This window comes from Mytilus galloprovincialis, chromosome 13, assembly GCF_965363235.1.
Source record: "Mytilus galloprovincialis chromosome 13, xbMytGall1.hap1.1, whole genome shotgun sequence".
Classification (NCBI taxonomy): Eukaryota; Metazoa; Mollusca; class Bivalvia; order Mytilida; family Mytilidae; genus Mytilus; species Mytilus galloprovincialis.
Window position 1 is genome coordinate 34035532 of NC_134850.1, and position 72089 is coordinate 34107620.

Below are 72089 nucleotides of genomic sequence, written 5' to 3' on the forward strand. Positions count from 1 at the left end.
TGTTAGTTAGACAGATTTGCCATCCATACAACTCTGCCACTTAAATTCACAATGCCATCTGATTAAAATAAATATTTAAAAATGACGATCATCTTCCCTATAAAAGAAATAGCATAACTAATAATTTTAAGCCACTGATGTCCACCTAAAAGACACAGTACTCATAGTTTACATTCATAAAAATGACAGGAACTATATTTATGGACAACCGAAATACGAGCGACCCAACAGGTCATGTTTGAAAATAAGATCATTTCTTTTTTTTTTCTGTCAGGTCTATTTATCTTCTCTTCAGCTTTTATCAGCCTACAATAACTCCTTTACTGCATGTTTGAAAATTTACAATGTCCATCAAAAACAAGTGTGGTGTAAACGTCAATGAACCGCAACCTAACGACAAAAAAAAAACAACCCAAAAGACATGCGCAAAGTTGACGTGAAAGAGAGATGTGAGTTTCCCTCAATGGGACAGCATCCCAGCGACAAAATATATGTATGCATGAACTATTCACTTGGCTCATGCTACCACAAATTTATTTTTCTGTCAATTTTTCGGCATTTTCAGATAATAAAAATTACTGTTCGTATGAAATATCCCATAGTGATGAAAGTGGCATTAAACACCAATAATCAATAAATCAATCATTGTTTATTTCAGACGTTTTTCTACATCGATCATTGGTTTGGTAAACAAGAAACTATTAACTGGAATTGTTATTTCACTAGAGCAATGTTTTGCATCACAAACTTGTTACTATATATGTTGCATTATGACTGTAATATTTGCCGCTGGTCATAAAGCAGTTTTATCAATTTTAATGATTTCTCCAATACCTAGAACAAAAGATGCCTTTAAACCCGAAATATTTTGAAAACGACAATCGATTGTTTGTCCAAAAAAATTGTACACGAAAAGAAGTATAATAAACTAATGATAAAGGGTTTTACGGACAAATAAATATAGGTAGGAGCTGCTTTTTAAGGTCTTTGTGTCCATTACAATTTATGTGTGGAGACCTTTTGTTTATAAATATATACTAAGTTAAACTTTTCATACTTAAAGTAAACTCGTCTTGCAACTTTAAGTCGACACCATTAAATATAGAATATTAATTTTCAAAGTGAAAGGGTGTTTTATATGTCGAAAAACTTCTAAAATTCTGTAAATGTATCGCGCGGTCTCTATTTCAATGCATCATTCTGTAATTAAGAAGACACGTCGTCGTGAAGCACAATGGTTTAACACTAACTGTTTCTGTAAAGTTCCTATGTGCAAAATGACCAAAAACTAGCCTTAGAGTTACGTCCCTGCTAAACTGAAGTCTACATGTTTCAGCTCTGGGGCTCCCAGTGAAGACATTTTTTTGGCATTTACACATTTGAAGTATACAGCTACTAAAGGAAAACAAAAGATGAAAATCTCTGGAAAATCTTGACTTATACTCGACTGTGAACATTTTTGAACTGCTTAGATATTTAAATGGAGTCAATAGACACATTGGAAAAGTCGCATTTTTTAACCTACGATTTTCTATTTCGTTTGTTAGTTAGACAGATTTGCCATCCATACAACTCTGCCACTTAAATTCACAATGCCATCTGATTAAAATAAATATTTAAAAATGACGATCATCTTCCCTATAAAAGAAATAGCATAACTAATAATTTTAAGCCACTGATGTCCACCTAAAAGACACAGTACTCATAGTTTACATTCATAAAAATGACAGGAACTATATTTATGGACAACCGAAATACGAGCGACCCAACAGGTCATGTTTGAAAATAAGATCATTTCTTTTTTTTTTCTGTCAGGTCTATTTATCTTCTCTTCAGCTTTTATCAGCCTACAATAACTCCTTTACTGCATGTTTGAAAATTTACAATGTCCATCAAAAACAAGTGTGGTGTAAACGTCAATGAACCGCAACCTAACGACAAAAAAAAAACAACCCAAAAGACATGCGCAAAGTTGACGTGAAAGAGAGATGTGAGTTTCCCTCAATGGGACAGCATCCCAGCGACAAAATATATGTATGCATGAACTATTCACTTGGCTCATGCTACCACAAATTTATTTTTCTGTCAATTTTTCGGCATTTTCAGATAATAAAAATTACTGTTCGTATGAAATATCCCATAGTGATGAAAGTGGCATTAAACACCAATAATCAATAAATCAATCATTGTTTATTTCAGACGTTTTTCTACATCGATCATTGGTTTGGTAAACAAGAAACTATTAACTGGAATTGTTATTTCACTAGAGCAATGTTTTGCATCACAAACTTGTTACTATATATGTTGCATTATGACTGTAATATTTGCCGCTGGTCATAAAGCAGTTTTATCAATTTTAATGATTTCTCCAATACCTAGAACAAAAGATGCCTTTAAACCCGAAATATTTTGAAAACGACAATCGATTGTTTGTCCAAAAAAATTGTACACGAAAAGAAGTATAATAAACTAATGATAAAGGGTTTTACGGACAAATAAATATAGGTAGGAGCTGCTTTTTAAGGTCTTTGTGTCCATTACAATTTATGTGTGGAGACCTTTTGTTTATAAATATATACTAAGTTAAACTTTTCATACTTAAAGTAAACTCGTCTTGCAACTTTAAGTCGACACCATTAAATATAGAATATTAATTTTCAAAGTGAAAGGGTGTTTTATATGTCGAAAAACTTCTAAAATTCTGTAAATGTATCGCGCGGTCTCTATTTCAATGCATCATTCTGTAATTAAGAAGACACGTCGTCGTGAAGCACAATGGTTTAACACTAACTGTTTCTGTAAAGTTCCTATGTGCAAAATGACCAAAAACTAGCCTTAGAGTTACGTCCCTGCTAAACTGAAGTCTACATGTTTCAGCTCTGGGGCTCCCAGTGAAGACATTTTTTTGGCATTTACACATTTGAAGTATACAGCTACTAAAGGAAAACAAAAGATGAAAATCTCTGGAAAATCTTGACTTATACTCGACTGTGAACATTTTTGAACTGCTTAGATATTTAAATGGAGTCAATAGACACATTGGAAAAGTCGCATTTTTTAACCTACGATTTTCTATTTCGTTTGTTAGTTAGACAGATTTGCCATCCATACAACTCTGCCACTTAAATTCACAATGCCATCTGATTAAAATAAATATTTAAAAATGACGATCATCTTCCCTATAAAAGAAATAGCATAACTAATAATTTTAAGCCACTGATGTCCACCTAAAAGACACAGTACTCATAGTTTACATTCATAAAAATGACAGGAACTATATTTATGGACAACCGAAATACGAGCGACCCAACAGGTCATGTTTGAAAATAAGATCATTTCTTTTTTTTTTCTGTCAGGTCTATTTATCTTCTCTTCAGCTTTTATCAGCCTACAATAACTCCTTTACTGCATGTTTGAAAATTTACAATGTCCATCAAAAACAAGTGTGGTGTAAACGTCAATGAACCGCAACCTAACGACAAAAAAAAAACCAACCCAAAAGACATGCGCAAAGTTGACGTGAAAGAGAGATGTGAGTTTCCCTCAATGGGACAGCATCCCAGCGACAAAATATATGTATGCATGAACTATTCACTTGGCTCATGCTACCACAAATTTATTTTTCTGTCAATTTTTCGGCATTTTCAGATAATAAAAATTACTGTTCGTATGAAATATCCCATAGTGATGAAAGTGGCATTAAACACCAATAATCAATAAATCAATCATTGTTTATTTCAGACGTTTTTCTACATCGATCATTGGTTTGGTAAACAAGAAACTATTAACTGGAATTGTTATTTCACTAGAGCAATGTTTTGCATCACAAACTTGTTACTATATATGTTGCATTATGACTGTAATATTTGCCGCTGGTCATAAAGCAGTTTTATCAATTTTAATGATTTCTCCAATACCTAGAACAAAAGATGCCTTTAAACCCGAAATATTTTGAAAACGACAATCGATTGTTTGTCCAAAAAAATTGTACACGAAAAGAAGTATAATAAACTAATGATAAAGGGTTTTACGGACAAATAAATATAGGTAGGAGCTGCTTTTTAAGGTCTTTGTGTCCATTACAATTTATGTGTGGAGACCTTTTGTTTATAAATATATACTAAGTTAAACTTTTCATACTTAAAGTAAACTCGTCTTGCAACTTTAAGTCGACACCATTAAATATAGAATATTAATTTTCAAAGTGAAAGGGTGTTTTATATGTCGAAAAACTTCTAAAATTCTGTAAATGTATCGCGCGGTCTCTATTTCAATGCATCATTCTGTAATTAAGAAGACACGTCGTCGTGAAGCACAATGGTTTAACACTAACTGTTTCTGTAAAGTTCCTATGTGCAAAATGACCAAAAACTAGCCTTAGAGTTACGTCCCTGCTAAACTGAAGTCTACATGTTTCAGCTCTGGGGCTCCCAGTGAAGACATTTTTTTGGCATTTACACATTTGAAGTATACAGCTACTAAAGGAAAACAAAAGATGAAAATCTCTGGAAAATCTTGACTTATACTCGACTGTGAACATTTTTGAACTGCTTAGATATTTAAATGGAGTCAATAGACACATTGGAAAAGTCGCATTTTTTAACCTACGATTTTCTATTTCGTTTGTTAGTTAGACAGATTTGCCATCCATACAACTCTGCCACTTAAATTCACAATGCCATCTGATTAAAATAAATATTTAAAAATGACGATCATCTTCCCTATAAAAGAAATAGCATAACTAATAATTTTAAGCCACTGATGTCCACCTAAAAGACACAGTACTCATAGTTTACATTCATAAAAATGACAGGAACTATATTTATGGACAACCGAAATACGAGCGACCCAACAGGTCATGTTTGAAAATAAGATCATTTCTTTTTTTTTTCTGTCAGGTCTATTTATCTTCTCTTCAGCTTTTATCAGCCTACAATAACTCCTTTACTGCATGTTTGAAAATTTACAATGTCCATCAAAAACAAGTGTGGTGTAAACGTCAATGAACCGCAACCTAACGACAAAAAAAAACAACCCAAAAGACTTGCGCAAAGTTGACGTGAAAGAGAGATGTGAGTTTCCCTCAATGGGACAGCATCCCAGCGACAAAATATATGTATGCATGAACTATTCACTTGGCTCATGCTACCACAAATTTATTTTTCTGTCAATTTTTCGGCATTTTCAGATAATAAAAATTACTGTTCGTATGAAATATCCCATAGTGATGAAAGTGGCATTAAACACCAATAATCAATAAATCAATCATTGTTTATTTCAGACGTTTTTCTACATCGATCATTGGTTTGGTAAACAAGAAACTATTAACTGGAATTGTTATTTCACTAGAGCAATGTTTTGCATCACAAACTTGTTACTATATATGTTTGCATTATGACTGTAATATTTGCCGCTGGTCATAAAGCAGTTTTATCAATTTTAATGATTTCTCCAATACCTAGAACAAAAGATGCCTTTAAACCCGAAATATTTTGAAAACGACAATCGATTGTTTGTCCAAAAAAATTGTACACGAAAAGAAGTATAATAAACTAATGATAAAGGGTTTTACGGACAAATAAATATAGGTAGGAGCTGCTTTTTAAGGTCTTTGTGTCCATTACAATTTATGTGTGGAGACCTTTTGTTTATAAATATATACTAAGTTAAACTTTTCATACTTAAAGTAAACTCGTCTTGCAACTTTAAGTCGACACCATTAAATATAGAATATTAATTTTCAAAGTGAAAGGGTGTTTTATATGTCGAAAAACTTCTAAAATTCTGTAAATGTATCGCGCGGTCTCTATTTCAATGCATCATTCTGTAATTAAGAAGACACGTCGTCGTGAAGCACAATGGTTTAACACTAACTGTTTCTGTAAAGTTCCTATGTGCAAAATGACCAAAAACTAGCCTTAGAGTTACGTCCCTGCTAAACTGAAGTCTACATGTTTCAGCTCTGGGGCTCCCAGTGAAGACATTTTTTTGGCATTTACACATTTGAAGTATACAGCTACTAAAGGAAAACAAAAGATGAAAATCTCTGGAAAATCTTGACTTATACTCGACTGTGAACATTTTTGAACTGCTTAGATATTTAAATGGAGTCAATAGACACATTGGAAAAGTCGCATTTTTTAACCTACGATTTTCTATTTCGTTTGTTAGTTAGACAGATTTGCCATCCATACAACTCTGCCACTTAAATTCACAATGCCATCTGATTAAAATAAATATTTAAAAATGACGATCATCTTCCCTATAAAAGAAATAGCATAACTAATAATTTTAAGCCACTGATGTCCACCTAAAAGACACAGTACTCATAGTTTACATTCATAAAAATGACAGGAACTATATTTATGGACAACCGAAATACGAGCGACCCAACAGGTCATGTTTGAAAATAAGATCATTTCTTTTTTTTTTCTGTCAGGTCTATTTATCTTCTCTTCAGCTTTTATCAGCCTACAATAACTCCTTTACTGCATGTTTGAAAATTTACAATGTCCATCAAAAACAAGTGTGGTGTAAACGTCAATGAACCGCAACCTAACGACAAAAAAAAAACAACCCAAAAGACATGCGCAAAGTTGACGTGAAAGAGAGATGTGAGTTTCCCTCAATGGGACAGCATCCCAGCGACAAAATATATGTATGCATGAACTATTCACTTGGCTCATGCTACCACAAATTTATTTTTCTGTCAATTTTTCGGCATTTTCAGATAATAAAAATTACTGTTCGTATGAAATATCCCATAGTGATGAAAGTGGCATTAAACACCAATAATCAATAAATCAATCATTGTTTATTTCAGACGTTTTTCTACATCGATCATTGGTTTGGTAAACAAGAAACTATTAACTGGAATTGTTATTTCACTAGAGCAATGTTTTGCATCACAAACTTGTTACTATATATGTTGCATTATGACTGTAATATTTGCCGCTGGTCATAAAGCAGTTTTATCAATTTTAATGATTTCTCCAATACCTAGAACAAAAGATGCCTTTAAACCCGAAATATTTTGAAAACGACAATCGATTGTTTGTCCAAAAAAATTGTACACGAAAAGAAGTATAATAAACTAATGATAAAGGGTTTTACGGACAAATAAATATAGGTAGGAGCTGCTTTTTAAGGTCTTTGTGTCCATTACAATTTATGTGTGGAGACCTTTTGTTTATAAATATATACTAAGTTAAACTTTTCATACTTAAAGTAAACTCGTCTTGCAACTTTAAGTCGACACCATTAAATATAGAATATTAATTTTCAAAGTGAAAGGGTGTTTTATATGTCGAAAAACTTCTAAAATTCTGTAAATGTATCGCGCGGTCTCTATTTCAATGCATCATTCTGTAATTAAGAAGACACGTCGTCGTGAAGCACAATGGTTTAACACTAACTGTTTCTGTAAAGTTCCTATGTGCAAAATGACCAAAAACTAGCCTTAGAGTTACGTCCCTGCTAAACTGAAGTCTACATGTTTCAGCTCTGGGGCTCCCAGTGAAGACATTTTTTTGGCATTTACACATTTGAAGTATACAGCTACTAAAGGAAAACAAAAGATGAAAATCTCTGGAAAATCTTGACTTATACTCGACTGTGAACATTTTTGAACTGCTTAGATATTTAAATGGAGTCAATATAGACACATTGGAAAAGTCGCATTTTTTAACCTACGATTTTCTATTTCGTTTGTTAGTTAGACAGATTTGCCATCCATACAACTCTGCCACTTAAATTCACAATGCCATCTGATTAAAATAAATATTTAAAAATGACGATCATCTTCCCTATAAAAGAAATAGCATAACTAATAATTTTAAGCCACTGATGTCCACCTAAAAGACACAGTACTCATAGTTTACATTCATAAAAATGACAGGAACTATATTTATGGACAACCGAAATACGAGCGACCCAACAGGTCATGTTTGAAAATAAGATCATTTCTTTTTTTTTTCTGTCAGGTCTATTTATCTTCTCTTCAGCTTTTATCAGCCTACAATAACTCCTTTACTGCATGTTTGAAAATTTACAATGTCCATCAAAAACAAGTGTGGTGTAAACGTCAATGAACCGCAACCTAACGACAAAAAAAAAACAACCCAAAAGACATGCGCAAAGTTGACGTGAAAGAGAGATGTGAGTTTCCCTCAATGGGACAGCATCCCAGCGACAAAATATATGTATGCATGAACTATTCACTTGGCTCATGCTACCACAAATTTATTTTTCTGTCAATTTTTCGGCATTTTCAGATAATAAAAATTACTGTTCGTATGAAATATCCCATAGTGATGAAAGTGGCATTAAACACCAATAATCAATAAATCAATCATTGTTTATTTCAGACGTTTTTCTACATCGATCATTGGTTTGGTAAACAAGAAACTATTAACTGGAATTGTTATTTCACTAGAGCAATGTTTTGCATCACAAACTTGTTACTATATATGTTGCATTATGACTGTAATATTTGCCGCTGGTCATAAAGCAGTTTTATCAATTTTAATGATTTCTCCAATACCTAGAACAAAAGATGCCTTTAAACCCGAAATATTTTGAAAACGACAATCGATTGTTTGTCCAAAAAAATTGTACACGAAAAGAAGTATAATAAACTAATGATAAAGGGTTTTACGGACAAATAAATATAGGTAGGAGCTGCTTTTTAAGGTCTTTGTGTCCATTACAATTTATGTGTGGAGACCTTTTGTTTATAAATATATACTAAGTTAAACTTTTCATACTTAAAGTAAACTCGTCTTGCAACTTTAAGTCGACACCATTAAATATAGAATATTAATTTTCAAAGTGAAAGGGTGTTTTATATGTCGAAAAACTTCTAAAATTCTGTAAATGTATCGCGCGGTCTCTATTTCAATGCATCATTCTGTAATTAAGAAGACACGTCGTCGTGAAGCACAATGGTTTAACACTAACTGTTTCTGTAAAGTTCCTATGTGCAAAATGACCAAAAACTAGCCTTAGAGTTACGTCCCTGCTAAACTGAAGTCTACATGTTTCAGCTCTGGGGCTCCCAGTGAAGACATTTTTTTGGCATTTACACATTTGAAGTATACAGCTACTAAAGGAAAACAAAAGATGAAAATCTCTGGAAAATCTTGACTTATACTCGACTGTGAACATTTTTGAACTGCTTAGATATTTAAATGGAGTCAATATAGACACATTGGAAAAGTCGCATTTTTTAACCTACGATTTTCTATTTCGTTTGTTAGTTAGACAGATTTGCCATCCATACAACTCTGCCACTTAAATTCACAATGCCATCTGATTAAAATAAATATTTAAAAATGACGATCATCTTCCCTATAAAAGAAATAGCATAACTAATAATTTTAAGCCACTGATGTCCACCTAAAAGACACAGTACTCATAGTTTACATTCATAAAAATGACAGGAACTATATTTATGGACAACCGAAATACGAGCGACCCAACAGGTCATGTTTGAAAATAAGATCATTTCTTTTTTTTTTCTGTCAGGTCTATTTATCTTCTCTTCAGCTTTTATCAGCCTACAATAACTCCTTTACTGCATGTTTGAAAATTTACAATGTCCATCAAAAACAAGTGTGGTGTAAACGTCAATGAACCGCAACCTAACGACAAAAAAAAAACAACCCAAAAGACATGCGCAAAGTTGACGTGAAAGAGAGATGTGAGTTTCCCTCAATGGGACAGCATCCCAGCGACAAAATATATGTATGCATGAACTATTCACTTGGCTCATGCTACCACAAATTTATTTTTCTGTCAATTTTTCGGCATTTTCAGATAATAAAAATTACTGTTCGTATGAAATATCCCATAGTGATGAAAGTGGCATTAAACACCAATAATCAATAAATCAATCATTGTTTATTTCAGACGTTTTTCTACATCGATCATTGGTTTGGTAAACAAGAAACTATTAACTGGAATTGTTATTTCACTAGAGCAATGTTTTGCATCACAAACTTGTTACTATATATGTTGCATTATGACTGTAATATTTGCCGCTGGTCATAAAGCAGTTTTATCAATTTTAATGATTTCTCCAATACCTAGAACAAAAGATGCCTTTAAACCCGAAATATTTTGAAAACGACAATCGATTGTTTGTCCAAAAAAATTGTACACGAAAAGAAGTATAATAAACTAATGATAAAGGGTTTTACGGACAAATAAATATAGGTAGGAGCTGCTTTTTAAGGTCTTTGTGTCCATTACAATTTATGTGTGGAGACCTTTTGTTTATAAATATATACTAAGTTAAACTTTTCATACTTAAAGTAAACTCGTCTTGCAACTTTAAGTCGACACCATTAAATATAGAATATTAATTTTCAAAGTGAAAGGGTGTTTTATATGTCGAAAAACTTCTAAAATTCTGTAAATGTATCGCGCAGTCTCTATTTCAATGCATCATTCTGTAATTAAGAAGACACGTCGTCGTGAAGCACAATGGTTTAACACTACATGTACCCGGATTTATTTTCTCTCGATCAAATTATGACCTTTGAACACCGGAACACTACTACTGTTAACTTTCGTCATACGCGGAAAAAAGAAAAAAAAAAGGACTGCTTTGTTTGATTTAATTTTGATCAATCATAAATAAATAGTACTACTTCAGTTAAATAATTATACTAACAAAAATTATTGGTATTTAAAAACATAGACAAAAAGAAAGAAAACTTATATTGTTTAAGAAAGCATATACTAAATAAACTCATCATATAGATTTATATATGTACTAAGATAAATAACCATTAAAACTATAACAATAGATAAAGCTATTTATATCTGTTCTAGATATCCACCAGGAAATGTTGCTATTAAAGTTTTATAAGTAGACACACTTGAAGGCTTATAAGTTGTAATACTACTTTTACAGGATAATCATTATATCAAGATGCAAAGCAATTATGGCTCATATGTGATTTGTCACTATTATAACGTTCATCATTCAAAATCAATATACACTACATAAGAAAATGCCTGTGAAATGTCAGGAATATGGTTATCTATTCGTTTGATGTGTTTCAGCTTTTGATTTAGCCGTTTGATTAGGGGCTTTCCGTATTAAAATTTCCTCTGAATTCAGTGTTTTTGTATTTATTTTTTTTTATTTTTAAGAATTACTGTGGATTCATTTTTTTTCGTTGGGCAACAATTTTCATGGGTTTCGTGGTTACAAGCAAATCACTAATTCAAATGTTCAACGAATAACATATTCTCAGTAGGTTTTGTATAAAGAGAATTCAAATATCCAAGAATATGTCAGTTTTCAGCAATCGACGAAAATTGATACCCGCGAAAATAAATGAATCCACAATAGTAGAAACTTTCAAGCAAAGTTTTGATACAGATTAGAATTTTAATTTTAGTTTTTATAATTTTTAAGAAAAGATTACACTTGTAAAAGTTTGTAGGTAAAATAAAGTAAAAGTTAAGTTTCTTCAGTATTCAGATATTTCTGAGTTGTCCCGACAACGAGCAAATCCTCCTAAATGATGCAATATTTTCGTTTAAATATGGCAATTTTAGTACCTGCTTCTTTCAGATAGCAAAGATCTCATAAAATAGTTTATATGGAGTTATATGGATCAATTTATGAAAATGAACATACATAATAAAATCGGTCCAACGATTTACAGAAAAGAACCGAAATGAACCGAAAAGAACCGAAAAGGACCGAAAAGAACCAAAAAGAACCGAAAAGACCCGAAAGGAACCGAAAAGAACATACATATATTTATCTTATAATCAAATTTACTACGTCCTTTGATTGAGTTAAGCCATTTCAATTGACGTTTTATAGTGTGTCTTTTTATGTTGTGATGTGACACTTTTGTTTCAGATAAGTGAGAAGGTTTGGTACTATTAAAACGTTTAAACCCGCTGCAACTGTTTGCACCTGTCCTATGTCAGGAATCTTATGTTCAGTAGTTGTCGTTTGTTGATATGGTTATAAGTGTTTCTCGTTTCTCGTTTTTTATATAGATTAGATTGGTTTTCCCGTTTGAATGATTGTAAACTAGAAATTTTGGGGCCCTTTATATCTTGCTGTTCGGTTTGAGCCAATGCTCCGTCAGTGTTGACGTACTTAGACCTATAAAGGTTTACTTTTATAAATTGTGACTTGGATGGAGAGTTGTCTCATTTGCACTCATATCACATTCTTATATCTATATATACCCGATATTTTGATTGTGTTAACAATTCTTCGTAATAAAAAAATCAATAAAAAAAATCTTATTTGCCAAACAATCCCCTTTTTCTATGAAATCAAATAGCAACAATAAATAATCTTGCATTGCACGATGTTTCCCCTTGGCCTATCCTATTATATATTAACTTTGCTGTTGTGATACTTTTTCAGTTTGAAAATTTCATAAATAATATTGCTATATACAGAAAGGATCATCCACCTTTAAGAAGTAATCCTGCCGCAATAAGGTTCAATAATAATAGGAAACTTTTATGGAAAAAATCTTTTCATTTATAGACTTAAATGATTTACAATTTGATATTTCCCTTGTATAACCAAAACATTTTCTAGTCCACTTCGATAAAAAAAAATCGATGTCCTTTTCGGTTATTTTCGGTTCTTCTTGGTCCTTTTTTGTACCTTTTCGGTTCTTTTCTGTAAGTCGGCGGACCCTAAAAAAATATAGGAAAAAAAATTAAAGAATTGATAGCTTCATAAAACTTTTTTTCTTAAACATTATTTTAAGAAGGAAAGAAGAAACAAATAATTTAAATAAAATAATTGAATGTAATAGATAAGTAGATGGATAGATGAATAGATATAGCTGTTCTAAATAGTTCAATGGGGAAATAGTTTAATTTTGGATGCAACGCGTCTTCTGATTGGCTGACGTCGTTTTGTTTATCATCCCATAGACATAATTTTGTCATGTGACCGTGACGTCATCAACGTTTTTTGCATGATTTACTCGGGTTTAAAATGGAATTAAGAATTAAATTATAAGAAATGACTGCAATATTTTTTCTGCCTATTCGAAATAACATAAAAACTGTGGTTCACACTTTAAATAATTATTCAGTGTGCATTAAACATTTTATGTTATTTTTTCATAGACCAAAAAAATATTTGTCATTCCTTAAATGTATCAAGATCTGTTTAGGATAAAACTTTTAGAATCTAGTCTATGCTTTTCCAAATACTGACATCAAAAACTGTACTACTGTAAAACTGTCAAAATCAGTTCTAGCTAATTAGAACAGGGACTTTCTATACTAACGGGACTGGTCACTTCTAACGATATCTATACAAAAAATTAGACTCATCTCGGCCGTATCTAATGTCACGTGACTTTACGGCAAATCATTTCACATTTACGAAGTATTCTTCATAACTACAAATGAACTATATATGTTCAAGTTAAACAAAGATCGTTTTTGTGAAATTTTATACATTTCGTCATTGCAAACTGCTGTTTTTCAGGATTTTCCCGGGATTCTCGAGATTTCTCGGATCGTTTTTATTAAATATTGATCTTTGAGCAATTTAATTTGTTCGTTGAATTTTGGGTGGCCGCCATCTTGTTTGATATGTTAAACCCTTTTACACGACTGGGGTGTTCGTCAAAACGATACGTCTAAGTTTAATAATTCCTCATTCTCTCAAAATCTTATATTTTTTGTCATCTTAAATCGCTATTAATTAAATTTTATATATACAACTAATAATAATTATACAACTAGTATCTCAATTGTTTGTAACACAATTGAAAGGTCTTTCCTGTAAAAGTGATATTTTCGTAACGTACTTTGTAAGACCTTTCGATTGATATACGACAAGCATACCTTCTGAAACTTTTCGCGTTTTATACTTAATGACCTTACATTTTAGAGATTGGAAATATGATAAATGTAATGTAGACTGGATGATCTTTCATTTGATATGCGACAACACCAGGTTCTAGAAAATTTGATAATTGCACTAAATAACCCCATCCAACTCATGTTACGAGGACAGGAATTTGATATTTGAAAAGTAAACGATAAGACCTTTATGTGATATACAACAACCTTATCTTAAATGGAAATTTATTTTTTGCATTCAATGACCCCACCCAACCCATTTTTTTGGGGACGTCAATTTGATATTTGAAATGTACGCTTTATGGACTTTCATTTGATATGCGACAACCTAACCATCTGAGAAGTTTGATTTTTCGCACTAAATGACCTCACTCTTCCCACTTGGAAGAAAAGGGGTTTAAAATTTTCCTTTTTTTAGTAGAGCTCATTAATACCTTCAATTTGATATATCAAATAACCCCATTCGGCAAAGTGCCAAAAATGATGCAATATCAATTAATATATAAATAGAACCTATGAAATTTACAAATCCAATGCATAACATGAAAATTTGAAATTATTTTTTTGGGTACATTTTTCATTGAATGGTTTTGGTATTTGGTCAAACATATAACCATGTTAAACTCTTCAACTTCTGAAATATTTTGATTGGTAAGCTGTTGTTGATTCAGAAATACATGCCTCCGCTCGCCAAATTCCAAATTACAATATCTTTAAAACGACAATAGATATCTGTTAAATGATAAATGATCTGCAGTTTAAGAACATTAGTGTAGAAAAATTTGGAACAAGTCCGAAGTTCATCAAGGTCACAATGAATCATTAAATAAACGATGCAATACAACACTTGAGAACCGGAAGTCGTAGAGACATAGAACTACCACCATTGAACTCAACACCACTTAATCTTTCAAATATAAGAGGTCAAGGTCATAGTTCACTTTAAAGGTCAAGGTCAAATTTCATCATGACCTGACATTGACCTCAAATTGAAGATTTTAAACTACTGATCATTTTTGCAGTTTATAGTAGTTTGATATCTGTAACCATTAAGACGATAAACACACAATTATATACTTTTAAGAATCATCCTGTCGTATCTTTTGAACAAACAGACGGACCTTTTTGGGCTTATTGTATAGAATGTAGAGCTCGTCGAGAGGAACATTTTATACGCTATATGTATGCAGCAAACTCTTATCGTTTTCTTAATATGTAAGATTGAAATTGCATCTTAATTTTTTTAACTAAGTTTATTGTTGCGTGGTAGCTTTAAACAGGCGGCTGAGTAATCAGTGAAAAACCAAAAGAGACGAGTCCCGTTAGTATAGAAAGTCCCTAGTTAGAACTGCTTTTGTCAGGAACTGCTTTTCAGGTGTAAGTGGAATTGTTCTATGGACAGTTCTACGACAGTTCATCTCACAGTTCCTAAACTATACTGTGCAGGAAATGCTTACCCTTTCGGAGCACCTGATTTCGCTCCCGGTTTTAGTGGAGATCGTGTTGTTTCTTATTTATATTTATAACTGTTGATGTAAATGTTCTTTGGTTTTTTGAGTCTTTGTTTACTCCTTGGTTTTGATTGTTATTGTCTTTATGATTAGTTAGATTTAATCACAATTGTATCTATCTTGTTTAAGTACATTATTTAACATATCATTGGCTTTGATTTGGGTTTGATGCAAATTTTTCTTATGAATGTTAAAACTAGATATACACTTCGGACGCAACACAAGTTAAGTGTTATTTTTATTCGAAAATGATATATATTGAGAAAGCCAACCTAAAATATATAATTATCTTAATAAAGTACTTAACTTTGATAAGTATGCCTTTTGACATCTTAAAGTATTGCAAGTAGATTCACTTAGTAGGCGTCGAGCACTTGATTATTACTTTTAACAACAATTTCTTAAAGAAAAAATAATGTTTCATCGCCTTTATTTCTGATTTATAAAAATGCTATCATTAAAAACTTCACGACGTTTGGAGTAAAATTATAATGCATCAGATATGAAGGCATATAATATGATGAGATGGTTTTGACATAAAATGGTAATAGTTACATATATATTTTGTATGAAATTGTAGTAGTAGTAGAAGTAGTAACAGTAATAGTTCTGTAAAGCAAAATATTGTCCTGTGAAATATTTCCCCTTAAGACAATATGTTATGACTCGGTATCATGAAATTTTGTCCACATCTACGAAATAATGTCCAGTAAAGGACTAGTTTTCCTGTGAAATACAGTTCATATACATACTATAGTCCATAGATGGATAGTATAAAAAAAATCCTGTGAAAGAGAGCTTATCCAAGGTTATATATATTGTGAATATTGAGACTATATTTCATAGATTGATTTTCTTGAAATTTTGTCTCATGAAAAGGAGATTATAAACATTTAATATTTTGAATAATGCTATCATTAAAGTGTTTTAATTGAATTGTTCTACGGAATGTTCTGGGACAGTTCATCACACAGCTCCTGAATTTATGGTTCGTTACAATTATCACAATTGTAACTCTCTTGTTCAAGTACATAATTTTGTATATTCTTGACTTTGATTTGTTTTTGGTGCAAATTTTCCTTTTGAATGTAAATACTTGACATGCGTTTCGGACGCAACACAATGTAAGTGTTATATTCATTAGAAAATGATAAATACTGAGAAAGCTAAAATAAAATGTATAATTATCTAAATATAGTACTTAACTTTGATAACTGTTCCTTTTGTCATCGTTAAGTATTGTAAGTGGATATACTTAGTGGGTGTCGAGCACTTGAGTATTACTTTAAGGTGGTACCTAACACTTCCACTAAAATTAATTGGCGAGTTTAATTTGATAAAATTTTGACAAAGTATTTACTTTGACCCTTTAACAAAAATATAAAAAAATCAAAAATTTTTAACCAACCGTTTTGTCAGAATAATTACACTGGTTATATAGCAGTTTGAGAAACACCAATTTTAATCTTTCAAAAGCTTATTATTCCCTTTACAACACAACGTAATTAAAACGTTTAGCTGATTTTACAGAGTTATCTCCCTGTAGTGTTAGGTACCACCTTAAACGAGACATCCTTTAAGAAAAATTAACGTTTCATCACCTTTATTTCTGATTTATAAAAATGCTATCATGAAAAACTTAGCTACGTTTGAAGTAAAATTATAATGCATCAGATATGAAGGCATATAATATGATGAGATGGTTTTGACAAAAAATAGTAGTAGTTACAGATATATTTTGTATGAAACTGTAGTAGTAGTAGAAGTAGTAACAGTAATAGTTTTGTAAAGCAAAACATTGTCTTGAGAAATATTTTCCCCTAAGACAATATGTTATGACTCGGTATCATGAAATTTTGTCCACATCTACGAAATAATGTCCAGTAAAGAACTAATTTTCCTGTGAAATACAGTCCATATACATACTATAGTCCATAGATGGATAGTATAAAAAAAATCTTGTGAAAGGCTTGTGAAAGGGAGCTTATCCAAGGTTATATATATTGTGTATATTGAGACTATATTTCATAGATGGATTTTCTTGAAATTTTGTCTCATAAAAAGGAGGTTATAAACATTTAATATTTAGGATAATGCTATCATTAAAGTGTTTTAATTGAATGATTATAAAACAAACCTGCATACTCAATGATCGCAGTATTGTTTTGGTTATACACATAATTTTCATGAAAAATATTTTGAAAATTCCAGAAACACTCACAATGTCATTGCGGATGATTTCTTAGGGAAGATATAACTATATTTAATATTTTCATAGACAGTATTTCATAGTAAAATATTGTCATGGACAGAATTTCACAATGAAATATTCCCATGCACAGTATTTCACAGTAAAATGTTGTCATCGACAGTATTTAATAGTGATATATTGTCCAGATGGAGATGACAAGATTTCATGAACAAGGACATTATTCTATGTTACAACTAAAGGTGAAAAAAAGATACATCAGTAATGATATGAATGATTTTTCTTTTAAACTGCGAACAATGAAAACTAAAATTTTTTTTTTTTTCAGATTAAAACTATAATTTGCCCTTAATGACAATGTGCTTTGAAATACACATTAAATCTTTTGAGATTATTTATTTTAAGTTAGAAGAGGGTCAGCCACTTTCCGACTTTTTCTGTTCAACAGTATGCAAGATAAAATTTTAAACTAAGCTTTAAACAATTATTGGACTACAATTTTCATAAACGAATGCACATCTGAATACAATATATCTTGTACATGTACAATTAGAATATATTTACATTATCTAATAACGTAATATCAGATATTCATAAATTTTCAAGAACATTGTCTTGTTATCTATAATTTAAAACTGTCAAGAAATTTTTGAAAAGGTCAAAAGCGTTTCAAATACAAATATAGTTTGATAGTACATTTGTACATGTAGTAAAAAAGTTTCTTGTAATAAACAGTCTTTTCTTTCAAAACAGCACTTTTGAAGACAAAACCTTATTTACATTTTGATGTAATAGAATCCTGAAATCCTCACCAATCTAACACATATCTTGTATCACTGGTCATATTTTCTGTTCACAGTTTCCACCTATCTGTTTTAATTAGTATTTAGATCAAAGTAAATTCTCATTATATGGCAAAAACTTGTAAAAGGAGTTTGATGAAGAATTGAAATGAGGTAGAACAAGATATTCCCTAACTAATTCTCAGATATCTGTTCCCTCTTAAATTCACAATTAACACTTATGAATTCCCAACTGAAAACATTTAACTCTTCCTTATTCCAAATAAAAATGTTAAGGACTTATCATCTCCCACTTGAAATATATAAACAAGAAATTATTTGAATCTGGAATAATTTTGAATTCTTGAAAATTGATAAGAAATGTATGATGAAAACTAACCCAACTTTAGTGTTCAAAGTTACTTTAACTGATAATTCAGTATGAACTTACTAACCCCCTTAGCCATGCATGCATGGCTTATCCTATTTAGTTGGGTTACATTTCATCATACATTTCTTATCAATTTTCTAGAATTCAAATTAATGCTAGATTCAAATAATTCCTTGTTTTTAGCACTTTAGCACTTATTATATCCAACTTAATATATTTAGCACTTAATATATCCAACTTAATATATTTAGCACTTAATATATCCAACTTAATATATTTAGCACTTATTATATCCAACTTAATATATTTAGCACTTATTATATCCAACTTAATATATTTAGCACTTATTATATCCAACTTAATATATTTAGCACTTATTATATCCCACTTTAAATATCCAGCACTTATAATGCCTAAATCAAAATACATCAGCAGTTAACAATGAAAATCACAACAGGAACATATATTAACTTAAATTTCTCATTTGATGTAAAATAATTCTGTACTCTATTATTTTTCCTATTCTTTATTTTGACGCCTTCTACTTCTTTGAAAAGATGTAACTTGAGTTAAGCCTTGCTCTTTGTCTAATTGCTCTGCTATTGCATAAGCCATTCCCCATTCACTAGTGACAATAATGATCTCTTGGGAATTTAACCATGATGACTGTGTTGCTTTCATGATTTCAGCTGCCAGAACTGATGAAAAGATTGCATATGGGGTCTCAAGGCCATCAGTACCTGAAGAATATAGACTAAATAATTTATTTTAAAACATACTGGATAAAATTAATAACATTTAAAACCAATAATCAATGCAACCTCCTATCATGGTATTAATAGTATTGCCATTTTGAACTCTTTAGTAACGAGGTCATGAAAAGTTTAGCATAATAGAACCATGGCATCATATCCTCAATCTAAGCTAGAGGCTCTAAAGATCTCAGCCTGTGGTGCTTACCTCCATCTTCAACAATGGCTACTTTCTAGTAAAAATTATCATTAAAGACAAAGACAGTGGTGTGGTTTTAACACCTTGACTACCCATGAGGGTCTTGCACGGTAGGTATAATTAAAGAGGAATAACTCTATTAAGAGTTTACAAATTCGTAGATCTTGCATTTTACACCTATGTTTTATTTTTAGCTATGTCTGCCATCTCTGTTGGCACGCAGGGTTATCAGTTATATTTTATTTCAAAATAGATACCAAAATGATTATTGTGGTCAACTTTGGTTAAATTTGGACCACTAGTTTCAGAGGAGAAGAATTTTGTAAAAGTTAACAGACGACAACAGATGAAAAAAGCTCATTAGGCTTTCGGCCAGGTGACCTAAAAACACACAATTGAAAAAGAATTCCTTTGAATAAGTTAAACTGTAATATTATAATTATATTTTACTTTAAAAGCATGAAAAGAATTTCTTTTAATACCACTTGGTGAAAATGTATTTAGTTTGTTTAGCAATAGATATACTAAATATTGCAAAATATTTAGGGGCTGTTCCAGAATAAGGCCCAAAACACCAATAAAATAAAAAAAAAGATCATTTAACTTATAATTCTTACATAGTTCTAAGGAAAATGCAACCCCAACATTTAATCAAATTGAGTGCCTCTCATCCTCCATCCGATATATTTTGGAACAACCCTAGCCACGTATTCATAGACATTATGAAAATACAGGGACATGCAGCATGTTTTGCGGCCGTTGTATGCACACATCTATTTCAAAGCAAATTTTCAAAGGTATTTCCCATATCTTTTCATATCATGCATTTTTAAATATCAATGTTTCATTGTAGTAAATAAACATACCTATACCGAGGACAGGTACTGCTACAGTACTGATGTCCTGTCTGTCGTTCGATAACCTTATTATATTATGTATGGTTATCTGTAGTTCTCTTTTAAACTTGGAACTGTCCTTTGCTGAATTTTTGTCAAATCTTGGTGGTACTGTGTGAAGGACATACGTAAATGGCAGTGTTTTAGGGGATGCCTTACATAATCTGACCTCACATTTCTGTATCATTTTCATTCCAGTCACATCTCTTTTGTAAACATTATCATTTACATTCTCTATGGCTCTTGCTATCATTCCTCTTGACTGACACTGTTCATCTTGTGGACACACAATGGCATCTACTCTCAATTTTGTAATATCGCCTTGCAAAATTTGAACTTTAAACCCTACTCTTGTCATGTATTGTTTGTTGAATGTTGATTCTTTTTTCTTTTGTGTTTGACCTACTGGTTCTGTTGAAGGCTTCTGTTGAATACATGTTAAGTGCTTACTGAACTCTTGCTGTACCATTGCTATCATATCTTGGTCTTTGTCAATAAAATGTATCTCTTTCAATGAAGTTAACTTCCCTTGCTTTTTGCTGTAACTTATAACTGCCTGACAATACATTTGGCGGCATATTTCTTTTGGTACACCAAAAATACCTGCAAAAGAAATAGGTATTAGAAAGTCAATATAAATAATGTGGTTATTCAAATTTCAAAACTTTTCAAGGCAGTTTTTGCTTTTGGTTTTGAAATATTGTGTTCCGCTGATTTGATAGTTTTTTTCAACTTTTCAAAGCGTATTTAGCTTTTGGTTTTGAAATCTAACTGTAGGGCTAGATTTTTTATAGCTGATTTAGCTATGGTTTTGAAGGTTTTTTTTTTGTGTAGTCTATATGATCGTTTTTGGTATTTCAATAAACATTTCAAATCCTTTGAAGGTTGTCTTAGCTTTTAGGTTTTATTTTTTTCAGACGTGAATAATATTGAATAAACCGTGATTTAAGTATCGTGTTTAGACATAAAGAATAAGACTTTTTAATTTAAGTGTAAATAATCTGCGAATTTATATTCCTTTCGAAATACTACGAAAATAACAAACGAGAAGTTTGTAAGAAACAAATAATTTTTTCATTCAAAGTCGTTTCAAAATAGATACTAGTATATAATTTCGACGTTCATGCAATAGTATACATTTGAATCAGAATGATGCTCAGAAGTCGTCAGTTACCTACTGTATGGTTCAAAGACCTAGAAATTTATATGAACCAAGAAGTTGTTTAGGTTCAGAATCGGATTCACACATATTGAATAAAAATCAAGAAAACGTACCACAAAATACAGCAACAAATGAAATTGAAACAATGACCCATGTTTCGGGAGGTAATACACCAATTTTCGCTGATGAAAGTACCATGCCAGGACAGAATGATAGTTATGAATGAAGAAGAAATAACCACAATGAGAAAATGGGATATAATTCCTAGATGGGAAATAAACAGAGAGGCTCATCAAAGTACCTTACATACTAACAATTCAATTGACAATAGGCGACCAATAAATCAAAGTACAGAGAAAACTGTTCCATCTGAAAATAGAGGAACATATCAAAGTACTTGGAGTACTGGTCACTCAGATAACAGAAATGCATACCAAAGTGCAGGGAATACTGATCACTCGGACATGAGGGACAATCCAAGTACTTGGAGTACTGATAACTCTGAACGACGATAATTAAACAGAACATCTGGTCAAAGCAATAAAGAACATCAAAGCACTCATAGCACTGTTGAAAGGGAGAGGTGTGAAATGATTAGACACGAACAACAGAGCATGGACTATTCTGAAGTGGGCAGATATCAGTATGTTGATACTTACCCTGATCATAGACAGTCGACATTTCGAAGTTCTGATAGAACGCATCATGAAAGATTTACGGAATACCCAGAAACTTACACAAGATATTCACAATTACTTAGAAATATGCCTGACTATACTCATACCAAAAGTAATTATGCTGAACCTCAGACAAATTTTCCACCAGAAATTATACAAGCAGATCGAGGAACAGAATATCCAAGAGCAACTGCTGATAATATGTACTCGAGATATGATAGACATCGTTGACCAGAAAACAGATATTCCAAGGTATCAAATATAGATCGTATGTCATCAAATGAACCACAACATAGACTTCCTGTTCATAATGGCAAAACTGAATGGGAATCACTTTGGTGTCAATTCCAGTTCATTTCAAGAAGCTACGCTTGGGACAATCAGAAGCAAGCAACACAACTGTTATTATGTTTGCAAAATGAAGCTTTAAACTTTGCTTAAAGGATCCCAAATGCAGTACAGACAGATATTTTTAGTTTGTTTGTTGAATTGAGGAAGAGGTTCGGTGACAATATTTTACCATCAAAACACAGAGCAGCACTCCAAGATCTTCACAAGCAGAACAAAGAAAGCCTACAAGAACTTGCTCATAGAGTTTTAAACCTGATAAGTAAAGCTTACCCAGAAATTAAAGGGACTCAGCTATTCGAGGAATTGACTGTTGAGCATTTCCTTTATGGTCTTAATGATGAAAATATGACGTAAGATGTTATAATCAAGCAGCCCAATTAAGCAAAGAAAACGGAGAGTAATAACAATGGTGTTATAATTGTTATAGAATTAGTCATTTCAGACGTAATTGTCCATCAAAACAAGATAAATGGGAACCAAAGAAAAATAGCCATCATGGAGAAAACCAACAAAGAGATGTATATGCACCAGTCAAACCAACTTTCGATCCTTTAAACTAGAAATGGATGTGCCTGTAGGCCAAGCACTAGACCCAAAGAGTAATGAAGTAATTATTGAGAAAAGACAACAATCAATTCCAAAGAAGGAAATTGAATGTTCAGAAGAAAATTGTTTAAAAAGAAAATTTGCAACCTCAGAGAAAAACTCTTCTGAGAAACATCTAACTACTGAAGGTTTAGGCCTTTCAAGCAGTGATGTTGAAATTATCAGTAAGCAATCAGACCAATGTAGCAAGAATAAACATATTGAAAAACCAGTTTTGTCCAGGGTTGATGCTGTGAATCAGTATAGAATTGATATGAATGAGAAACCTATTGTTTTAACTTCTGGAATTTTAACAGAGAAACACTTTGAAGACAACGAATCTTCTGATGATAGTGTTGATGGAGAAAATAGTGTATGTATTGACAGAGTTGAATCAGCAGTTATTCAAACGTATGTTAGAATAGATGATTATGAGTTAAAAGCGGTAATTGACACAGGTGCTGAGGTCACTGTGCTCAGTGAAAAGGTTTATAGGAACCTTTGCAAAAGAACATCATCTTCAGTTGAAGACAGCAACACGTGGATTGTTAGTAGCTGAAGAGGGGGAAAAGATGTCAGCAACTGGCATTACAGAGATAGAAATGAGTTTGGAACCACTGCGTTTTACTTGGCCAGTATATGTAGCTCGTTTAAATGAAGATTAGCTTCTTGGTTGTGATATTATTGATAAAATGGACATCACGGTAAATACAAAACGTGGAATTCAAATAAAAGACATTTGGTATCCATGTGAAGTAAAGAGAAGAGAAGATAAGTATTAAAGATTGTTCTTAATAAGAGCATTTCCATAAAGCTCAATCAGAGATGATTATACAAATACCAGTACCAGATACAGAGATATTTAAAAGTAATTATGCCTTGTTTGAACCAGTAATTTACGACAATCCCAAAATTCTTGCTGGGAAAGGATTGGTTTCTACACAAATACCGTCTATACCAGTGCGATTAATAAACTTGGAAAATAGTCCATTGAAAATTGAAGAAGGTACGTTAATAGGAACTCTGCAGGGAACTGTGGATGAAGTGACAGACTTTGTTGATATGACAGATGTCCAAATGACGAAAATACCAAAAATTTGTAGATAACATGATCCCGAAAAAACACATGACACATATGAAAACGTGTTTACATCATCAAGATAAAATACAGTAGATGAATTTTGTTCAGAACTCCCAGAATGTATTTCAGAACAGTTGTAAAAACATCAAAAGCAACACTGGCAAACGTTCTCGTAAAACACAAAGATGCCTTCGCTAAATCGAAAACAGAACTTGGATCTTGTTCTGTGCTTAAACAGAGAATAGACACAGTACATGCAGCACCAGTCCGCCAACCTTTACGAAGGACACCACAAGCTTTCAAAATGGAGGAAGAATAATATTTAAGAGACCAAATATAAACTGAAGTTGTTAGACCATCTTCACCTGCCTGGTCATCACCTGTGGTTTTAGTCCGTAAGTACGATGGTTCTGTCAGATGATGCGTTGACTATAGGAAAATAAATTATATGACTATAAAGGACGCGTATATATTGCCAAGAATTGCTATGTGCCTTGACTGTCTGTAATCTGCAAAGATATTTTCCTGTTTTGACCTTCAAAGTGGATTTTGGCAGATAGAGCTGAATGAAAAAGACCGTAAGAAAACAGCATTTACAACAAAATATGGGCTGTTTGAATACACCAAGATGCATTTTGGTTTATGTAATGCTTCTAGTACTTTCCAAGGATGCATGGAATTAGTATTTACTGGACTTCAATGGAAAACACTTTTAATATATTTAGATGACATCATTATATTCAGCTCCAATTTGGAAGACCACTTCAAACAATTAGACGAAGTTTTAAATAGACTTAGAGATGTTGGACTGAAATTAAATTCTAAATGTGACCTTTTGAAACCAATTGTTGGTCAAGATGGAATTAAACCGAATCCAAAAATTACAGAATCTATTTCAAGTTGGAAGATTCCCGAAAATTTCAAAGAAGTTCAACAATTTCTTGGTCTTTGCAACTACCATAAGCGCTTTATTTTACATTTTAGTGAAATTGCATCACCGCTGACTCAGCTCACAGGAAAAAATGTCAAGTTTGTATGGACAAAAGATTGTGAAGCAGCTTTCACTAAACTAAAGAATGCTTTAATGTCAACACCAGTCTTACCATATCCAAATCCACAGTTACCATTCATTTTGGATAGAGATGCATCTAATGTAGGCATAGGAGCAGTTTTGTCACAAGTACAAGATGGACAAGAAAAAGCCATTGCCTTTGGTTCAATGAAATTAAATAAAGCAAAGCAACGTAATAATGTCACGAGGAGAGAATTTCTGGCAGTAATCACATTTGTCCATCAGTTCAGACATTTTCTTCTAGGGAACAAGATTTTACTACGAACTGACCACAGTTCTCTAAGATGGCTGTTCAATTGCAAAGATCCCCAATTCCAGTTAGCCAGATGGCACGAAGTTTTGTCACAATACAACTTTGATATTCAACATAGAGCTGGAATAAAACACACTAATGCCGATGCACTGTCAAGAAAAGACTGATTCTTTTCCTGTACACGAAGACGAAACAGATGACTGGACTGAGTTCCATGATAAAGTTGACAATATTAAAGACATTGGATCAATTCGTGCAGTAACACGAAGTAGTATTAAACAAGCAAGAAAACCTGCCAACTTGTTACAGAAGTATACTGCTTCTGAAATGAAAGAAATACAGAGGAAACGACAATGATATTGGCCCTTTATTTACATGGAAGGAGTCAAAAGAACCAACTACAAGCTAGAGAACAGGTTGCTAAATTTAATCCTGCCACAAGGAATTATTGGTTTAACTGGAATAATATTATTATGGATGGTGTATTGTACCAAAGATTAATTCCAAACAACCCGAATGATGTACCAAAAATCAGTTGTTAGTTCCTGAGATTTTAAGGTCTGAAATATTGACGCTGTGCCATGATTCTATATTTTCTGCTCAGTTTGGCATCAAGAAAACAACAACGAAGATAAAGGAACATTTTCATTGGTACAGAATGAGGAAAGATATAAAGCAACATATCATCAGACAGTGTTCATCATGCTGTAAACTTCGGAAAGCAATCAATAAAAACCATGCAGCTATGCAGAATTATCAGGATGGATATCCAATGGACAGAGTAGCATTGTATGTCATGTGACCATTTCCCAAATCCAAAACTGGCAATCGGTTAATATTAGTGATCGCTGATCACTTTAACAGATGAATGGAAGCCTATCAATTGCCTAACCAATATTGCCATAACGTTGCCGAGAAACTTGTTATCAGTTCGTTTTTAGATTCGGAATTCCGCTGGAAATCCATACTGATCAAGGGACTAATTTTCAAAGCAAAGTGCTTGTTTCTGAATCCTTAATATTATTTCATTGTATAATATGTTTAATGTTGATTATCTGAATAAATATTGTTTAAACTAAAGCAATTTATTCCAATAATTGTGTAGGCTCCTTGATATCCATTAAACGAAATCAACCCCTTTTCACCAATCATCTTACCCTTCCGGAGCACCTGAGATTACCCCTAATTTTTGGTGGGTTCGTGTTGCTTATTCTTTAGTTTTCTTTGTTGTGTCGTGTGTACTATTGTTTGTCTGTTTATCTTTTTCATTTTTAGCCATGGCGTTGTCAGTTTATTTTCAATTTACAAGTTTGACTGTCCCTCTGGTATCTTTTGTCCCTCTTTTATGGCTTAATTGAAACATTTAACCAAACATTAGGAAAAATTATTAAATTCTATGTAGATGAAAACAATAGAAATGGGATTTCTATATTTCAATATTAATGAGTGAATACAGAAGTACTGTTCATCCCTCCACTGGTTTTAGTTCAAATAAATTAATGTTAGGATGAGAAGTGAATCTACCCCATAAGTAACTGTATCCAATTACCCCGTCAGAATGCCCAGAAATCTGCAAATGAATACGTTGATGATTTGAGAGTTCATATGGAAGAAATATACCATGTAGCTCGAGAAAATCTTAAACAGTCAGTGGAAAAGCAAAAACTAGACCATGATACGAAAATAATTGATAAACCATTTTTAGTTGGATCTCTTGTATTTAGGAAGAAACCATTTTTTAAAAAGCTTGAAAGTCCATGGAATGGTCCATTTGTAGTGATTAAACAACTTAGTCCTGTAGTTTATCAAATCAGAGATTACAGAAAAAGTTGTAATATCCATTTTGATAACCTAATTAAGAGCATATGAATCTTCTGTTTTTCCATCCTGGGTTAAAAAAGTGAAACAACAGTTGTTATCCATGTAGCTGATAACTTGTTCAACACTTTTCAAAGTAACTGATACTTACCATGTGTTTTGTGTTCTGTTTATTGCAGATGGAAGATGAAAATGACCAAGCCACCTTTAAGAAATGTGGAGATGAGATGAGTTCTTTCACAGAAGCCATCTGGCATGTTCAATTCAATCACACAACATATAATAATTGTCCTTATTTTTGTATCATATGCCATTTCAAATGTAACAGTTTAAACCGTCTGAGAACCATGTAAAGAAATATAAACTCCATGCAAAACTAGCAGCTGACGTTATAGATAGTAAGGTTAATACATTTCTAAAGAAGAACACTGTGCCTTATAATGTAACATGGGGTAATCTTGGTACAGAAGATCTTGCCATCAACTATCCCGGGATCGTCATTGATGTACAAGAAGAAGTTGTTTAAATTATAACAGACACAGAAACTTTCATCCAAACCAAAGATGCAGATACTCAAACTGATCAAATAGAAGATTTTGAAAAACAACGTTAACTGAAGGACCAGAGAAAAAAGGTATTAAAACTAAGAGAGGAAGCAAACTTGTGGAAGTCAAAGGTCCTTGCCATGAAGAGACAGCCAGAAGAGGAAATAACTCAACCATTGCCACAGAAGAAGAGAAAACTGGAAAAAAAATAGGAAGATTAAAATTGTGGTGTTCTAACCGTATAAGTCAGCTATTAATAAACTGTATAAATAAATTTGACAATGTTTGAACAATATATATTTATATGTTGATATTTGATTGCTTAATGATTAAATGTGTTGATATTGCTATGTTTTAATTGTTATGAATATGCATTTAGAGAAGAGGTGATTTTGACATTTTGAAATTTTGCATATTGTGTATTTCTAATGTCGTTATTGTTGATTTTATTTTTTACTGTAAATTAGGTACATATATACATGTATGTAATGTTTTAATTTCGAGGGCGAAATGATTTTTTGAGAAGGGAGGGCAGTGTTGTTAAAGTACAATTTACATGACATTACGTTATATTTATTCCCGTACTTTCACTTTCCCATTGTTAACGTCAATTTCCGCCCAGCAATTGATTATCTAGTTTTAAAGAGAGAAGCTGTCTCATGTACACGTTGAAGAATAAGAAGCTTGTATTATATTTTATGAAAGGTAAACCACATACATTTTACACACTATTTTACTGATCTCCGCATCAAGTTCTAAATATATACTTTGCCCTATTTATAGATCCTAGTTTCCCCTGTTAAATATAGCGCGATCAGCAATTCAAACACATTAACGTTGATTGTTCATTTGTTATTATTTATTCGCGTATTCCTGTGTGACTAAACTTGTTGTATATTTATTGTGTATTGATAATAAAGTATTGTATTTTTACATGTTGTTTGCACAAAAGGTAATTGCCGTGTCTAAAGTTGTGGTAATTGTTTAATGAGACAAACACTTGTTGTGAACACCCTGTAAGATTTTATCCGCTCCGACCCGTTTGTATTGTAAATAAGTAAGTTCACAACATAAACCATAAATTTACACACCTGCAGATATAGATGGAACAGCAACTGATATTAAACCATTAGTTTCTGCTTCATGTAAACAATTTTCAATTGTTCTTTGTAAGACAGAGGCACACTGCCGTTTATCGGTAGGGTAATCATACCATTTTGGACCAATGGCATGTATAACACACTTGTACTGAAGATTGCCAGCAGAAGTTGAGCAGCACTCTCCATCTTTCAAACTGCCATTTCTTTGTATGTATGCATCACTCTCCTGTTGAAAAGTAAAACCTGCTGCCCTAGATATAACATCAGCAATTCCTCCTCCATGAGATAACGTTCCATTTGAAGCATTTACTATACCTTCCACATTAAGTTTCAGAATACTTCCAACATACACTCTGATGACTATCTCTTCTTTTGTAATGAAAGATTGGCAGTTAGTTGATTGTATGAAACTGTCAGATAGTTTTTTAGCCTAAAAACGAAACATTTAAAAAATAATTTCATTCAAATAAAATTGAATAAAATATAAAAATTTGAAGATTGATTGATTGATTGGTGTTTAACACCACTTTCAGTATTATTGGCTATTTCTTGGTGGTCAGTTTTTATTGATGGAGGAAGCCAGAGTGTCATGAGAGAAACAACAACCTTTGGCAGGAAAACTAACAATGTCACAATCCTAGTCAATTAAAATTGGAGTCGAATGAACCTGCCATGTGCAGAGTTCGAACTCACAACCTCAGTGTTGACAGGCTAGTGAAACAGTTATTAGACTACTTAGACCACTCGGCCACTGGGGCCCCTTAAAATTTTAAGAGATACGTATACGCATCTGTTGGCTTTATAAATTTCTTTATTCTTTTTAACTAGTATTAAGTTTATATAAATGCAGTATATGACATATAATTTTAAAAATCATGAATCCATTTTACATCTCTCCAATATATGCCACTTTTGAAAAGAAGGAAACTTTTGATCCTCATAGTTAATGGCACACTTTATCATTGAACATACTGCAAGTCAAAAACAGGACATAATGCAAGAATTGTACATTTCATACCTTGGGCATGGCAACCTGAGCAGCTTTGTCTTTGTTCATGAAAGTAGCATGTTTGTCTCTGAAAATATTTCATTTTAATTAAACAGAATATTCTTCCAATTTTTTTACTTTAAACAAGATGACACTACATACGAGGATCCAGGATTTTGAAAAAATGGGATCTTCCAAAAGGGAAACATAAGAAGTGGGATATGTTAAAAGACTATGCATTAATATGTAGCTCCAAAAGATGGGGCCCATACCCCATCCTTCTTAAGTTAACCTGCCTCAGCACAATATTATTTGAATTACTGCTTATGGACTTTAAGATAGGTAAGTGGGTGGAAAGATGATTAATGTCCAGCAGCAGATATTACATGCATTTTTAGGAAAAGAACAATTTACTATGTTAATGTGATATACATATATGACAGTGACATGGTCTCACATCTTTATCTATCTAATTCTACAAATTGAAGGAATGTCACATCCTAAAATGCTGATCGAGCCATATCTTTAACATACTTGTACACAAGTAAAAATCTGCAGACATATATACATAAGCTTACACAATCAAATAATGTTTCTGCTGGAAACTTATGTCAGCTTGATGAAATTTTTCATATATAAAATCATTATCTTGATCAAAAACTCTACACATAAAATGTAAATCAAATCAAATAGTAAAAGAAGTTTATAATATAATGATTTCAATTTTTTTTTCAACATTTCAGACAAAAATCAAGAGGAGAGTTTGGGGCCAACAAACTAGTTTAACCAGGCCATATTCTGTATGTGTCTGTCTCAAGTCAGTACAATGTAGCTTGTAATTCAGGGGTTGTCAGTTGATGCTGTATATCACATTTCTTTTTCGTTCATTGTTTTGTTCATAAATCAGGCTGTTAGACCTATATATGACCTATAGTTTTAAACTTCTATGTTATTTGGTCTCTGGTGGAGAGTTGTCTCATTGTTAATGATACCATATCTTCTTATTTTTATATAAATATCATATTTTTCATGCAAATTTTGGTTATACATGTACTCTCATTCAGGGTTAAATTTATGTAAGAAATTATACTCATACATTTCATTAATTCTTGAAATTGTTGGTTTGATTCCTGATGAATGAAACTAATAATTCAAAATCTTATTTGCTGCTTATCCACTAATCATGTACAAGAGTGAACAAGCTCAAATGTCTCACCTGTGCTACTGGTCACAATTGAATTTAATGATGAACATCTTCAAGATCAGTGTCTTACTACAGAGATCACATAAACTTAACATTGAACCATAAAAATGATGTCAAGGTTAGACAAATCCTGCCAGACAGACATGTACACATGTATCAATTATTCCATACACCAAATATAGTAACATATTGCTTATACAATGCTAGAATAGCTGAGAAACAGACCTAACCAAGAAAATTGACTATTGACCAATAAACTAACAAAATGAGGTGAAGGTCAAATGAACCCTAACAAACAGACAAGTTTACCTTACAATCATTCCATACACCAAATATAGATGACTAATCAATTGCTTACAGTATCCAAGAAAGATAGGACCTAACCATTAAAAGTGTATGTTGATCACTGATCCATGAAAGAGATTAGGTCAGATGAACCTGTCTGATGGACATGAAGACCTTGCAATGATTCTTTATAGCAAAAATAGTTCAATTACCTATAATAAGTGAGAAAAATCTAAGCAGTTGTTCATAAAATTGAGGTCAAGAACAATTGAAACTTCAAAATTTAAGGTATACAAAAAATGTACTTAAATCAAGTAAAATTGAGAATGGAAACAGGGAATGTGTAACAGATACAACAACCCGACCAAAGAGCAGAAAACAGCCCAAGGCCACCAATGCAGAAAACAGCCCAAGTCTTTTACCATCTGAAATGTGAAGCTTCATACAAATAGTTCAAAGCCACCCAGGTTAGCATACCTTAGTCTTGCATTCTAACACAAAAACCAAAAACTTTATATTAACTTGGTCTGAATAAAACTACGTGGGATGACAGGTTTCCTGCACTTTTACTTGCTCTATAACTCTGACACTGAGGTTAAAGGTTGAAGTGATTTTCAAAAATGTTTGGTTTATTATGGACCCTATCTTCCTGCATAATTTTTTAAAAAGTTTAATGCTCAAACATCTTGTTAAATGAAAGTTTTGTATACATGTACCTGGCTTCTTGTTTACTTGTATCAATATGCTGAATCTGCTCTAGATTTTTATAAGCTGTATTATTGGTAGCCACAACCTCTTTTCCTACTAATTTCAATTTCATTTCAAGGTGTTGAATATGTGTCTCTAATTCCACCTTTTCTGATTTCAGTTTTGACACTTCCTCAACAATAGTATCCACTGCAAAGATATATAAGTAAATAGGTTTTATAGCCGACTATGCTGTATGGGTTGTTTCTCATTGGCCATACAAAGGCCTATAATTACTTACTACCACATCATTTGAACTCTGGTAGACAGTTGTCTCTTTGGCAATCATAACACATCTCCTCATTTTTATATAAAGAAAATAAGAGACTTCTATGAGCCTGTAGCTATCATTTGGCAAATTTGCTCTAGAGAATACAATTTAACTTCTGACAAGGGGATGTATGGTAAGAGCCATTACTCTGGGTCCCGAAAATTCAAAAATTCAAAAATTTTTCAAGCCTTTCAAAATTATGTTCATTCATTGATAAATGAACAGCTTCATAAAATATGGACACGGTTGGTGCAGACAGATCAATTGTGCTGTCACATGATAATGATGTCATAAACCTGTTGAAATAAACACACTTTACAAAGCATGGCCATTTTATACATTGATTTTGGACAAAATATATACATTAAGCCAATACTTCCTGTTTGCCACCTGAACAACATTTAACAAGAGGCTGTCAGAGAGACAGCAAACCGGATTTTACTGCAGAGGTCGAACCCTGTACAGTTGAGCAAGTATGGGCACAACATTTAACCTTAAAACAGCTCTGAATTTGGATTGTAAAATTGAGAATGGAAATGGAGAATGTGTCAAAGAGACAACAACCCGACCATAGAGCAGACAACAGCCAAAGGCCACCAATGGGTCTTCAATGCAGCGAGAAACTCCCTCAACCGGAGCAGTCCTTCAGCTGGCCCCTAAACAAATATGTTACTATCGGTAGTTCAGTGATAATGAACGCCATAATAAACTCCAAATTATACAAAACTAAAATTAAAAATCATACAAGACTTTCAAGGCCAGAGGCCCCTGACTTGTGAATATTTGATACCGCACAGGTTTGTGACACAAAATAAATGAGGTCAAAGAACTGAAAAATTTGAAATTGGACATTTACCTATTATGGTCCAATATCCAAAATCTATGTACATTGCTAGAATCAGCATATCAAAGAACCTCAAGAATTCAATTTTTGATGAAATACTTCTTAGTTGAACCATTTCTGTTCAGAGGGAAATAACTCAAACTTTATTTCCATGAACCAGGAAACAACATATCTAAATTTGAAAAAATTTCTTCAAAGCCTTTTCATGTAAATGAACGGACACTGTTTGGCAGCCGCCAGCACACCCGTCCGCCGTACATCGCCAAATCAATTACCGATTTTTACTTCGAAAATCTGGTTAATAAAAAAGGGAAACATGTGAATTATAAACACAGTTAAGATTTGTCTACTCCTTCTTAAGCTCAACAGTGATCAAAACCTGACACCAAAAAAAAAACATCATTTATTTTATATAATACAGTATTTTTCACCATACAGGACATTCACAGAGACAGTGAAAATATAAAATTAACAGCACTAAAATACAACTACCATCGATCAACAAAATCCCTTAGATATTCATCTAGAAAATAATATAATGATATTTTTATAAATCTTTATCTATTATATTTAGTTTACCTTGCACAGACCTTGATACGCAAGAGGTGTTCTTTCTTTTTCTGAACAATTTTTCCTGGTGAAATAGATCTTTAATGATTTCTTTAGTAGAAGCAATCAATACTCCTCTGTCTGTATATTTACAAACTAACAATTTATTTTTATTTTTTGCAATAATATCTGTAAAAATTTGGCTTTTAAGGAAAGCATTTGCATTTTCACATCCTTCAGCTAAGGTTGACAGCCCAGTGGAAAGAAAGTTTTCATAAATGGCAGATTTGACTATGCACACATCAATATCCTGGTTGCAATAAAATTGCAGACTCCCAGCGCCAGATTCATTTACTTTCCAAACCAGTTGAATATTTTCCTTTTCAAGTGTTTCACAAAATAAACGAGAAGCTTCACTGCATGTTAATAACTCAATAACCAAGGGATCAAATTGAATTTTCTTCATAAGAAGAGAGGATAAACATTTGTTCATTGCATTTATTACTTCTTGAACCTTGATATCCCTGCCATGAAAATACACACAGTTTTGCTCCTCTTGAAGTCTAATGCTAACATCATGAAACTTCTGTGATAGCTGTTCTAACAGACCAAACCTTTTCAAAGCCATTGTCTTCCATTTTTCATCTAAAGAAACTGCTTTTTTGACAGATGAACTTGTGATTTGCTCAATTAGTTTGTTCATAAGACTCTTGGAGTTGTAAAACCCAACTATGAACATTGTTGTGTTATCCTCTACCAGATCTATGTTCTTTGCTGCCAGTTGTTTCTGTAAAACCTCTTCTGCCATTTGTAATGTAAAAGGTAGCTTTGGTACTGTTTTCAGAACTACTTCATCAAATTCATTAGTCAAACAGTTGACAATTTCTGAAATGACCCAGAGTGATGGTTCTGATTTCACTATTACCTCTAGAAATTCCTCTGCAAAATTGATTTTGCTAATTTGAAGACTTGAGATTCCTTTAATTACTGGTTCCAGTCTATCCCTATGATGGGTCATTAAGAACTGCATCTTAACCGGCATCAAGGTTCCTGTTGCATCTGTAGTCCCTATTTCTTTTCCATCCTCCAAGGTCACTTTAATGATTATTTGTTTCCATGCAGATTTCCATGATGATGTTGACTGGTTGTCAGGGACCATGTCTGAAATTTATTTAGACATAATGTACAATACATAACAGAGTTCTCAAAAAGTGATGGTCTGAAGGTTTTGACCAGCAATATTTTGCAAATGACCAACACAATTTTAGTATTTTGCATTAGAAATAATAGCATTGAATAATGAGGACCACTATGGAAAAAAGATTTTTAACAAAAGTCTGATATTAAATATGTTAAACTCACCAAAAGGTAAGCATTGTATGCCTTCACATTTTTTAAACAATATAAGTTGGACTTCTCTTCTTAAATTATCAACAGGCTTAATTAAGCATTTGGTTTTCTCTGCATGAAGACATTTATTACTTTCATAGTCTTTATCTACCATCAAAAAGGAAACAACATAAAAGTTAAGCTAATATAATCTGTTACTTTTGAGAGTTGTCTTTGAACTATCCTGCATGATAAACTTGGAGGTGTTAAAGCAACCATATTTGTGAACCAGATGCTCCCCTTATACGACCGCAGAGGTTGAACCCTGAACGGTTGGGGCAAGTATGGACACAACATTCAAGCTGGATTCAGCTCTAAATTTGGATTGTGATTAAATAGTTGACACAGCATAGGTTTCTGACACAAAATAAATGTGGTCTAATGAACTTAAATTAAAAAAAATGTTTGCCTTAGAGCAATTCACTATATGCTGTTGAATATTAATCCTCTCAAAAAAATGTTTGAAGAAATTTTCTTTTTATTTATGAAATCTGAAATGAGAAAAATTGAACCCCCCCCATTTTTTTTCACATCCTCCTTTCCATTATTCCAAAACTGATCTCAATTCAAATTACTAATAGAGTTTGCAACAATATTACTACTCATTTAAATACATCATAAAATATTAAAATGTAAAAAAGTGCTTGTTATCACTGAATGGTAAAGATTGTTTTAATTTATCAGTTGGTAGTAAAAGTGAATATACATTGTATATTGTATAAAACAATGATTTAAGTTGATTCAACTACTATTCTGGACAAAGAAAGATAACTCCAATTGAAATTGTGCAATTAGATATTTCTTGCTATTGCGCAATACTGTGCAATTGAAAATACTTGCTATTGCACAATACTGTGCAACTGAAGATTTCTTGCTATTGCGCAATACTGTGCAATTGAAAATTTCTTGCTGTTGCACAATACTGTGCAATTGAAGATTTCTTGTTATTGCTGAGTACTGTGCAATTGAAAATTTCTTGCTATTGCACAATACTTAATATAATCATTTTGGATCCTGATTTGGACCAACTTGAAAACTGGGCCCATAATCAAAAATCTAGGTACATGTTTGGATTCAGCATGTCAAAGAACCCCAAGAATTCAATTTTTGTTAAAATCAAACTTTAGTTTAATTTTGGACCCTTTGGACTTTAATGTATACCAATTTGAAAACAGGGCCAAAAATTAAGAATCTACATACACAGTTAGATTTGGCATATCAAAAAACCCCAATTATTCAATTTTTGATGAAATCAAACAAAGTTTAATTTTGGACCCCAATTTGGACCAACTTGAAAACTGGGCCAATAATCAAAAATCTAAGTATATTTTTAGATTCAGCATATCAAAGAACCCCAAGGATTCAATTTTGGTTAAAATCAAACTAAGTTTAATTTTGGACCCTTTCAACCTTAATGTAGAATAATTTGAAAACGGGACCAAAAATTAAGAATCTACATACACAGTTAGATTAGGCATATCATAGAACCCCAATTTTTCAATTTTTGATAAAATCAAACAAAGTTTAATTTGGGGACCCTTTGAACCCCTTATTCCTAAACTGTTGGGACCAAAACTCCCAAAATCAATCCCAACCTTCCTTTTATGGTCATAAACCTGATGTTTAAATTTCATAGATTTCTATTTACTTATACTAAAGTTATGGTGCGAAAACCAAGAATAATGCTTATTTGGGCCCCTTTTTGGCCCCTAATTCCTAAACTGTTGGGACCAAAACTCCCAAAATCAATCCCAACCTTCCTTTTGTGGTCATAAACCTTGTGTTTTAATTTCATTGATTTCTATTAACTTATAGTAAAGTTATTGTGCGATAAGCAAGAATAATGCTTATTTGGGCCCTTTTTTGGCCCCTAATTCCTAAACTGTTGGAACCAAAACTCCCAAAATCATATCCCAACCTTCCTCTTGTGGTCATAAACCTTGTGTCAAAATTTCATAGATTTCTATTCACTTAAACTAAAGTTATAGTGCGAAAACCAAGAAAATGCTTATTTGGGCCCTTTTTGGCCCCTTATTCCTAAACTGTTGGGACTAAAACTCCCAAAATCAATCCCAACTTTCCTTTTGTGGTCATAAACCTTGTGTCAAAATTTCATAGATTTCTATTGACTTAAACTAAAGTTATAGTGCGAAAACCAAAAGTCTTCGGAAGATGACGATGACGACGACGACGCCAACGTGATACCAATATACGACCAGAAACTTTTCAATTTTTGCGGTCGTATAAAAAAGGCTATCATTGGGTAAATCTTTACTAGTTAATTTATACAAACTAACAAGATACATAAGAATAATCTCTTTTTAACTTCTTTTTGAAGTAGTTACAGCTTAACTTACCATCTGGGGGCTTCCATTCATCTCTATTCTTTCTATCTTGAGTTTCTTCTGCCATATTACAATGGTTTAGAGTAATTTAAATGCAATATGTAAACCACTGCAGGGATTCTTGACTCCTAAAAGATTATTGTGGCAGTTATTTAATGGTATATTTTTATACATATATACTTAAAATGTTTTATTGATTCAAAACAACTCTGATACAACTTAAAGCGAAGTTAAGCAATTAAAAAATTAAAACAAAAGAACAGCTAGAGTTCCAATGTCATCCCCGTTGTACATATATTACCTATATAAGGGCAATAACTAAATAAAACACTTTCTTTTTGGTCTTTAAAACAATTTATAAATATTTTAGAGAAATGAAGGCTTCAGAGCAAAGCAGAGTTTATTTATAATTAATTTTTCCAAGGGGCATAACTCATTAAAAATATTTGATAAGCACTGATTTCAGAAAGTGTCAAAGACATTGCTGCTATAAACCTATGATATAAGTTTGATAAAAATTCTGCCAAGAATTGTACACATGAGAGCACTAACAACGCAATATTTCATATAATCAATATATCGAAGGGACATATTAAAAAAAATTGATCGGCACTGTTTGAGGTACTGATGATATAAACCTATGATAAAAGTTTCATAAAATTCTGGCAATAATTAATTGTACACATGAAAGTGTTAACAATGCAACTTTCCTTATAATCAATATTTCCAATGAGCAATTTACTCTTTTAAAATAATTGATCTGCACTGATTTTGGAACTTGGCAAAGACATTGCTGATATAAACTTATGCTATAAGTTTAATAAAAAAACTGGCAAGAATTGTACACATAAGAGCTAACAATGCAATTAACAATAAAATTAATGTTTCTAAGGGGCATAACATATTTAAAAACAATTGATCTGCTCTGTTTTTTGAACTTGTCAAAAACATTATTAATATAAATGTATACTATAAGTTTCATAAAAATCTGTCAGGAATTGTACACATGAGAGCGCTAAAGATGCAATTTTTAATACACTAAATGTTTCCAAGAGGCACAACTCTTTTAAAAATAATATATTGACACTGATTTTTTATATCTACCAAAACATTGCTGAAATAAATATATACCCGTATAATATAAATTTCATAAAAATCTGGCAAGAACTGTACACATGCATAGAGCACTTACCAGACCATACAGACGGATGGACGCCTGGTATTTCTATGTCCCCCACAACGCGTTTCCCAGATGAAATCATGTATCAATCAAAATTTAAAAACTATATGCTCTTTATTGTAAGGAGATAGAAATGAGATAATTTAAGTTTAATAAAAGACCTTAAAGAAAACAGCTGTTGTAACCAATTTTTGTTTCTAAAAGCATTTTATAAGAGCTACCTTATATTTTATTTCCAAATTTTATCATTTAATTAGGGGTTTTTTCAAATCAGATCCTTAACCATGTTAACTACACATTGCGGTAGTATGTAAAATATTCTTTTATTTTTCTTTTAATTTCTTACTCTTTTACTTGTAACCTTTGAAATTATATATGTGGGTGCAGACCAAGCATAACAAGTAAATAGCTTCCAAATTGATTTAACATTGCCTTTAAACCTTTTCATGTTCATTTCATGTACACATTATTTTTCAATCTGCATGATTGTCAAAATTGCAGTCAGTAAACGACAATTTAAAAAAAAGATTGTAAGGGTTCCGCGGAACCCAGTGCCTCGACTATTTTTGCTGTTAATCGCAGGCTCAACAAAAATGAGGGAAAAAAATATTCCTCTCGATACTATCTTTTGATTGTAAGAAGCTTCTGTCCAAGTTTAATAAAAATTCAGGATTATAAGTTTATGAATCTAATTAATGTTTTAAAAACTTTATCTGCAGACTGTATGTAATGTTAACTGGAAGAATAACTAAGTCCATTTATAAGTAAAATACGGAAAAACAGGAACAAAATTTTAACAAAATTTCCTTCTAGATACCAGCTTTTGATCATAAACAAGCTTCTGCCCAAGGTTGGTACAAATCCAGGATACGTTTAAGAAAGTTATTAAAATTTTAAAAACTGTAACCACAGAGTGAATGTACTGTTTCCTGGCAGAAAAACTTAGTCCATTTACAAAAAATATGATTTAGAGGTAAATTACGGAAATCATGGATTTTTTTTTACTAAATTTACTTCTGGATACTATCTTACATGACAAGCTTCTGTCCTAGTTTGGTAGAAATCCAGGATAGTTAAAAGTTATTAAAATTTCAAAAACTCTAACCACAAAGTGAATATTTGTGGATGCCGCCGCTGACGGAATGTAGGATCGCTATGTCTCACTTTTTCGACAAAAGTCAAAGGCTCGTCAAAAATGAATGATTTAGTGTCAAGATACATTTTATTTGAGCAACAGAAAATGTTTCCGTTTCTTACTCATCTGAAACCCTGTTGTCCACCTAGTTTCACTTTTTCAGCTAAATTCAAATAACATGCTAAACACATACAAAACAATCTATCCCTAACTGTGATCACATCCTTGGTCACATACATACAATTATAACTGAGGTTGAATTAATGTCTTGCAAGACAATTATGTATCACATCCAAGATTTTGAGTTTATTTTGACAAAATTTAACTAAACTGGCTGCTCATATTGAATAATATTACAATGTTGTGTCCTTGTATAAAATTTGAACAAAACAAAAACGAAAACAGAAGTATTTTTATTTCAAGTGGTACTAAAAAAAAAAAATTACTGGCAATTATAATTCTGTTAGCCACACTTGTGTTTTGTTTTAAAAAAATACTAATATTTAACACTTGCACTAGAAGAACAGTTAACTAATTCTTACATTAATTTTTTTTAGAATCCAATAGTTTTTTTTGGCTCTGCATTATTTAACTTGGATTTAATATCCCAAATGGGGGTCTCACTAATTAGTGACAAGAAGCGTCAAGAAGCGAACAAAAGTGACAAGACGAATAATTTAACGACAAGAAGACTATAAAGAAGACTATCATTAAGTGATAAGAAAAGTAAATATTATTTATTTGAAATAAATGAATAAAAGAAATATGCATTATACAAATGTCATAGTTTTGTGTTAAATATATATACATAATTTTTCGTTATTTAATTAGATTATCTAATTATACTAGTTGATAGAAGAAAAGAAACATTTTTCAAGAAAAGAGTCTAAATAGTATAAAATGTTAAAATATTTACATTATTTATAATTAATTATAGTTATGGATCATAAAGTATACCAGATCGAGTGTTTGGATTTATTTTTGTTTGGGGGTGGGGTGGGTGGGGGGTATTGTTATGCCATTTTTATCTATTCTTTATATGGGCACTTAGAATCATCAGATCATTGGATGATTAACTCCTCATGTATGCTATTATATAAGAGGGTGGTAAAGGGGGGTACTGAACACTGAAACATGTGAAATAAGAATCGCAAAAACGTTGCACGAAAAATAAAAATCGGGAAAAACGAAGCACTAGAAATAAAATCGTACATATTAAGAAAAAAAGTAACAAAAGTTATTACTCAGCCGTTCTTGGTGATCATGCAGTCATTATAAATGGACATGGAGACCCTGTGGTCACCTTTTAGATTTGCATCGGATTTGGAAAAAAAATAGTATTCATCACTGGGGTAATTAATAGCCTATTCCTCATGAATCACTGAAGTAAATGTGATCGATCTCCATAACTGCAGTTACGTATATCCAAAGATGGCGGACGACTTTTCTGGTTAATATTTCTATGGTCGATTTTGTAATAACTATGTTCTATTCTTCGGTATTTTGTGTCTTTTTAAACATCATTTACTAAATTTGAACCTGAAATACTATGGGTTTTGTCATAGTTTAACCGCTAAATGGAGAAACTGGTGTCAAAACAATCAGGTATCTGAGTAAACATCAAATACATAAGTTGAAAAACTGCATGAATGATCAACCAAGTATATATAAAAAAGAAAATTTAGTAAAAATGTATAATTGCCAATGAAATAACTCTCCACAAGAGACCAAATGACCCAGAAATTAACAACTATAGGTCATCGTACAGCCTTCAACAATGGCCAAATGCTGCATATAGTCAGCTATAAAAGGCCCAGAAATGACAAATGTCAAACAATTTAAACTAGAAAACTAACGGCCTAATTAATGTACAAAAAATGAACGAAAAACAAATATTTAACACATCAACAAACGACAACCACTGAATTACAGGCTCCTGACTTAAAACAAGCACATACAGAATGTGGTGGGATTAAACATGTTAACGGGTGCCAAACCCTCCCCCTAACCTGGAACAATGGTTTAACAGTATAATATAAGAACAGACTATAACCAGATGCTCCGCACAGCTTTATACGACCGCAGAGTTGGAACCCTGAACATTGGGGCAAGTATGGACACAACATTCAAGCTTGATACAGCTCTGAATTTGGATTGTAATTAAATAGTTGACACAACACAGGTTTCTGACACATATGTGGTCTAAGAACTTAAACTTAAAAACCTTAAATTTTAAATTGGACATTACATATTATGGTCCAATATCCTAAATCTAAATACATATATCAAAGAACCCCAAGAATTCAATTTTTGATGAAATCCAATAAAGTTCAATTTTGGACCCTTTAGACCTCAAGGTGGACCAATCTGATAACCGGGCCCAAACATCAAAAATCTAAAGACATGGTTAGATTAAGCATATATCAAAGAACCCCATATATACAATTTTTGTTGAAATCAAACAAAGTTTAATTTTGGACCGCAATTTGGAGCAACGTGAAAACTGGGCCTATAATCAAAAATCTAAATACATGTTTAGATTCAGCATATCAAAGAACACCAAGGATTCAATTTTTGATGATATCAAACAAAGTTTAATTCTGGACCACGATTTGGCACAACTTGAAAACTGGGCCCATAATAAAAATTATAAGTACATGTTTAGAATCAGCATATACATTGTATGTTGTATAAAACAATGATTTAAGTTGATTCAACTACTATTCTGGACAAAGAAAGAAAACTCCAATTGAAAATGTCTTGCTATGGCGCAATACTGTGCAATTGAAAATACTTGCTATTGCACAATACTGTGCAATTGAAGATTTCTTGCTATTGTGCAATACTGTGCAATTGAAAATTTCTTGCTATTGCACAATACTGTGCAATTGAAGATTTCTTGCTATTTTTGGCCCCTTTTTCCTAAACTGTTGGGACCAAAACTCCCAAAATCAATCCCAACCTTCCTTTAGTGGTCATAAACCTTGTGTCAAAATTTCATAGATTCCTATTTACTTAAACTAAAGTTAGAGTGTGAAAACCAAGAATAATGCTTATTTGGGCCCTTTTTGGCCCCTTATTCCAAAACTGTTGGGACCAAAACTTCCAAAATCAATCCCAACCTTCCTTTTGTGGTCATAAACCTTGTGTTTAAATTTCATAGATTTCTATTCACTTATAGTGCGAAAACCAAAAGTCTTTTGACGCCGATGACAATCATTTACAATGACGATGACGACGACTACGGACAACGATGACGCCAACATGATACCAATATACGACCAAAAAAGTCTTCCACCTATATATAGCTAACTAGACATGATGTTGGCTTGGCTCTATAGAAATAAAGAATAGGTAGCATGATCAATATATTTTCACACAATATTTGTAAAGTCTTTCAAGAACAATTCAGATTCCAATTTCATTTCAAACGAGAAGGACAATTGTATAGAAATGAATTCAGTTACGAATATCTATATTTCCAGTAACGTATATCAACAGCAATTAATTTTTTTCAGTTACCCATATCACGTTTTTTTGGACAACCGATTTCTCCTTTTAGCGGTTAAACTATGAAAAAACCCATAGTATTTCAGTTTCAAATTAAGGAAATTAGTCTTATAAGACACGAAATACCAAAGAATAGTACATAGTTATTACATAATAGACAAAAGAAATATTGACCAGAAACGTCGTCCTCCATCTTCGACTTTATACATGTAAATGCAGTTACGGAGATAACATTTACTTCAGTGATTCATGAGGAATAGGCTATTAATAAAGATAACAACTAATATCAGGGCTGACTTTGAATTAGTCCCTGGTTTACTTTTTAATCAAATTCGTGACAAGCATGAGAAATTAAGAGTACCAACACGAAACACAGAAAATAAATAAAGGGGAAACACTAAGCACGCACATCGTACCAAACACGAGTAAACGAGAAATAAAACTTAGAAACATGAAAACACTTGAAATAAAAAGGCTGAAAACGTTGCACAAAAGTAACCCTTTTATCTTCGACCTGACCCTCATATAGTATAAATTAAATTCCATTGTTAGGATTGTTACAAAATGTTCAGATTGATGATTATAATAAATAAAAATAACATAATAAAAAAACACTAAATATTCATTACAAAAGTGCAACTATACATAAATACAACAACATTTGAAACTTCATTAAACAATTAAACAACAAATAATAATAATAATAATAATATTTTATTCGCACAAACACATTTACATTAAATGGTTATGGCATACAAAATTAAAACAATAAACTGACAATAGTTAAATTGATTATAACTATATTAGAGTGACAGTGGTATTCACAGCGAAGAAGAAAAAGGCTATAAATATCAACAGTTTACACATTATAAAAAAGACCACAAACAAAAATTAGGTTGCATATTAAACAAAGTTACACAGATGTTCTTAATAAAAGACAATCATTAATATACTTTATGGTGATTTTTATAATGACTGGTAGACTGCTATTTAAAAGTACAGTCAAATGATTTAGTGTTATAGTGGACTGCAATTTAATAAAATTGAAATTAAGATTTTTATTAATATTTTGTATATAGGTATCCCTTAATGATTTATAGCATGGACAGATTGAGAAGAAATGGTATTCATCCTCAATTTCTTGTCTGTTACAGGATAAGCAAATGCGTTTATTTCTTTCAATGTTGGTATAACGCCCTCTTTCAATTGCTAGGGAATGCGCACTTAGTTTAAATTTACTGAAAACTGATCGGTCGGTTTTGAATTTACATATATCAATATATGGGGGCCTTTTTCTAATTCTTTTAGTATGACAAAAGAAATTTAATTTTTCACATTTATTGATAGAACAATTCATAATTTGATAAGCCTGGTCATAGATTCTTTGTTGGATACTATTTATGTGATATTTTAAATTAAAAGTATTAAAAGTGAGATAACCAAAACCTAATTTATTTAACCAGTCTTTTACAATGTTAACCCATTTACTTGTTTTCTCTACATTATTATATATTTTATGGACTAAAGTGTTAGGAGAGTTTACAATGTGGTTTAGAAATTTTATAGCTGAAAGGTGAATTTTAAAGTACAAAGGGATTCTGTTTGTCTCAGTTAAACAGGCTACATTTGTTGTTTTGCACTGTACTCCTAAGATTTCTTTAATAAATTTAATATGTAAATGTTCAAATGGATCTGAATCTTTGAACACTTGGCTTACACCCCAAACTTCACTTCCATAAAGAGTTATTGGAACAACTAAAGTATCAAATAATTTTTCAAGCATACTGCAGGGATTATCTAAAGAGACTGTTTTTTTAATTTTAAACCAAGCTTTTCTTCCTTTTTCCATAAGATTTTTTTTTGAATGATTTAAACTTCCTGAACAATTTATAGTTATTCCAAGGTAACAAATAGATTTAACAGTCTCAAGATGTTCTTTTTCTACTTTAAAATAATTACAATGAGATTTTCCATTAGAATTGAATATTATAATTTTTGATTTTTGTTTGTTAACATCAAGTTTCCATAGGGAACAAAATTTAGTTAACTCATTTAGTGCATTTTGTAGCCCTTCTTGGGTTTCAGACAATAAAATAATGTCATCTGCATATAATAATGATGTTAGTTTAACATCTCCTATAATAATTGGTTGAGTGTTTGCATGATCAAGGTCATTTACAAGGCCATTTATATAAATATTAAACAAAGTGGGGCTAAGTACATCCCCTTGTTTTACTCCGCAATTTGATATAAATTCATGGCTAATACCATTTTGAAATTTAATTCTGCATTTGTTATCATTATACATTGATTGGATGACGTTAAAAAGTTTGCCTGGAAGTCTGTTTTGGAGTAGAATGTAGAATAAACCCTCCCTCCAGACAGTATCAAAGGCTTTTCGCAGATCTATAAATGCTGCAAAAATTTTCTTTTTTTTAGTTTTATATTTGTCTACAATAGACTTTAATGAGAATATATGATCTGCTGTTCTAGCTTTTTCTTTGAAGCCAATCTGATTTTCACTTATCAAATTATTGGTGTTAATAAACTTCATAAGTCTAGTGTGTATAATTTTATTGAATAATTTTCCCAAATTAGAAGTCAATGAGATACCTCTATAATTAGAGGGGTCAGATTTGTTCCCCTTTTTATGAATTAAAGTAATCAGACTTTTGTTCCATAATTTTGGGAAGCTGCCTTTCATAAATACTAGGTTAAAAAGTTTTAATAGGGGTTCTAATAATACTGGCATACCGCATTTAATCATTTCGTTAGAAATTAAGTCTTCAGCTGATGATTTACCATTTTTAAGTGTTTTAACTGCATTTAAAATTTCAGCTGGCTGAATGTGTTTATTAAATTCGTTGTCAGAGTTGCATGTATTTAGTGTCTTTTTTAAGGCTGTTAATTTTTCAATAATTATGTCATGGAATTTATTGTTTTGGATATTAGAAGTACTGTTCATTTTTTTAAAGTAGTTTATAAATAATTCTTGATCAAAATTGTTTTCCTCTTTTATTTCTGAAAGAGAACTTAATTTGTTAAGTAAATTCCAAAATGTCTTTGGGTCTTTTTTCATATTTAGTGAAATTTGGTCACAGATTTGACTCTTGTAACTTCTTTCTTCTTGTTTACACCTTCTTCTTAATTTAGATTTGAATGAGTAAAATGATTTTCTATAGGATCCATTGTCTGGAAACTTATTTACAAGTAAACAGTACTTTTTAACTGTAGTATGGAGGTCATGACAAGAGTCTGAGAACCATGGTTTTTTATTTTTCTTAATAGGCCTATTCATGATTTTCTTTTGAACAAATTTAGTGGATAAAAGTGCTGTATCACACAAAATTAAGCGTTGAATTTTTCAACAGCTGAATTACAATCAATCTGTTTATCATTTACAAATTCATCTAGTCTTTGTTTTACATGTGAGTTTTGAATGTTTGTAGTATAACAATCAATTGCTTTGTTATCCCAAATAAATTTACCAGGGAGAGGATCTAATTTTGTCTCTATAGTTTTACATTTGTGAAAGCAAGTAAGTAAAGAGCAACTGATAGGACAGTGATCTGATATTGGCGTAAAATCACTAACTTTAAAGTTTCCTATGCATTGTAATAAATTAGAAGACACAAGTGTATAGTCTACAAGACTGGAACCATTATATGTTATACATGTACATTTGCCCAAAGGGTCTCCAATAGTTCTTCCGTTCAGTATTCTGAGTCCGGATTCTTTACATAAATCAATTAATAACTTTCCACTCTTATTTGCAGATTTTGAATCAAGATTATTTCTTAAACTATGTGAGTCAATTGAATAATCATTGTCTTTTGATTTTGGGAATTTTGCTTCATCAGAGATAACAAAATCTGGAATAGTATTGGTGTATGCATTAAAATCACCTTGAATTACAATATCTCCGAGTTGACTATAGTGCTCAATATTTCTTAGCAACTTTGAATAAACTTCATTTATATCTTCTGTACAGCCAGAAGAATATTCTGGTGAAAAATATACTGTAGCCATAAAAATGTCATTCTTAAGATTAAAAAAATGTTTATCTAGTTTAACCCATACAGCAAATCAACTGTCATGACTGTCATTAATCAATTCTGTGTTAATTGACTTTTTCTATATTTTTGTTTTGTTTTAATAGTGTATATACTTTCATGTCGTTAAATTTGTCTTCTCTGCCCTAATTTATTCTTCAAAAAGCTAATTGTTGTCTTCTTGTCGCCTATTATTGAGATCAAACATGTGATATTCATTATATTATACCAATTTGGATGAGTGATCAGATTTCGAGTCCAGAGAGATTTTCTGATTTGACTCCCCACTGAGCAGAAAAGGATAATGGTGATATTGCAATTCCTACCCGTGTTAATATTTAAAAAAATGTGGTTGACATTCTTTAAAAACATATTTTTAGGTGGGTCTCATTGGGGTCTCAGCGTGACGTGGGATTGCCGACTTGTGTTATTTTAGTGCTTTCATTATATAATTATGATATTTGCATATATATGCTGACTTATTGCATTTGTACACTTTAACCTTATACAAAGCTCTGCATCATCTGCATCATCTGATTTGCTCAAAACACAAAATGTCAGCCATCCATTAAAAACGAAAGTAGAATGATGTAAAATCGAAAGTAGATATGCAATTTGTGTTAACATTTTTTGTTAAAATTTAACAAAAGTAAACAAAACTTTTTAAAATACCCCTTTTCATATCTCAACCATTTATTTATTTTCGAATAAATTCTATGCGTAATCACTCCAAATAGATTTAAATGTGCATTGCATGGAAATCACCTAAGCTAATTATAGAGATAAAGGTGTGGTTTTCGAAGATCTAGAACAGTCCTCTGGTCATTGGCAGTATGGTTGGCATTTGAAAGGTAAGGTTTACGGGTCTTAGATTAATGCCAGTGGGTACGTGAAATTCATTAATTTATCCATTGATATATTTCTTGGCTAGCAAAAACTTTCTGGCCAAACCGGCATGGCCATGTGTTGTGTGCAGTTATGATGTGGCAGCGAGCAGTGTCTCATGGAATCATGTTCAAGTTGCCAAATTTCTCATTGAGGCATATTCACGAAATGTTGTCACTAAGGTATTACTTCGTTTTCTGTCTTGTTAAAAAGGCGCGTTGACCCCCCCCTTTTATTTTTTTATTTTTGGTTTTTAATTATTGGCAGCTAGTGGCTGCCTGCAAAATAGCAAATTTTATTTTGAATGATCTGATATAAATAGGCTTAATTCAAGCCGGCAAAATAGCCTTTTTCTATCGAAATGGCTATTCTGTATCTGTATCTGTATAAGGAATTCCCTCCTTCAAAGGAGCACTTCTTTTCAGAATCGGTTCACAATATATATTTACAGGACTATATTTACAGGGGTCTTCGATATACAAAAAGTGCAAAAATCTACGCCCGTGGCGTGAATCTTGTCTACTTTCAATGGCCCTTTCGTTTGTTTGACGGCAGAGCTTTCAAAAGTTCATTTCTTTTAGTATGTAAAGCATAGCACAGTTTTCTATTTATATACTCTACTTTGAAGCAGTTGTCCATACATTTGCATCTACAGCCACATGCGCATAATAATCTACTTGGGTCTAAAATAAGCTGTTTATTTATTACTAAGCTGGTTAGGTTAAAGCATTTATCACAGTTTTTAATGCTACGAAGAAAGCAGTATAATTGCATCGGAACTAAACACATTTATTCTAAAATACAGTTGTTGGCATGACACGGGTTATGTTCTTCTCATATATTTTATGATGGTATGATACTAAACCCCTAACGGGAAGGATTGTGCCTGATGTTCATATGATGAAATCATAATCTTTCAGTCAGTTTAATTGAAGTCTGGAGCTGGCATGTCAGTTAACTGCTAGTAGTCTGTTGTTATTTATGTATTATTGTCATTTTGTTTATTTTCTTTGGTTACATCTTCTGACATCAGACTCGGATTTCTCTTGAACTGAATTTTAATGTGTGTATTGTTATGCGTTTACTTTACTACATTGGTTAGAGGTATAGGGGGAGGGTTGAGATCTCACAAACATGTTTAACCCCGCCGCATTTTTGCGCCTGTCCCAAGTCAGGAGCCTCTGGCCTTTGTTAGTCTTGTATTATTTTAATTTTAGTTTCTTGTGTACAATTTGGAAATTAGTATGGCGTTCATTATCACTGGAGTAGTATATATTTGTTTAGGGGCCAGCTGAAGGACGCCTCCGGGTGCGGGAATTTCTCGCTACATTGAAGACCTGTTGGTGACCCTCTGCTGTTGTTGTTTTTTATTTGGTCGGGTTGTTGTCTCTTTGACACATTCCCCATTTCCATTCTCAATTTTATAATTCATGCAAGTATGGTATACGAGTATTATGCAGAGATTTACAATCTAGAATAAAAAGTTCAACAGTTTCTGAATTTTCATTGCAGAGAAGACAGGTTGGATCTATTGAATTTTGGTTAAACAGTCAGAGCTCAGACATAAATAAGTCTGAATCTGCTTTTGACTCATAGAGGTCTAAATTTGTAAGTTTTAGGATTTGTCTCCCTTTAATGCAAGACAAAATACGACTTTAATAAGTCAAATATTGTTAAGCAAGAAATGATTGACCAGAATCAAAAAGTTGCAAATATCGACTCCTACAAGTCGATAAGTTACCAAAATTGGTTAACTTCAAGACCCACGCATATTTATAAAAAGGTCATGCATCTAAATCAAATAATGACAACATTGAAAGCCAATGCTTTGTCTTCTAAAGAAAAATATGAATGAGAGTCTAAAAAATGGGGGAATCATGTTAATTAACCTTACAATGCAACCACCTGGATCCACACTTAATGAGGTAAAACATCTGTGTTTAGTAAGGATGTTCAATTAGATAATTAAATATAGATAGCTCAAGTCCTTGTGAACATTTAGACAGGTTTTTGCTGTCATAGGTGGTGTATTTTGGCCACCAAGTCAAGTTAAGTTTTTTCATCAACATAAATAGACCTAAACAAGTCTGTCATTTTGTGACTTAGATAAGTCTAAAATTGAAAACACATTTTTATAATAAATACATGTTTTGACTTCTTTAAGTCAAAAACAGAAATCGACTTGTTTATGTCTGAGCTCTGACTGTTAAATGCAGCCTTATTGCTTTGCAGATAATAAGTTCCTATTTTGCACCAGCAATAAAATTTATATTTCAAAAGCAAGTTTGATTTTATTTTTTTTGATTTTTTTTTAAGCTACCGGTACATGTGATTGACTTTGTTATATTGTATAATGTTTTATCGAATTCATGATGCAAGGAATTTTTTTAACTTTAATTTTTTATCATGTTTATATAAACATACAGTTGAAAAATCTGAAATTTTTATTCTTTATAATGCATGCATGCATATATATGTATACAGCATTAATATTAAACTGACTGATTTTAGAAATAATTTCAGCTACATGTTTAGATATAATTTCATTGCAACAAATGGATGCTCAATATTTTTATTTTGTTTATTTCTTGTAATAAATTCTTACTATACAGTATGGTTATTTACACTTTGACTAATAAAAAGTAAAAACACAAAAATACTGAACTAAAAATAATAAATGTTTTAATAAATCATATGTGTCTCAAATATTGTTAGCTGCTTTCCTATTCAACTATACTGGTATACCAGTATTCATGTATTTTATTCTTTTATGTTAACATTGCACATTCTCGTAGTACTTTTCAAAAGTAAATATCAAATTTCACTCTCTACAAAGAAATGCCAAAAGAACAAATTCACTACTTATAGTATACAAAATACAAAATAGCCAGTTTTTTTCTTATTTCAGATTTCTTCAAATTTATATTTTTTGCAGAAAAAAAAGGGGGGCGGGGGATATCTTTTTAGGGGGTCAATATGCAACAGGATTGTGTATTGCACACAAGCAAAAAAAAGGGTGGGGCTAATTTTTATTTTTTTTGGAGGGGGGGGGGTATTTTTATTATTATTATTTTTTGGGGGGGGTCAATTCGTAGCAGCATAGTGTGTTGCACAAAAGCAAACAAATCATATCACCAATTCTAAGTTCTTTGACTACATTTATTCAGGGTTGGACCTCTGCGGTCGTATCCAGCTGCACTCAGCGAAGCAATTTATTGTCAATGTTGAAGGCCAATAGGTTGCCTATTATTGATTACATTTACTTCATTTGAAAGGAGTAGGTCCGGTAAGGGCCGATTTTGGCCTCAAATTTCAGGTTCATCTAATGAAAGATTTTGGACACTTTTTAAACACTTAAGTGTCTATTTTAATTGATACAATTAGTTAATGTGAAAGATTTTAACTGATTTAGTTATTAAAAACGCTCCAATTCAAGCTTAAATATGAAAAATCTATCAAATATGCCAAAAACGTCACTTTTTCTGATGGTTTTTGTCAAAAATGAAAGTGGCCACATCCGTGTTCATCCTCAACCTTTATATATGTTATGTAGTATCATCAAATACAACTTACATTTCAATATTATGAATGAACACGAATGCGGCCACTTCCATTCAAGACTGAAACTGTCTAAAATTTAACTAAAATGCTCAAATTGTGAAGATTTCACTAATTTAGCATGACTTGAGTTGTCATACCACCAATTAAAAGTCCCTATCTGTTCAACCAAATTTTGCAATTTTCACAGCTTTCTAAATATTTTACCTTAAGTTTAACTTCATAGAAACTAGGTATATCCTGAATCATACAGGTGTCACCTTTCTGCATGCCAACTTTCATCATACATTCAAAATCATATAAGAAAGAAGAGAGCTTCAGAAAGGAGGTACCACTAAAAATAACCCCTGGTTTTCTGGAAATCTTAAATTAGTATACTATGTAGCGCATTAATCCTCAATTTTTAATGCAAACTCATAGACAGGTAAATTTTGGCTCAAAATGGTCTTAATATATTTCTCTTTCAACAAAAGTTTCATTTCTGCAAATTTGTTGGTTAGTTTAGGTGAACAATGACATCAAATGCACTATTTTTTGTCCGAGTAGGCCTACTTTCACATACGTTCTAAATTTGAGGGTGTAATTGGTGGTATGACACCTAAAGAGACAAAAAAAATGATTAGAAATCTTTTATTTTGCTTTATTCTTAATCCTTAGTCAATTTGTAGTTAAAAACAGCCTATCTGAGCATTATGCGACTTATATTAAAAATTTCACAGCTCAATTTAAACTGACTGTAATGTATGACTTTGATACAAAATACTTGAAAATTTCATATTGGGCTACAGGAACATAAACTTTCAATATCAAGATCAGTTTTTGCTGATTTTTCCTTGTTTGTTCTACTTCTTTAAAGACTTTCCATAATTTTTGCAATGAATTTAGTAAAAAAATCCAAGGTATTGAAGTGTCAAGGAATATTGACCCCCCTTTTTTTTCATCTGATGTCAGTAAAGTACTAAAAATTTATCAAAAGTGCAGTCATGGTCATTTAACTGTGTTTATTTACATCAGTTAATAAAATTTAAGATATACAAATTTCATTTGGAATAATAAATGCTACTTTTGTGAGTTTCTGCAGTGTTTACATTAGGCTATGCTATCTGCCAAGTACATAGTATGACGCAATGATATAAGGGGTAAATATCAAATAATTTCAATATATCTGCATGACAAAATTTGTTTGGGGGGAGGTAAACAACTTATGTTTCAATGTTTTACACCACAGAATAACTTTCTGTGCATTTATAACATTTTTTAGGACATTTTTTATATAAAAGCATATTGTCAGGATGGGAAAAGCTAAAAATAGCTCAAACTCAAGTTTTAGGCCCTTAATTTGCAATATGTGACATTTTGCCACCAAAAAGATTGATATGTGGCTACTATTATCTCAAATGATCAATTAAGACAAAAAAAAACAATTGTTTTTATACGACCGCAAAAATTTTTAATTTTTCATCGTATATTGCTATCACGTTGGCGTCATCGTCATCGTCCTGCGTCGTCGTCCTGCGTCGTCGTCGTCCGAATACTTTTAGTTTTCGCACTCTAACTTTAGTAAAAAGGAATAGAAATCTATGAAATTTTAACACAAGGTTTATAACCACAAAAGGAAGGTTGGGATTGATTTTGGGAGTTTTGGTCCCAAAATTTTAGGAATTAGGGGCCAAAAAGGGCCCAAATAAGCATTTTCTTGGTTTTCGCACTATAACTTTAGTTTAAGTAAATAGAAATCTATGAAATTTTGACACAAGGTTTATGACCACAAAAGGAAGGTTGGGATAGATTTTGGGAGTTTTAGTTCAAACCTTTTCGGAATTAGGGGCCAAAAAAGGGCCCAAATAAGCATTATTCTTGGTTTTCGCACAATAACTTTAGTATAAGTGAATAGAAATCAATGAAATTTAAACACAAGGTTTATGACCACAAAAGGAAGGTTGGGATTGATTTTGGGAGTTAAGGTCTGAACAGTTTAGGAATTAGGGGCCAAAAAGGGGCCCAAGTAAGCATTATTTTTGGTTTTCGCACCATAACTTTAGTATAAGTAAATAGAAATCTTTGAAATTTAAACACAAGGTTTATGACCATAAAAGAAGGTTGGGTTTGATTTTGGGAGTTTTGGTCCCAACAGGTTTTTAGGAATAAAGGGCCCAAAGGGTCCAAAATTGAACTTTGTTTGATTTCATCAAAAATTGAGTAATTGGGGTTCTTTGATATGCCGGATCTAACTGTGTATGTAGATTCTTAACTTTTGGTCCCGTTTTCCAATTGGTCTACATTAAGGTCCAAAGGGTCCAAAATTAAACTTAGTTTGATTTTAACAAAAAATGTATCCTTGGGGTTCTTTGATATGCTGAATCTAAAAATGTACTTAGATTTTTATACGACCGCAAATTTTGAAAAAATTTTCGTCGTATATTGCTATCACGTTGGCGTCGTCGTCGTCGTCGTCGTCGTCGTCGTCGTCGTCGTCCGGCGTCCGAATACTTTTAGTTTTCGCACTCTAACTTTAGTAAAATTGAATAGAAATCTATGAAATTTTAACACAAGGTTTATGACCATAAAAGGAAGGTTGGTATTGATTTTGGGAGTTTTGGTCCCAACATTTTAGGAATAAGGGGCCAAAAAGGGCCCAAATAAGCATTTTCTTGGTTTTCGCACCATAACTTTAGTTTAAGTTAATAGAAATCTATGAAATTTTGACACAAGGTTTATGACCACAAAAGAAAGATTGGGATTGATTTTGGGAGTTTTGGTTTCAATAGTTTAGGAATAAGGGGCCAATAAAGGGCCCAAATAAGCATTTTTCTTGGTTTTTGCACAATAACCTTAGGTTAAGTAAATGGAAATCTATGAAATTTAAACACAATGTTTATGACCGCAAAAGGAAGGTTGGTATTGATTTTGGGAGTTTAGGACCCAACAGATTAGGAATTAGGGGCCAAAAAGGGACCCAAATAAGCATTTTTCTTGGTTTTCGCACTATAATGTTAGTATAAGTAAATACAAATCTATGAAATTTAAACACAAGGCTTATGACCATAAAAGGAAGGTTGGTATTGATTTTGGGAGTTTTGGTCCCAACAGTTTAGGAAAAAGGGGCCCAAAGGGTCCAAAATTAAACTTTGTTTGATTTCATCAAAATTGAATAATTGGGGTTCTTTGATATGCCGAATCTAACTGTATATGTAGATTCTCAACTTTTGGTCCCGTTTTCAAATTGGTCTACATTAAGGTCCAAAGGGTCCAAAATTAAACTTAGTTTGATTTTGACAAAAAATGAATCGGTTGGGTTCTTTGATATGTTGAATCTAAAAATGTACTTAGATTCTTGATTATTGAAGTTTTTTTGGTCCAGTTTTCAAATTGGTCTACATTAAGGTCCAAAGGGTCCAAAATTAAACTTTGTTTGATTTCATCAAAAATTGAATCCTTGGGGTTCTTTGATATGCCAAATCTAACTGTGTATGTAGATTCTTCATTTTTGGTCCTGTTTTCAAATTTCAAATTCTACATTAAAGTCCAAAGGGTCCAAAATTAAACTAAGTTTGATTTTAACAAAAATTGAATTCTTGTGCCTCTTTGATATGCTGAATCTAAACATGTACTTAGTTTTTTGATTATGGGCCCAGTTTTCAAGTTGGTCCAAATCAGGATCTAAAATTATTATATTAAGTATTGTGCAATAGCAAGTCTTTTCAATTGCACAGTATTGTGCAATGGCAAGAAATATCTAATTGCACAATATTGTGAAATAGCAAATTTTTTTTTAATTAGAGTTATCTTTCTTTGTCCAGAATAGTAAGCAAGAAATATCCTATTTGTGCAATAGCAAGAATTTTTTTTAATTGGAGTTATCTTTCTTTGTCCAGAATCAACTTAAATCTTTGTTATATACAATATACAATGTATATACACTTTTTACTACCAACTGATAAATTTAAATAATCTTTACCATTCAGTGATAACAAGCAGTTTTTTTACATCTTAATATTTTATGATGTATTTAAATGAGTAGTTATTGTTGCAAACTCCATTAGAAATTTGAATTGATATCAGTTTTGAAAAAGGGAAACGGGGATGTGAAAAAAAAGGGGGGGGGGTTAAATTTTTCTCATTTCAGATTTCATAAATAAAAAGAAAATTTCTTCAAACATTTTTTTGAGAGGATTAATATTCAACAGCATAGTGATTTGCTCAAAGGCAAAAAAAACCTTTTAAGTTCATTAGACCACATTCATTCTGTGTCAGAAACCTATGCTGTGTCAACTATTTAATTTTAGATTTAAAAAGTTTGAAGAAGAAATCTTTAATTGATTTGTAAAATCTTGGCATTTGTTTTGTGTAAAAAAAAACCATGTAATGTCAAAAATTTGATCACAATCCAAATTCAGAGCTGTATCATGCTTGAATGTTTTGTCCATACTTGCCCCAACTGTTCAGGGTTCGACCTCTGCGGTCGTATAAAGCTGCGCCCTGCGGAGCACCTGGTTGATTATTGGCCCAGTTTTCAAGTTGGTCCAAATCGGGGTCCAAAATTAAACTTTGTTTGATTTCATCAAAAATTTGATAATTGGGGTTCTTCGATATGCCAAATCTAACTGTGTATGTAGATTCTTAATTTTTAGTCCCGTTTTCAAATTGGTCTACATTAAATACCAAAGGGTCCAAAATTAAACTAAGTTTGATTTTAATAAAAATTGAATTCTTTGGCTTTTTTCATATGCTGAATTTAATTATGTACTTAGATTTTTGATTATGGGCCCAGTTTTCAAGTTGGTTCAAATCAGGATCCGAACTTATTATATTAAGTATTGTGCAATAGCAAGAAATTTTCAGTTGCACAGTATTCAGCAATAGCAAGAAATCTTCAATTGCACAGTATTGTGCAATAGCAAGAAATTTTCAATTGCACAGTATTACGCAATAGCAAGAAATCTTCAATTGCACAGTATTGTGCAATAGCAAATATTTTCAATTGCACAGTATTGCGCAATAGCAAGAAATATCTAATTGCACAATATTGTGCAATAGCAAGAAATTTTCAATTGATTGGAGTTATCTTTCTTTGTCCAGAATAGTAGTTGAATCAACTTAAATCATTGTTTTATATAATACACAATGTATATTCACTTTTACTACCAACTGATAAATTAAAACAATCTTTACTATTCAGTGATAACAAAGGGAAAGGGGGATGTGAGAAAAAAAATGGGGGGGGGGGGGGGGGGTTAAACTTTTCTCATTGCAGATTTCATAAATAAAAAGAAAATTTCTTCAAACATTTTTTTGAGAGGATTGATATTCAACAGCATAGTGAACTGCTCAAAGGAAAAAAAAGTATTTTAAGTTCATTAGACCACATTCATTCTGTGTCAGAAACCTATGCTGTGTCAACTATTTAATCACAATCCAAATTTAGAGCTGAATCCAGCTTGAATGTTGTGTCCATACTTGCCCCAACCGTTCAGGGTTCAACCTCTGCAGTCGTATAATGCTGCGCTCTGCAAAGCAACTGGTTGTCATATATTAAGCTCTTTTCTCATTTGAAATTTGAATTATTTCATATTTTGTCATGGCACAGCCTTTTTAATAATAACCAACTAGATGGTATGGGATTTACTCATTGTTGAAGGCAATAGAAGACATATTATTGATAATCATACCATAATCTCCTTAATAAAACAAACATCAATTATCAACTCATGATCCAAAGAGCCAAACTTAGTGGTACAGGCCCGAACATGATGACCATATATATAAGATATGTGCTTTGTCAAATAGAAATCAACTGTATGTAAGTGCACATATACATGTACATGTATCAGACTTTGATTAATACTGGAACATTCAAATCCAAATAAAAGATGAATTTTGGTCTGTTTTGGTAAGGTTTTTATAACAAGTCAATTTGCAAACAGTAACTGACTTTCCGTTTGGAGATTTTTTTCAACCCGAATTAGGTTAACAGATTGATCAATATTCATTTGCATATGGTCCTGGTCGATTTTTATCTAACACAGCTCAAATCTATTTATTTTTTCAGAATCGAAACAAGTAGACTACTTAACACAGACAGGGTGTCATAAACCCTGTATATGTAATACAGACCTCAACTTTTATGGTTTTGATAGTTGTAATTGTTTGCCATTTAATGGAGAATGTATACCTGGAACAGTATTAGCTCTAAATGTATCATGTCTTACAGCTGAGTAAGTTAACATGTAGGTCTTAATCTGGTTGGTGATACATATTTAGAGTTGTATGTTTTGTCTTTCATTAGTGAATAAATAGCGAATACCATATGGCTTTTTCAATGCCACATCTGTATCAACCCTTGACTCCAATATGATACCTATAGTTCTGCTGCAGGAATTAACATAAGATGTTATGTGTATACAATGCTTCAGGAAAAATTAATTATCAGGAATGCCCAATAAAAAAAAAAAAGCCGAGGATTTATGAATATGTAGAAACATTAGGATCTATAAATCCAAAAGAAACCTAATAATAGCAAAACTCATCAAAAATCAATTTTCCCAGAGGATAAAAAAACATGAGATATTTTTATTAACCACTCATGGTGCCCAAAACTTGAGCACTTCCATCAACGAGTTATTACACAATAAAACACAGTGAATGATTAGATTAAAGTACAATCAAACAAAAACATGAATACACATTTTTAAAATTAACATGTAAACAGTCATTGACAAAGCATTAAGTCTTTTGGAAGCCCCTGTGACCTGGAGGAAATTGCAAATGGGTTTTCTAATTCTTAATCATGTTTATAGACCTAGGGTATGGGAGACAACTCCTCATAATATGTTTAATGTTTCTAGAAGAGGAAGTTGGAACCAGTTATTGAATAACAAATTTGTTGCCAGTAATTGCATTTCTTGTAAAACAGTAATAAAGACTTAGATAAAAAAAAAACAAAAAAAAAAACATCCATAATGTTTTATACAACAACAACACTGTATTTTAAGAGTGTTAAACAGTAAGTTATAAAAGCATAAACAAAAAAATATTGAAAAAAATAAACATGTCATACATTAGTATGAAAATCAAGTATAATAATAATGTATAATACAACTGCATTAAATGTTAAGAAAAAAAAATTGTGGTCAATGGGAATATTCTGCATACTGTCTTATGGGAAATCTGTATTTCGTTAAGTATTTTAATTCACATTTCACCTTTAACCATGTAATCCATGCAAATCAATTTCCAACAAATAGCGATGAATCCACATTATATTGATTTTACAGTGAAATTTTCAAGACAAGATAAGTACTTTATAAATAGAATATTCTTTTTTTGCTTAACCATATCAATAATTGTACCTATAATTTTATATTTTTCTAGGGAAGCTGTAGCTGTAGAAAGTTTAACAAAACCTGAGATTTCAGTTCATATTCCTATACCAATAGAGGAAACTACAGCAGGTATGCTACTTCCTTTTGATATGAATTCTAAGAGATGTGATTGTAAATACTATTCATTATTATTAGCTCACCTGGCCCAAAGGGCCAAATGAGCTTTTCTCATTTCTTGGCATTATCGTTAACTTTTACAAAATATTTTCTTCTGAAACTTCTGGGCCAAATGTAATCAAACTTGGCCACAATAGTCATTGGAGTATCAAGTTTAAAAACTGTGCTGGGTGACCCAGCATCCAACCAATATGGCCGCCATAGCTAAAAATGGAACATAGGGGTAAAATGTAGATTTTGGCTCATATCTCTGAAACCAATGCATTTAGAGCAAATCTGACTTGGTTAAATTGTTAATCTAGTCAAGATCTATCTGCTCTTCAATTTTAAGATGAATCAGACAACCGGTTGTTGGATTGCTGCCCCTGAATTGGTAATTTTTAAGGAAATTTTACCGTTTGATTATATCTTGATTATTTTTATAGATAGAGATAAACTGTAAACAGCAATAATGTTCAGCAATGTAAGATCTACAAATAAGTCAACGTGATCAAAATTGTCAGTTGACCCCTTAAGGAGTTATTGCCCTTTATAGTTAATTTTTAACAATTTTCATAAATTTTGTAAATTCTCTGTAAATTTTTACAAAATATTTTCCTAAGTGTTTCTAATGGGTCAAATTCATTATAGATAGCAAGATCATTCAGTAAAGTAAGAACTTCAAACACATCACCATCACCAAAACACAATTTTGTCACGAATCCATCTGTGTCCTTTGTTTAATATGCACATAGACCAAGGTGAGCAACACAGGCTCTTAAGAGCCTCTAGTGCCATTTTTTTGTGAGTTTCATGTTTACAGGTGAACCACAAATTTAAATGTCACAAAGTACAAATTTTCTACTGGCTTGTATGCAGACTTTTGCAACAATAAACTATAAAATCAAATACCCACGCAAATACAATGTTTCCATAATTTACAAAATTGGTACGAAATAAAGTGGTACCATGTGACTTTCACCAATGAACAAACACCTGTACTGCATGCGTAAGTTTTACAATTTCTTCATCTCCCAAAGTTTAGACATCATTCTAATTTGAACAAATACCTTTATAGACTCATTAGTGTTATATACATCCAGGCAGATGTAGTTCTGTTGAAACTGCAATAACAGTTTAATGGATAGATAAACAATTTACATGTAGCAGATATATTTCTAGTTGATCTTTAACCAAGTATGGCATGAAATGGTATAGAACCACTAATTCCGCCCGGTCAGAATGAACATATAATTATGTAGTACATATTAAAACAAAATAGTTCCTATGCATACTTGCATAGCTGTAACTTTGTCAATAATAGGTATCAAATGATAGCAGAAGGACTTGGAATCACTGTAGAACCCTTTTTGGAAGATTTTTTGAATACAAAGGAAAGATATGAAATTTGAATAGGAGGGCATGTTTTATTTACCCTGTTGCTAAAATCAGAAATACCTGTTTTTAGTACTTCCAGACTTCCAATTTTCAATTAAAAGTATGTTGGATTTTTTAGCAGGATAACGTCTAGTTATTGAATTTTAAACCTGATACTTTTTGTTATCTATTAATCATGTATTTCTAATACGTTCTCCTATTTATTTGTATTGTAGTCCTGTAATATTATGTTGTCATTTCAATGTTATATTTAACATCGCCATTAAAGTGCGAGGTTTGGCATGCCACAAAACCAAGTTCAACCCACCATTTTGTCCTTTAAAAATGTCCTGTACCAAGTCAGGAATATGGCCATTGTTATATCATTGTTCGTTTCTGTGTGTGTTACATTTTAATGTTGCGTCGTTTGTTTTCTCTTTTTTTTCAGTGTAAATTCACATTGCGATAAGACGTGTCACGGTAATTGTCTATCCCAAATTCATGTATTTGGTTTTGATGTTGTATTTGTTATTCTCGTGGGATTTTGTCTGATGCTTGGTCCGTTTCTGTGTGTGTTACATTTTAGTGTTGTGTCGTTGTTCTCTTATATTTAATGTGTTTCCCTCGGTTTTAGTTTGTTACCCCGATTTAGTTTTTTGTCCATGGATTTATGAGTTTTGAACAGCGGTATACTACTGTTGTCTTTATTTAAGATATGAAATGACTGTCGCTTTATTTGAACTTAAGACTAAATAGCTCTTAATGATGCTTGAAAATGCAGGATTTAAAATAGAAAGCAATTAGGCTATGAATTAGTGGTTTTATTACATAAAAGGAATCAAGAACTCTTAATAATTCAGTAATTTGTATATAAACACAAACAATTTGCAGTCGTATATTGGTATCTGACATCGTTGTTGTCATCGCCAGCATCAGCTTTGTCCAAAGGCATTTGGTTTTCGCACAATAACTTTAGTATAAGTAAATAGGAATCTATGAATTCTAAACACAAGGTCTTTGACCACAAAAGGAAGGTTGGGATTGATTTTGGCCCCAACAATTTAGGAATTAAGGGCCAAAAGGGTCCAACATTAAACTTTGTTTGATTTCATCACAAATTTTAATATTTCGGTTCTTTGATATACTGAATCTACCCGTGTATTTAGCTTCTTAATTTTTGGTCCTGTTTTCAAATTGGTCTACATTAAGGTCCAAAGGGTACAAAATAAAACTTTGTTTGATTTTAACAAAAATTATTGGGGTTCTTTGATATGCTGAATCTGAACATGTCATGAACTTAGATTTTTTATTATGGCCGGACCTAGTTCTCAAGTTGGTACAATTCAGGGTCCAAAATTACTTTTTGTTTGATTTCAACAAAAATTGAATATATGGAGTTCTTTGATATGCTGAATCTAACCATATATATTCAGATTTTTTATATTTGGGCCTAGTTATCAAATTGGTCCACAATGAGGTCTAACGGGTCGAAAAATTGAACTTTATTTGATTTCATCAAAATTTCTAATTCTTGGGGTTCTTTGATATGCTGAATCTAACCATGTATTTAGATTTTGGATATTGGAACATAAAAGGTATTAATTTACTAGTACAAATAAGACGATACGAGTCCAAATACCATGAGGCTTGCACGTTAACCAAAAAATCGTGAACTCTGTCCTTTTATCACGTGACCAATGTCTTGACCTTAGAAGCCATTAAATTGTTTGCCGTCCACCTTTCATTTCACAAATTGTATTTCGCACGCCTATATAGTTTTTTGCTGACGTAATTTGTTAAGCATTTCCGGTTCAGAAAGGTTTCACATTATAAAACTGGTACCCGCTTGTAATAACCTACTTTAAAGGAACATAGTGAAGTAGCCAGCAAGGGACCAGCTTATCAGATCATGTGGACATTTTAACTCCCAACATAACTGACTGTTTGGTCAATGCTTGTAAATAACACTGCATTGTTTATTTTACAACAACGATTGACTAATCTGATTGATCAGTCTATTCATAATATCTCAAATATTTTATCATTTTTTTCTTTAGGCAATAAGACAGAAGATAACATATCAAATGATGGCAGTTTTAGTGACAAGAGGTAAGGTACTTTCTATTAGAAAACTGAATGGAGGGAGAATTTGTTTGTCCTGTTATTGATTTTTGCAACTTATTATATTTAAAAAGGAAGATGTGGTATGATTGCCAATGAAACAACTCTCCACATGTACATCAGAGACCAAAATGACACAGAAATTAACAACAATAGGTAACCATACAGCCTTCAACAATGAGCTAAGCCCATACTGCATAGTCAGCTATAAAAGGCCCCGATATGACAAATTGAATGTAAAACAATTCAAACGAGAAAACTACCGGCCTTATTCATATAAAAACTGAATGAAAAACAAATATGCAATACATAAACAAACAACAACTACTGACTAACAGGCTCCTGACTTTGGACAGGCACATATGCATACATAATGTGGTGGGGTCCAACATGTTAGCAGGATCCCAACCCTCCCCCTTACCTGGTCCAGTGGTATAACAGTACTCTGTCATGTAAAAAGAACATTAACATGAGTATAAAAGGAGATATTGGGTATGCAACTATGAGATAGCAATCGAAAAAAGCAAAAATGATTGAAGAAAACCTATTTAGGGAGCAATGTGCAGTCCTCTCCAAAGGACAAGTGTCTGTACAATTGTTTAAGCTCTAAAGTGTTGTAAAAGTTTTGACTGAATTTAACAGAGACTATCAATTATATCCAAATAGCACCAAATATTCAATATAACAAAAATTAACGTCTCATAAGTCATTCAGTGACTAGGTTCCTGATATAGGACAATATGTGAACAGGTTAAATAAGTTTCTCTAGATCTGAATCGTCCCCCTCATAATCATAAATTTATTCTTTATACACAGCTAAGTGTTGATATATATGCCATGAGTCATATACATATTCACAGGCAGGGTCTGGATGGGATCTGCAGAATATACAATAATGGCAAAAAATATAACATATAGAATTATAGAGTAACGAGCCAAAAAATATAACATATAGAGTAACGAGCCAAAAAATATAACATATAGAGTAACGAGCCAAAAAATATAACATATAGAGTAACGAGCCAAAAAATATAAAGAAAAGAAATAATTGACAAAATTTATAAAGAACAAAAAAAATGGCTTAAAAAATTAAAGAATACAGAAATGGAGAACCTTAATCATGACCCTCTAATATACACATATATTATGAGATGTATAAAGTATTATAAATGTAATATGTATAAAAGATGGTTTTCTTTTTGCAGGTGAATTATTACAGGTTGTAGTTTAGGAGCTTTGGTTGTAATATTGGTTATAATTTGTTGTATCTGTCAATACAAAAGAAGTCGTCATAAAGAATCAAGTTTTATAGGAGGTAGGGATAAGCTAAGCTCTCTGGGCTTGTATATTTTTTCTTAGCAAATACAAATACATGTTAATTTAATATTTCCGACAATGAAACAATGTAAATACAGTTTTATATAACTGCAAAATATTTTGTGTTTGTATAATGGTATGATGTCGTCGTCGTCCAAAAACACATTTGATCCAGAAGATAACTTTAGTTTAAGTGAATACATCTCTATGAAATTTTATGAAAAGGTTTGATACCTCAAAAGGAAGATTGGGATTTATTTTGGGGATGATGGTCCCTACCGTTTTGGAATTAGGGGCCCAAAAAGGGGCCCAAAAGAAGTATTTTTCTACTTTCATGATATCAACTTGTGTATAAGCATTTCAATTGCTCTGAAATTGTACCACAATGTTTAATACCACAGGTAGAAGTGTTACGGCCAAAATTACCTTTAAATTGTAGCCAACAAACACTTCCATCAGAAAAAAGTTCCGATTATGACACGGTGACACAAGAAGTTTTGAAAGCTTATGAGCTAGTACCAGAAGCATATAGACAGAAATTTAGATCTCATAAAAAGTTCGATTCACAATCCTATGTGGAATTTGCTCGGGAAAAAGAAGATCTATTTGATAAATGGCTCACTTCAAAGATAAGATAACAATTTTGATAACCTAAGACAATTTAAAGGCGATTTCTGGCCGTAACAGAAATTGGGGGCTCGTCCGGGATTTCTTTTTTGACCATTTCAAGTTTTAGTTTCTCCATCTCTAGTCTTTCCCTCATTTCAAGTTCTGCCTGTTTTAACTTAAATTCATCTTGTTTTAATTTAAATTCATCTTCTTTTTCTTTTATTTTCTCCATTTCCAACCTTTCCTTCATTTCAAGTTCTTTTATTTTTATTTTCTCTATCTACTTCATTTCTAGTTCTTATAATTTAAGTTCATGTTCTAATTCAAGCTGTTTAAATTTAAAGGAGTCAACATTTTCGACCTTAAGTTCAAGAGCCTCTTCACCTAAAATTTCTGCTTCAACTAATTTGTCTATTACCAAATTTTTTATAATTTGTTTTCTCATAGATACCTTAAAATTCAATTTCAGATGTTTAGCAAGCAACACTAATTCCTCTTTCTTTAAATTATCAAACCCCTCCAGGTCTGGCGTTTTCAAAAATTTACCGGCATCAAATGCCATTAATGTAGAATTTTGTTGGCTAGTTATAATAAAAATTACTAAACAAATTTTGAATAAGATATTTTCAGTATCCCGGACGAGCCCCCAATTTCTGTTACGACCGAAATCACCTTTAAATTGTAGCCAACAAAAGACACAAATCAATTATAAAAATTAACAATATTTATTATACAAAAGTTTACAAGAAGTATTACACAACTATTACTGTCAACTTAACTGTCAAAATATGAGTCCAATCTTTTATCTTTATCTGTATCCAGACATCTTCTTGGAATCCAATCTGAATATTACGTTCACTACTAAGGTCACAATCCAGTATGATGTTGTTTGTAGAATTAAAGTGTCAATCCAAATGCGGTGAATACTAATGTCTATCGATGTCTATGTCTAAGTGTGAGTGTTTAACTTTAGTGTCTGTATATATATAGTTGTCATGGAAGATTCTAGAACAGTCTATGATGGAAGATTCTAGAACAGTCTATGATGGAACATCCTAGAAAGTTACAATAGAAGTTTCTAGTAAAATATAGATCTTTATATAACGCATTTTTTATTAGGATCATTCTGGAAAGTTCCAATCATTCTGTAATTGTTCCAGTGATTTCTAAACTGCACAGTTCTAAGATTATTCTGTAAACAACTATCAGGCCACACAACACAAATCAGGCCAACATAAATAAATGCAATAATTACAATAACAAAAAAGGGGGAAAACAAGGGTTCTTCTGGTTAAAGACAATTTAGAAAATTTAAAAGCAGTAAAGGGGAGGTAATCCAATTAAAATTTAAAGATTACTGTTATATATATGGTTGATTACATGATTACCTCCCTTACACTGCTTGAAAATTATGTATTAAGAAATAATGATTGTCTTGAGATGTGTGGGGTAAGGGTGTTTATTTTTTTTTCATTTCAGGAACCAGATATTAAAAAGAAATTTTTCTACAAATATTTTTTTTGAGGGGATTAATATTCAACAGTATAGTGTATTGCTCAATAGCAAACAAAATATTTTTAAATTCATTAGACCACATTCGTTCTGTGTCAGAAACCTATTATGTGTCAACTACTTAATCACAATAAAAAATTCAGAGCTGTATCAATCTCAGACCTGCCAACTATCCCGATTTTTACCCCTCAACCCGAATCCCGATATCGGGATCGTAAAATTAGTCAAAATCCCGATTTTCAACAAATATACCCGAAAAAATTATTGTTTACCGATTTTGAAGTTTTTTTTATCAATTTTAAAAAATCAATCATTTTACCTGGGGACATATTATGACAAGTTAATGACCCTACGCTAATCAACAGTCACAACAGGTGTCATAATTAGTGGTTGTATGTAATCAGATTACCTAATGGGTCGTAACAGTCCTCAAAATTAAATTTTGTATACACAAATTAAATTTGGTCAAACACAGCCTTTCAATTTTTATCAATGTATCATACAAGCACAATATGCAACATTTGCCGTAGTTCCACAGCAAAATCATAATTAATTGAAAGATGAGAACTGTAAAGAACTCTCAAGAAAACATCGTTTATCTTGAAATTTGTTTAATTTTTGAAATCAGACATCGTGTGTCTGTTGATTTAAAATCAACGCCATTTTGTATACACTTCTACTGTGTTACTGTATAAGCCTCCGCCGGTAAGAGCACCTCTGAATACAAAGAAAGATAACTCAAATTTTATCCATTTTCTCATTGCTTTGACAAGACCATGAGTAAGACCAAATCATAATCTGTCTTCATCCTTCTTACTTTAGGACATGTAGTTTTAGGTGTTTTGAGTCAAGGTTCATAGTTGAGAAGGTCTTTGGAGGGGGGAAAGGGGGTCTCTACTTTGAATCCTTTATTTTTAATGCCTTTTTGTCTATTCCTCAGTTATTTTGTCAATTTTATAATTTAATAGTACAAGAATTATGCAAATAAAAGAAATCAAGGCCTATAAGCTCATCATTAGTACAGTACTTGCAACCTTAGGCGTTACTATTTGAGCGATCAGTCAGCGGTCATCGATCAGTCACCGATCAGTCAAGTTCGCGTCAAACTCACGTCAGCAATCCGTCAGACTTATAGTAAAAGTAATTGACTGATCGGACTGATCGGACGGATAGTACCGATCGACCTTGATGACGGATTGAACTTTAATACGTCACATGATAAACTAATACAAATTACGGAATCTTAATTTCGTTTAATCTAATTAAAATGGCGACTCTTGAAAATCAAACGTTCAATTATACATTTTGTTTATTAATTATTTAGCAAAGTTTTATGAATTGAAATGAAAAGAAATGTATAGATAAACCCTAAATTAAAATATCAACATTAAAGAATGGTCTTTTACGTTTTATTTAGGTTATATATTTTCAAAACCGGCGAGTTCTAAAACGGTGTCTACATCGCAGTTTTTATTTTATTATTTTCCAAACATTCTCGGGAAAAACAAAATGAAAGAATCAGTTATTGAAAAATGTAGTCTATTTTTTTTTTCAATATTTTAAATTGTTGTATCCTTATCATCATAAAATTCTTAAAAAAAATTATCATAATCACGGACTTTCTATATACATATTTTCGAACATCCTGGCACTTGAAATTTCTAGGAGGTGAAATTCTCGGGATTTTACCTCAAACTCTATGGGAAAATACAATTTTTAATTCCAATTTAAAACCAAACGGTAAAAGATATCACAAAGATTTTTAAAACACATGTCTAGTATGATAAGGAGAATTGAAAAAACGATCTCAAATTTTATTTTAATGATTCAACAAAAAATAAATTGAGTTTTAAGTTTGTGTACCTATATATGGTAAAACCCGAGGATTTGCCACCGCTTCAACTCCAATATTCAAATAGATAAACACAATCTAATTATCTGATTGGTCAATCTTCAGATGTGATGCAAGCATGAAATTATGTATTCTCGTCACAATCGAAGCATTTAAAATAACAAATTACAAAAATAACAGTTTTCTGCTGTATTTTTAAACAAGAAATAGAAATAATTTTAAACAATGCAAACAACATTACAATATATTTTTCTGATAGTCTTTTTTTAATAAAAAAGATAACTACTCCTAAACAATAAAAAGTACATCATTACATCTCAATTCTAATTAGCAGACTTGTCTCAAGATGGTAAAATAACTGATTTCAAATAAAATATTAGAAGACTTGTCTCTAGATGGTAAAAATAACTGATTTCAAATAAAATAGTATCATTTTTAATAAAAAGAAGAATAATTTTAGTTATTTTTAACAATGCGAATAAAATTTTAGTATGATTTCTCTGCCATTCTTTTAATTTTATGAAAAAAAACTATTCAAAATATAAAAAGTGCAAAAATCCAATGGCGGTCAATAATTTTCAGTAAAATGAAGAAATATTTGCATTTTAGGCAACGCGTACAAAAATTTAATATCTTTTTCCTTAAAGTAAAATTATTTTATGAAGAACAGCCAATCATTATGTACAAAAAGTACTGAAATCATATGACAGTTAATAATATGCATCAAAATAAATCAATAACTACATTCTTATTCCACAAAAATAAAAGTTTAAGTATTTTAATTCTCATTATATCTGAATTCTGATTAGAAGACTTGTCTCTAGATGGTAAAAATAACTGATTTCAAATAAAATAGTATCATTTTTAATAAAAAGAAGAATAATTTTGGTTATTTTTAACAATGCGAATAAAATTTTAGTATGATTGCTCTGGCATTCTTTTAATTTTATGAAAAAAAACTATTCTAAACTATGAAAAGTACAAAAATCCAATGGCGGTCAATAATTTTCAGTAAAATGAAGAAATATTTGCATTTTAGGCAACGCGTACAAAAATTTAATATCTTTTTTCTAAAAGTAAGCATATTTTATGAAGAACAGCCAATCATTATGTACAAAAAGTACTGAAATCATATGACGGTTAATAATTTGTATCAAAATAAATCAATAACTACATTCTCATTCCATAAAAATAAAAGTTTATGTATTTTAATTCTCATTATATCTGAATTCTGATTAGAAGACTTGTCTCTAGATGGTAAAAATAACTGATTTCAAATAAAATAGTATCATTTTTAATAAAAAGAAGAATAATTTTGGTTATTTTTAACAATGCGAATAAAATTTTAGTATGATTTCTCTGCCATTCTTTTAATTTTATGAAAAAAAACTATTCAAAATATAAAAAATACAAAAATCCAATGGCGGTCAATAATTTTCAGTAAAATGAAGAAATATTTGCATTTTAGGCAACACGTACAAAAATTTAATATCCTTTTCCTTAAAGTAAAATTTTTTTATGAAGAACAGCCAATCATTATGTACAAAAAGTGCTGAAATCATATGACAGTTAATAATATGCATCAAAATAAATCAATAACTACATTCTTATTCCACAAAAATAAAAGTTTAAGTATTTTAAATCTCATTATATCTGAATTCTGATTAGAAGACTTGTCTCTAGATGGTAAAAATAACTGATTTCAAATAAAATAGTATCATTTTTAATAAAAAGAAGAATAATTTTTGTTATTTTTAACAATGCGAATAAAATTTTAGTATGATTTCTCTGCCATTCTTTTAATTTTATGAAAAAAAACTATTCTAAACTATAAAAAGTACAAAAATCCAATGGCGGTCAATAATTTTCAGTAAAATGAAGAAATATTTGCATTTTAGGCAACGCGTACAAAAATTTAATATCTTTTTCCTAAAAGTAAGCATATTTTATGAAGAACAGCCAATCATTATGTACAAAAAGTACTGAAATCATATGACAGTTAATAATATGCATCAAAATAAATCAATAACTACATTCTTATTCCACAAAAATAAAAGTTTAAGTATTTTAATGCTCATTATATCTGACTTCTGATTAGAAGACTTGTCTCAAGATGGTAAAAATAACTGATTTCAAATAAAATAGTATCATTTTTAATAAAAAGAAGAATAATTTTGGTTATTTTAAACAATGCGAACAAAATTTTAGTAGGATTTTTCTGATATTCTTTAAATTTATGAAAAAAAAACTATTCTTAAATATAAAAAGTACAAAAATCCAATGGCTGTCAATAATTTTCAGTAAAATGAAGAAATATTTGCATTTTAGGCAACACGTACAAAAATTTTATATCTTTTTCCTGAAAGTTAGATTATTCTATGAAGAACAGCCAATCATGATGTACAAAAAGTACTGAAATCATATGACGGTTAATAATTTGCATCAAAATAAATCAATAACTGCATTCTTATTCCACAAAAATAAAAGTTTAAGTATTTTAATTCTCACTATATCTCTATTCTGATTAGAAGACTTGTCTCTAGATGGTAAAAATAACTGATTTCAAATAAAATAGTATCATTTTTAATAAAAAGAAGAATACTTTTGGTTATTTTTAACAATGCGAATAAAATTTTAGCATGATTTCTCTGCCATTCTTTTAATTTTATGAAAAAAAACTATTCTAAACTATAAAAAGTACAAAAATCCAATGGCGGTCAATAATTTTTAGTAAAATGAAGAAATATTTGCATTTTAGGCAACGCGTACAAAAATTTAATATCTTTTTTCTAAAAGTAAGCATATTTTATGAAGAACAGCCAATCATTATGTACAAAAAGTACTGAAATCATATGACGGTTAATAATTTGTATCAAAATAAATCAATAACTACATTCTTATTCCACAAAAATAAAAGTTTATGTATTTTAATTCTCATTATATCTGAATTCTGATTAGAAGACTTGTCTCAAGATGGTAAAAATAACTGATTTCAAATAAAATAGTATCATTTTTGATAAAAAGAAGAATAATTTTGATTATTTTAAACAATGCGAACAAAATTTTAGTAGGATTTTTCTGATATTCTTTTAATTTATGAAAAAAAAACTATTCTTAAATATAAAAAGTACAAAAATCTAATGGCGGTCAATAATTTTCAGTAAAATGAAGAAATATTTGCATGTTAGGCAACACGTACAAAAATTTTATATCTTTTTCCTGAAAGTTAGATTATTCTATGTCATGATGTACAAAAAGTACTGAAATCATATGACGGTTAATAATATGCATCAAAATAAATCAATAACTGCATTCTTATTCCACAAAAATAAATGTTTAAGTACTTTAATTCTCACTACATCTCAATTCTGATTAGAAGACTTGTCTCTAGATGGTCAAAATAACTGATTTCAAATAAAATAGTATCATTTTTAATAAAAAGAAGAATAATTTTGGTTATTTTTAACAATGCGAATAAAATTTTAGTATGATTTCTCTGCCATTCTTTTAATTTTATGAAAAAAAACTATTCAAAATATAAAAAATACAAAAATCCAATGGCGGTCAATAATTTTCAGTAAAATGAAGAAATATTTGCATTTTAGGCAACACGTACAAAAAT

General features: G+C 31.5%; 2 protein-coding genes across 3 annotated transcripts in view; one reads left to right on the forward strand and one right to left on the reverse strand.

Annotated features, from left to right (window-relative positions):
• Positions 1 to 12384: 12384 nt before the first annotated feature.
• LOC143057880 (uncharacterized) lies at positions 12385 to 48433 on the reverse strand. 2 transcript variants are annotated; one of them, XM_076231333.1, is made up of 9 exons: positions 48261 to 48433; positions 37894 to 38009; positions 34178 to 35308; positions 32453 to 32633; positions 30278 to 30335; positions 29251 to 29689; positions 20586 to 21218; positions 19275 to 19508; positions 12385 to 12687 (listed from the first exon to the last, which is right to left on the reverse strand). In XM_076231333.1, exons 2-8 carry the CDS (start codon positions 37946 to 37948, stop codon positions 19288 to 19290), a joined length of 2718 nt encoding a protein of 905 aa, XP_076087448.1. In that variant the 5' UTR covers positions 37949 to 38009; positions 48261 to 48433; the 3' UTR covers positions 12385 to 12687; positions 19275 to 19287. The 2 variants fall into 2 exon arrangements, with proteins under 2 accessions (XP_076087448.1, XP_076087446.1); XM_076231331.1 differs by lacking the exon at positions 12385 to 12687 and having other exon boundaries at positions 15612 to 19508.
• A 9638-nt stretch (positions 48434 to 58071) lies between these two features.
• The window catches only part of LOC143057478 (uncharacterized), an 18293-nt gene continuing 4275 nt past the window's right edge, over positions 58072 to 72089 (forward strand). Inside the window, exons 1-5 of the mRNA XM_076230786.1 lie at positions 58072 to 58091; positions 58228 to 58416; positions 59573 to 59652; positions 63114 to 63166; positions 64387 to 64492. Coding sequence (XP_076086901.1) covers positions 58072 to 58091; positions 58228 to 58416; positions 59573 to 59652; positions 63114 to 63166; positions 64387 to 64492 — 448 coding nt within the window. The remainder of the gene's footprint in view (positions 58092 to 58227; positions 58417 to 59572; positions 59653 to 63113; positions 63167 to 64386; positions 64493 to 72089) is intronic.

Coding starts and splice junctions, on each gene's coding strand:
- LOC143057880 (XM_076231333.1), bottom strand. CDS start 37,948: ATGGCAGAAGAAACTCAAGATAGAAAGAATAGAGATGAATGGAAGCCC. Junction 35,309..37,893: donor TGAATGGAAGCCCCCAGATG/GTAAGTTAAGCT, acceptor AATAAATTTCAG/ACATGGTCCCTGACAACCAG. Junction 30,336..32,452: donor ACAAGTAAACAAGAAGCCAG/GTACATGTATAC, acceptor AAATATTTTCAG/AGACAAACATGCTACTTTCA.